Source organism: Aotus nancymaae, unplaced genomic scaffold, assembly GCF_030222135.1.
Source record: "Aotus nancymaae isolate 86718 unplaced genomic scaffold, 86718_ANA_hifiasm-v0.15.2.pri h1tg000131l, whole genome shotgun sequence".
Taxonomy (NCBI): Eukaryota; Metazoa; Chordata; class Mammalia; order Primates; family Aotidae; genus Aotus; species Aotus nancymaae.
The window spans coordinates 8,106,626-8,178,714 of NW_026988546.1; the positions used below are offsets into that span (position 1 = coordinate 8,106,626).

The window sequence follows — 72,089 nt, forward strand, 5'->3', positions numbered from 1 at the left end:
GGTGCATGCCACCATGCCCGGCTAATTTTTGTATTTTTTTAAAGTAGAGACAGGGTTTCACCATGTCAGTCAGGCTGGTCTCGAACCCCTGATCTCGTGATCCGCTGGCCTCAGCCTCCCAAAGTGTTGGGTTTACAGGTGTGAGCCACCGTGTCCAGCTCCCATTTTTCTTTTTATAAGGACACCAGTCATGTTAGATTAGGGCCTACACTAATAACTTTATTTTGACTTGATTATCCCCATAGAGACCCTATCTCCAACTAAGGTCACACTCTGAGATACTGGGGCTTAGAACTTCAACATATCTGTTTTGAAGGGACAAAATTCAACCCATCGTAACATGCTGTCACCTTTGAGAAGTTATTTAATGTCTGAAGATCTCAGTCTCTTTACCTGTAGTACCTGTATGCTACTACACCATAATACTTGCCTCTTTGGGTTGCTGGGATGATCCAATCAGCGATACGTGAGTGAAGTGTTTGGGACAGAGTCAGGCACTCCATCAATGCTGCGTGAATGGGCTCTGTTGCTACCACAGCCCTCTCATCACTGTAGCGGAAATGCAGGTTTGGGGAAGTTAAGGCACTTGCTAAAGGTTTCAAAGCTGAATTGAGAACCTAAGTCAACCTGGACCCAGACACAGCTCCAGGATAGGCCTCCCTGAGACCAGCATCGCACAGCACGGCCTGGCCCTGTGTAGCTGGAGGACGCCAAGTGCATCTAGAAGGGTGGGAGCCTGTTCCGAAAAACGATTTTTGCATCTGTTATTTCAAAGGTTTGTCATTAAAGCTCAATATTTAATATAGATGAAGCCCCATCACTGGCTTCTTCATCGACAAATGCAGAGGGTGCCCTGGAGTGGCCCGAGGCTCCTGCTACTTGGACGATCTGCGGGTCTGTGGATTTACAAGCACAAGAACAAAGCACGACCATCTGACTAGACACTCCCAAGCTCCAGCTGATATTCTGCTTAGTTCCAGCAGTATTTGGCCCAAGACAGCCAAAAAGCTTGGACAGCTCCTCTGGGCTGGCGAGGGTGGGCCTGGCTGGCTTCTTCTGCCTTAAGGGCCAGGGCAGCCAGGGCACTGGGCAGGGGAGCTCATGGGACACTAAGATTCCCCAGAGAGTTAACGGCTAGGCCCACAGAATCCTGGAGAGCTTGGTGGCTTCCTCCCCAACCCCAACCAGGACTGTAAGAAAGTCTGGGTGTGAAATTCTTCCCCACCCTTTCCTGGGGCTGACTTCTCTGAGACCAGGCCCAAGAGTGATCTGAACATTGTCTCCTTGGTGAGCATCGTGTTTGGGAGAGTGGTCAGGATGGTTGGCCATTCATTCCCCCTCCAGAGGGCTTTGATGGGGTGGAGGTGGGGCTGTTTTCTTGGAGCCTCAGGGGAGGGACTTTCTCTTTCTCATTCAGCAGCTGGAAGGCAAGGCATGAACCGGAGATTCAGGTAAGACACCATTTACTGCCTGCTGTGAACTGAATGTCGGTTTCCCCCAAGAGTCAACATTCTTTTTGTTGAAATCCTCACCTCCAAGGTTCTGCTAGGAGAAGGTGGGGTCTTTGGGAGGTAATTAGGTCACGAGGGTGAGGCCTTCATGAATGGGATTAGTGAACTTATAAAAGAGACCCCAGAGAGCTCCCTCATCTTCTTTTCATCCAGTGAGGACATAGGGAGAAGATGGTCATCTGCGACCAGGAAGAGGGTCCTCTGCAGAACCCCACACTGGCACCTGATCTTGACTTCCAGCCTCCAGAACTCTGAGAAATAAATTCCAGATTCCTGTTGTTTCTAAGCCATCCTGTCTAAGGTACTTTGTTAGACGCAGCCTGTACTGACTAACATGCTGCCTTATTTGATATTTTCATTCACTGCTTTGAGAAGCAGATCGACTTGAGTGAGCACGGAATGCATCTATTTAAAAAGCAGCTGGAAGTCTGTCAAGTGTATTCTGGAAATGGATTCAGGCTAACAGTGTTCTGAATAGAGACGCCTAAAACAAGTAAGTATGATGTGTTACCAGTGCATCATCACTCAACTGTACATGATTGATTTTCTTAAGTATGTGATGGTACTGTCTATAATTTTGTTTGTGTTTTTGTACTTAGCAACCCTTTTTCATATAGATGAAATCAGAATAAATTTCACCTTAGTTCTATTTCCAAAATATTATTGGAGCCCCTACTTTTACCACGAGTGTGGTCGGATCAAGGCTTAAAACCCAAGGGCGACGCACTGCAGACTCCATGAGTGACAACAGATAATGCCAATCACCCAGACTGAATCCAGCAAGAAACGACATTGGAATGGCTCTACCTTGTGGAGGGAAGTGTCCAGTGCAGAGGACCTGCCTGAGTATTGCTTACAATGCATCTCACTGGTTACAATGAAGCCATTTATTTGTTTACATCTTCATAATTGGCACTTTCCTCCAATGGCATGGAAATCCTTACAGCCTAGAACAATGCTTGAAGCAATGCTCGGAGCAGGTGCTTGAAAGTATATGAGCAAAATGAATGAATAAATGAATGAACGAAAGAATGGGCGAAGATGTTGGTGCAGAGCTTGGTCTTTTGTGAGCTTGGTGAGTGTGAACCGGAGTCTGAGACCCCTGGTTGCCCTGATAAGACAGGGAGGATCAGATGCTGGAAGCACCGCTATCCTGTAAGGTGCATTCTCACCTAGCTCGGCAGCCTTGGCTTCACCTCTGTCTTTATTAACTGTCCTCTGTGAGTCCACCTTGGAAGGTTCTCACTTACTTGCTTTTTCTCTCTGCAGAAGCTAAAGACATAAGCAATGGAGAACATGGGTGGACAGCCCTCCACCCTCCTGGAACCATGTAGGAGCTTAAAAAGTGCTGACCAGCCTGGCCCCACCATGGTCTTTTTGGTGTGAAGGTGAGATGCAGGCTTCCTGGGGTCATCCTTGTGGATAGCCAGAGATGAGAACCATCTGAGTAGCGCTTCTCACACTGCTGTGCACATCAGAATCATCTGGGGGGCTTGTTCACCGCGGGTCGCTGAGTCTCACCTCTGGTCTCTGGTTCAGTAGCCTGGGGAGGGGGCCAGGATGCGCTGCTGCTGGGGTCCAGGCAGTGCTGTGAGAAGCTGCCCCAGGAGCTCGATCAGGCGGCCCTGACTTCCTGACCCAGGGCATTTTCTGCTTCCTGCCTCTGCCATTCTTTTCTCATCCTGGGACATTCGCTTTTCTCCCTTTGCTGCCCTGCCCTTTGCTATCCCTGGCAGGGTGCAGAAAAACATTTTTTAAAAATTACTTTTCTCAGCCCAAGGGAGACTGGAATGCTTCACAAGGGGTTCTACCTGAGAGGCAAATGGACCACCCAAATGGCAAACTGAAAGCACCGAAGTGGACACCAGAGGCTTCTGGACCTGAGATGTGGCCCTGGAAGTGGCCAGATGTGGTCTCAAGAGATGGGGGCCCAGGGCCAGGAATGCTGCCATTCGGGGAGGCCTTGGGGCAGAGCAGAGGGGGTGTGGGCTGGCACCAACTCACTGCTGCTTCTTTCTGCATGTCTCCCTCATTCTTTTCCCTCTGAACTGCAACTTTTTGGCTCTTCTGGGTAGTGGGTGAGACAAGGTGATCCCCTCAGCACTTGAGTTTACACCTTAGATGTGTAGGTCCTTACAGAGGCTGACTTGTCTCCTTCTGGGACCAAATCGAAATTCCTAAAAAAAAAAAAAAAAAAAAGGAATATGATAGGCTATCTCAGGAGTCAGCCCCTGGGGCACAAACATTCCCCTGCATCAGGGAAGGGTGACTGTAACACAGGTATCATTATGATTTAGACGTAGCAAGACTAGCAGGTCAGGGGTGCCTGCCATTGAAAAGACTGTAATACCGTTTCCAGGCAGAAGGGGTGCACTAGGAGGGGCACGTGGGGAGGCTGCAGGGCTGGGCAGAAGGCAGATGGAGGGAAGCTGCCGCTACGGTGTTTCTGCGGGAAGGCACAGGTGCGGTGGAGGAAGCAGGCTTAGGATTGGTTCATGTGAATATCTTCAGTGGGCTCTGCTTGTCTGGTACCTGGCCTGGGGGTGATTAGGGTAGGTAGACAGAGGCCCAGAAGGCGAGGTCCTGATACTGGGAGTGGTCGCGGGGTGGGCTCAGGGCTGGTTGGTTTGGGAAGCATACTTGCGGACCAGTTCGTGGGAATGGGCTAGGCCTGGGTGTGGCAGTCCTTCTAGTATCAGCAAGGCACCAGATATCAAAGCATCAGAACACAAAGTAAAAGACTGAATTAATACAGGGTAGTTTACAAAGAAACGGGAAATTGTTGGCTCTGAGCTGGGTGGACATCGAAATGGTGTTCCCTGCAGATCCATTTAAAATCGCTCTGTAAATATGCATTGGTGTGTAACTGCTTCTTGTCTCTAAGCTCAGCCATGCCAGGTAAGGGGCCTCTCACCTTCCTTTTCCTCTCTGGGTGTCCCTCCATTATGGTTTGGGGACCAAGGCTGGCTGTAGCAGTGTGCCTTCAAGGCCTAGGGTGGTTGGCAAATGCAATTGCTTCAGCAGTGCTAGATGAAGTGGGATGACGTGGTGACCACACGGAATGTCATTTCCGATTAAAGCTGGCATGCCAGCTCGTGACAGGACACGGAGGAGCCTGGATTCCCCTTCATGGTTGACTTCAGCCAAGGCCATCATCCTGGCTGCCAAAGCCTGCCCTGATTGCCTGCCCTGGGGGAGAGGAGTGTTTTGAAGAAGACAAATCAAAGTCAGGTCCTGCATAAAGTTTGCGTGCCTGACAGCCCGGCTAGCACAGCAGGACTTGCAGGTGGGGTTTGCAAGGCTGTTATTTTCTATAACACAACACACACTGAGAAGGCAATGGGGACCCTCAGACCCTGCAGGCCAATTCAAGCACCATGACTGCTTTTCAGAAGCGTGAGACTCAGATGTCAGCTGAACCCAGCAAGATGTCCTATGTCACCAGAGCGGGTCTCAAGATTCAATGAAACAATTTCCTGGAAGTTGGAAGATAATATGGATGCTAGGGATATAATGGAGAGGGTTGCTGGAACGGTGGCTCATGCCTATAATCGCAGCACTTTGGGAGGCTGAGGAAGGGGGGATCGCTTGAACCCAGGAGTTGGAGACCAGCCTGGGCAACACAGCAAGACCCCATTTCTATAAATAATTTTTAAAAATTAGCTGGGTGTGGTGGGTGCATGCCTGTATTCTTAACTACTCCAGAGGCTGAGGTTGAAGGAAGGCTTAAGCCCAAAGCTTCAAGGTTACAGTGAACTATGTTGAGCGCATTCCAGCTGGGTGACAGATGAGGCCCTGTCTCTAAAAAACAAAAATTAAAAAAAATAGGGGGGGTGGTTAGGGGTTGTGCGGTGACCAGAAAGGCCATTTCTGTGACAGTTACAAAGGCTGTGTGTGTATGGTGATGCTGAGGTTTTATCTCCAAGTGAGTTGTGCATATGAGGTTTGTTTGATCCTAAAGCATTTATTTTCTAAATGTAAACTTTTAGAATAAAGCCTAGTACCTCTTGCTCTATTTTGGCAAAGGTTGTTCATGTTTAATATACTGAGAACTTCAAAATGACCGTGGCTGGGGTCTGTCTTCTTGCCTGTTGGAGGCCCTGCCAGGTGCTAGCCAGAAGCAGTCATTATTGCTTAGGCAGTGGTTGTAGGAAGTTGGGAGTGGCTCTCAGGGGAGCCAGAATGAAGGATAGCAACTCATGAACACACACACACCCCTAAACACATGCGTGCACTTACACACAGCTGGGAGTCCTAAGGAAGACAGCTCACCTTTTTTTATTTGTTTGTCTTTTACCACCTTCATTGTGAGTCTAACGTCAATTCAATTAACCAGCTATTTGAAATTTTTATGTCTATCGGGAGCTGAGAAGATCCAGTGGGTTATTGATTAGAATAGCTGGTGGGGTTGGCGGGTCGGGGTGGGTGAGATGAGGGGAGGGGGATGTGGAGGATGGCTGGGGTGGCTGCTGCAAGGTAGGGAGCTGAGGGTTGGCTCAGGCGTTACGTATTGGTTGGGATCCAATAGCTGCTGTCTGAGAGTCTGCTCACCATCTCTTCCTGCTGAGCCTGGTGGGGCTGAATCGATCTTCATATCTCAGTGATGAGCTCTGTAGACTGCAGGCTCCATGGCAGTTGCAGCTCCCAGGGCTTCAGATTGGAGCTGCCGTGATATGCAGAGGTATAAGCACAGTGTCAGGTGTGGTGGACGGTGGCCTCTTTCAGCCCCCAGGTGCGTAACAAAGGCTGACTTGATCGTGTCTGTGAGAGCACCATGATTTGGGGTCTTCTCTGTCAGTTTGGACCAGATTAGGAAACAGCTGGGACTGCTGGCAAGAAAAGCCAGTCTGCCTATTCTCAGTATGGGGACACTTGAGCTGGTTCTCAGCAGCGCAAATAATAGCAGGACGAATGAGCATTGCACTGCTCCCTGACGCAGAATGAAAATCAAATTTCCATCATGACGAACAGGAAGTTTTTCATTTTTCCCCCAGAGCAGGGAGTGTAGGTCCGCCTCAGTGAGTGGCTCATCTGTGCCCTGTGAAGTCAACTTCCAGGGTTTCTCTCTCAGACAGAGAGGGATAGTTTTTAGGTCTCCAGGGTCTAAAGAATGAAGAAACATTGCTTCAGTCCTTGCAATAGAATTCCTGGGTTCATGGGGAAGAAAGGCAAAGCCGAGGAGCAGGGCTTCCACCCTCTGCAAGGGGGACAGCGGGCCTCAGGTCAGAGCAGGAAGGGCCTGCCTGGAGCCTCCTGAGCCCACGGGCTGGGGGAAGGCTTGGTTGTGTGGATGGAAGAGCAGCAGGGTGGAGTGCTCGGGGCCAGGTACTACACGGGGTCTGGGTGCCCGTGGAGGGAGAGCAGGCTCTGGAGGGGGCCAGGTTCCAGCTGCCCTCTCATGCATGCTCTGGGTCTTGTGGAAGTGGGGTGGAGGGAAAGTGGGCAGGGGCTGTTCGTGTTATGGGTGGTGTCCTGGAATTCTCACCTTTCCCAGTGTCTCTCATGGAAACCCAAGGTGGGAAAAAGAAGCAGAAGAAAAGGCTGTAACAAAAAAGCACTTCTGCAGTGAAGATTGGATTTTCTCTGAAATGAACAGCAAAATAAAATCTCTCCTGTAGATCTCTAAAGCTCTGTGCATACTTTGTCTATGCTTTCAGACAATCTTAGCCGTAGGTATGAAGGGAATTGAGGTGTTCCAAATTATGCAGAGTCTCTCTCTCTCTCTCTTTTTTTTAATGCTTCTGTTTAGAATTGTGAAACACAGACTTCAAGGACCGAAAAGAATCTTTGAGCTTGTGGCGAGCTGAGGAGTGGAACCCAAAGATGTCCACCTCCTAATTCCTGGAAGCCGTGAACAAATGTTATGTTACATGGGAAAAGGGATTAAGACACAGAGTGTTTTTTTTTTCTTTTTTTTCTTTTTCTGTTATTGTCCAGTTGACCAGGACAGTCTTTAGAATTTTTTTTTTTTTTTTTTGAGCCAGGGTCTTGCTCTGTCATTCAGGTGGAAGTGCAGTGGTACAATCATGGCTCACTGCAGCCTCAAACTCCTGGGCTCAAGCCATTCTCCTGCCTCAGCCTTCCAAGTAGCTGGGACTACAGGCATGCCCCATGACACCTGGATAATTAAAATTATTATTATTATTCTTTTTGTAGAGACAGGGGATTTGGCTTTGTTGCCTAGGCTGGTCTCGAACTCATGGTCAATTTTCTTGTCTCATCCTCCCAAAGTGCTAGGACTGTGCTTGGCCAGAATTTTTAATTTTATAGATTCTGACTTCTAAATTTATCCTATGATTTTGATGACCATATTTTCTTGAATCAAAATTAAGAATCTCTGATCTGACAATGAGTGAGTTTATGGGGATAATATGACAGAGTATTTGGAATTGAGGCTGTCCCATAAAAGCTGGGGGACACATATTCCCTGTTGTAATGCATGACGTAGCCTCTCTCTCCCTTCTCACCTTCCCCACCCTGTGGCTTGTACATTACAAGGAAAGGAGTGGGGTCGGGAACCTTGTCACAAGGGTTTTCAGAGTATTCTGCTAATCTCTGAACCAAAGCAGACTTTGGAAAGGCCTCCTGGGTCTAAAAAATGAAGAATCATTGCTTCAATCTTTGCAATAAACATCCTGGGTGACTTTCACCTCAAACCTCAGAGGATTTCACGATTCTAGAGAACATTCTGTGCTTTGTGGGTTTCCCATCAGTTGGTGGAGAAATTGAGCCATTCAAACGTGCTGTTGGTGGTGGAGGCAGCACAGCGTAGGCCATGAAGCGGGGGCGGAGGGATAAAGTAGCCATTGCTACATGAGCCTCCAAGCAGGCCTGGGGGCTAACTCTTGCATGTCTGTTTTTGGGTCTGAGCATTAATTCTTGAAAAGACTGCTTAAGGAATTCTTGTGACTCTGTGATCAAGTTTTCCCATAGAAAGAAGTGAGGTTATGTAAATTTCTCCTTATAGATCACAAGATCAGCAGTTAACTCCAGCATGGCCAAGGGCAGCTTGCATGGTTTTGCTTCCTCTCTTTGGCTATATTAAGCTGTGGGCTTCCTGTGTTATTTGGTGAACCGGATCCTAACCGAGGCAGGTCAACCGGGAGAGATGTGTTTGGCTGACCACAGAGTGAGGGAGAAGAGAAGGGCTCAGTTATTGGCGTGTTCTTGATCCTGGGATGACGATGGTATTTGGTGAGATTTTCTTGTTGGGATGAATTCCCATCCTTGAAATGTACTAGGCTTGACTCAAAATTTATGTTTTATTCTTCAATCTTACCACGTCAAAATGATGGAAATAAAAACAAAAACAAAAACAAATATTTCACCCTCTAATGGTCCTTAAAAGAATAAACATGATATAATGTAACATCTACCCTCTGCTCAACAAACTCCATTTTGGGGTATTCATAGTTTCCATACAGTTTCCATAAGAATCCACCCATTGTGAAGTTATAAACACCATTAAATCGATACAGCTGACTCACCTCACTCCCCCTTCCCAAATGTCTGAACTTCAGTTTTCTCTTCTTTTTAAACTGGAGGACAGATTTGACCATCTCTAAGTTTCTACCTAGCTCTAATATTGTATTTTTCTAAGATTTTATTTAACCAGTTGGGATTTGACTGTGGAGAGTTACCTTCCTTTGTTAGCAAAAGGATAAAACTAGGGCCCATGGGCCCTTCTGACTGAGCCATTTGTTCTGGGTGTGAATTCCCTAAGATTTCTCTAAAGGAGTTTCTATACCTGCCTCTTTACCTGTAAGAAAATGCAGATCTGCATAAATCAGGCAGACAGTATTATGAAGGTGAATGCCATGGTTTTAAAGTACATTGTGAAAAACATTCTTCCTCTCCAACCACCAACAGGGGGATTCCAAATTACACCTCTTCCTAAATGGGGCGACACGAGTGAACACATAGGCAAGAGGACGCGGGGGACGATGGAAGATTCCAGCCCTGCAGCCTGGCTTTCCAAGGAGGCCGTGGCCAAGGTTTCACGCTCCCAGTTGGCCTCCTGTTGATATCAAGGGAGGCCCAGGACCCTGAGTTCTCCGAAGTTCCATCAGGGCAGCCATCGTGGATGGGAGTTTGTGGGTGGAGCACGTGCAAGTCAGGACCGAAGTTGGTCCTGTTACCCGTGAGGCTTGCAGGGAATCCACTGGCTCTGAGCAGCCAGGTGCACCCTGCCTCGATTTTGTCCCCTCTAACTCCACGGCGGCGACTTGTGTGGGAGAGAGAAGCAACCAACAGCACCTTCTGGCTGGTTAGGGGGTTTAGGAGACATTGGTTTTGTGCAGACATGACTTGGTGCTGGATTCCCACTTTCAGAAGACAAACTATTCAGTTCTGCAAACTCCACAATCTAGAATAAGGAATTAGAAAGCCAATCCCCTCCTTTACTTAACAGTTAAAAATCATACAGGACTCAGAAAACAAAATAAAACAAAAACTTAACCTTTCTTAGATCCTAAAAGTGTTCCTCGGATGGAAAACCAACTCTCCCACTGACTAAAGATCAAAGGCGTCTTTTTCTCTTTAATGGGGCTACAGTTGGGCAAAACGCCCATCACTTTAAAACCACCTCTCAGCTGGAAGTACGTAATTTTTAGCGAGTCACAGAAAAATAGGGAAACTTATGCGGAGTTTCCTTGGCCACTTCCCCATCTGGGTGATCATGTACTCAGCCCCAGCACTGCAGCCTGGGGGTGCTCCCCGTGAGGAGGAAAAGGTGTGTCCACTGCCACCCAGTGTGAGCGGGTGACACCGCCCGGTTAGGAAATCCCAGCTCCCAAGAGGGTATAAATCCCTGCTCGACTGCTGAGCTCCTGCTGGAGGTGAAAGTCTGGCCTGGCAGCCTTCACCAGGTGAGCAGCAACAAGGTGAGAGAATGCAGAGCTGCAGGTAAGAGCTTTTGAGACAGACAGAGAGAGAGAGAGGCAGAAAGAGAGAGAAAGGCAGAGAGAGGCAGAGAGGGAAAGGCAGAGAGGTAGAGACAGAGAGAGGCAGAGAGACAGAGACAGAAAGACAGAGAGGTGAAAAGACAGAGACAGAGACAGAGAGAGGTGGAAAGACAGAGACAGAGAGACAGAGAGAGGCAGAGAGACAGAGACAGAGAAAGAGACAGAGAGAGACAGAGACAAAGACAGAGAGACAGAGATGGAGGGAGATACATAGAGAGAGGCAGACAGAAACACAGAGACAAAGAGAGACAGGGACAGAGAAACAGGGATAGAGAGACAGAGAAACAGAGACAAAGAGATGGAAACAGAGGAAGAGAGAGACACACAGAGACAGACAGAGACAGAGAGAAATCTGGGAGTCTGTACACTGAGTCCATTTCTGGTGGAGCCTCAGGCAACCCTCCCAATTTCTCCAGAACTCAGGTACCTGATCCGGACAACCTTCCTTCCCCATGATCTTCTTCCCCTGTGTGAAGGTGACCTTAAGCATTCCTTGATCTTCCTGGGCCTCAGTTTTTCTATCTGTCAAAAAAGGGGCTGGATCAGAGGGTTCTAAGGACCTTCCATGATTCTAGGCCACAGGCAAAATCGCTGTGGAATCCAACACAAGACAGCAGACGACTGAGACCCGTTTCCACCACGAGAGGCTGGGCATGGGAAGTGTGCTGAATGGGGGGTGGGCATGGGAAGTATACTGAATGGGGGGGTGGGCATGGGAAGTGTGCTGAATGGGGGGTGTGCATGGGAAGTGTGCTGAATGGGGGGTGGGCATGGGAAGTGTGCTGAATGGGGGGTGTGCATGGGAAGTGTGCTGAATGGGGGGTGGGCATGGGAAGTATACTGAATGGGGGGGTGGGCATGGGAAGTGTGCTGAATGGGGGGTGTGCATGAGAAGTGTGCTGAATTGGGGGGTGGGCATGGGAAGTGTGCTGAATGGGGGGTGTGCATGGGAAGTGTGCTGAATTGGGGGGTGGGCATGGGAAGTGTGCTGAATGGGGGGTGGGCATGGGAAGTGTGCTGAATGGGGGGGTGGGCATGGGAAGTGTGCTGAATGGGGGGTGGGCATGGGAAGTGTGCTGAATGGGGGGTGGGCATGGGAAGTATACTGAATGGGGGGGTGGGCATGGGAAGTGTGCTGAATGGGGGGTATGCATGAGAAGTGTGCTGAATTGGGGGGTGGGCATGGGAAGTGTGCTGAATGGGGGGTGGGCATGGGAAGTGTACTGAATGGGGGGTGGGCATGGGAAGTGTACTGAATGGGGGGTGGGCATGGGAAGTGTACTGAATGGGGGGTGGGCATGGGAAGTGTACTGAATGGGGGGTGGGCATGGGAAGTGTGCTGAAATGGGGGGTGTGCATGGGAAGTGTGCTGAATGGGGGGTGCACATGGGAAGTGTGCTAAATGGGGGGTGCGCATGGGAAGTGTACTGAATGGGGGGTGGGCATGGGAAGTGTGCTGAATGGGGGGTGGGCATGAGAAGTGTACTGAATGGGGGGGTGGGCATGGGAAGTGTGCTGAATGGGGGGTGTGCATGGCAAGTGTACTGAATGGGGGGTGTACATGGGAAGTGTACTGAATGGGGGGCTTTCTTCCTTAGAAGCCTCATAAGATTTTCTGGTGTGAACAGTTTGATATTCTAAAGTCACTGTGGATTCTCTGGTGCCTGGCTCTGGGGTGGTTTTCTGGGAGAGGTGGCAGAGTGTGGTTAGGGCTGCGGTATGTTCCCAGAGGTAAACTGGCCTGGGTTCAGAGCCCAGATTGCCTGGGATGAGCTGCGTGACAGCTCACTGCTCAGGGCCTGTGTTTCCACCTGCAAATAGTAAGGTTGAGGGTGATGAGGAGTACGGCCAATGAATCGAGTAATATCAGACACGCAGGCCTTAAGGTCACCCTCACACGGGGAAGAAGGTCACGGGTAAGGAGGGGCACCCAGATCAGACACCTGAGTTCTTGAGAAATCAGAAAAGTTGCCTGAGGCTCCAACAGAAACAGACTCATGTGTCCTGACCCCCAGATCTCCTCTGTCTCTATCTCTGTTTCTCTCTGTCATCTCTGTCCCTCTCTCTGTCTGTTTCTCTGTCTCTCTTAAATCCTGGCACATAGTTTGCTCTTACTGTTTGAAGCTCCTTCTCTTTAATCCATTTCCTTTTGGGGTTTTTGCTCTTCTTAGAGCCCCTCAGGACCCCTCTGCCCCCACCTGCAACTCTGCTCTAAGATCTTGGTCAAGACTCTACACTGCCCTGAGTTCCCTCTTGGTGAGCAGAGGCAGCCAAGTGTCCAGACCTTCCCGGAGGCCCCCAGTGCTGCGTGGCTGCAGTGGGACCTGCCGGCCCCCTCTCTGTGCTCCATCCCACCTCCTGCACCCTCACCTTTTCCATGCCCATTTCTTCAGCTCTACCCTCCCGAGGCCAGCGAGCTTTCTTCCCACCTGCTCGTTACCACATGCGCAGACACAGGAGAGCGCCTTTCTTCTAACCTCATTTAGAACCTTGTACATTTGGATTGTACTTTTCATTTTCTCTCCCTTTGATTACCCTAAAAGGCAAGAAGGAAGCTCAGCTGAATGTCTCAGGGGAGCTGTCCTCTCTCCAGGGCTCTTCAGTTGGCCTGGGAGCCCCCTACCCGGCCCTGCTAGTAGGGCTTCCTTCCTACATCCCCATTCCCACCCCAACCTCCAAAGCCTGTTTGACGATTAGAGCTGAGGGGTCCAGAACATCCACGGACGCTGAGTCCTCTTCCCCTCCCCCAGGAGAGCAGAGTTGGCCTCTAGCAACCACACATTTGAGGCAGGGCAGACTCGGATTGCTTTTTCATGTTACCATCATGACTTTCCACAGGGGAGACACTTGATCATGACAGTGCCTTTGGCCAGTGCTTCTCAAATTTGAGCCTGCATCAGAATCACTGGTGGGCTTAAAAAAATGCAGAGGGCTGGGTGTCTGATTCAGTAAGTCCTGGTTGGCCACCTGAGAATCTGCATTTCTAATTCGTGCCCATGCGATGCTGCTGCTGACGTCAGGGGACCACACTTTGAGAACCCCTTCCTCAGGAGACGTGTCCAGGGCCAAGCCTGTCGGGGAGCTAGTTCAGGACAAGGGCCTTTTGAGATGGTGCTTTCACATCTCCCGAGAGTCTTGTGAATATGTGGCTGATTCTGATTCTCTAGGTCTGAATTTTTCACAAATGGTGTTCATGTTGCCGGTCCACGGACCACACTTTGAGTAGAAAGGATTTAGAAAGTCTAGCAAGAGGGCTTCTTATTTGGGAGCAAGGAAGAAGTTAGTGTAAAGTTTTGGGTGGATCCTAAATTTTCTAGAGCTAATATTCATCAGGGTGTTTTCTTAAATGTCTGTGGTAGGCAGAATTCTAAGATGACTCCCGCTGATCCGTGTTCTTGTATAATCCCCTCCTTGTGGGATATGTGAATAGATGGAAACTCACTCCCATGATTAGGTTACTTTATGCTGCAAGGGTGAAGGAATTCTGAGGAAGTACTTTAGGTTCTCAATCAGTTGACTTGAAGTTAATAAAAAAGATCACATGTGCTGGGTGGGCCTGACCTAAGCAGGTGAGTATTTAAAAGAGGATCTGGAGGTCAGAGTCAAGGGGTCAGAGGCTCGAAGCAGCAGCAGATGTCATTCTTTCTGTTGGCCTTGAAGAAACAAACTGTCTTGGTGTAGAGAGGGCCTCAGGGCAGGAAACATGGGTGGCATTTGGGAGTGGAGAGTGGCCTCATCCAGGGAGAAAGTGAGGGCCCAGTCCTGCAGTCACAACAGCCCTGTGAGCTCGGAACAGGAACCCGTGCTCCAGGAACGAACACAGCCCAAACGGTACCTTGATTTCATTCTTGTGGGATCCGGAGCAGAGATATCTGACCTACAGCAATGTGAGCTAACGAATGTGCTGTTTTAAGTGGCTGAGTCTGTGCTGGTGTGTTACACGGCAAGAGAAAATGAATATAAGGTCCTGATCCTTCTCTTTGATTGTGGTGCCTGCCCACCAAGGTGTACTGTGGCAATGACCTCAGCAGCTTCATACAACACGGGCTGATTTCTTGCTCATGCTATGGCATTGCCATGGGTTAAAGTGTTGGACTATGACAACTCATCAGAACCACTTGGGGACCTGGGTCATTTCCAAAACAGAATTTATGGAGACCAACATTGGCACTCCCATTGTTTTGACACAAGTGCTAGGGGTGGGAGTGGAGATTATTCCTATTTATCAGAAGCAGAAGCAGGCATAGTAGGAGTAAGTGAGTGGGTCGATGGATGCAGGTGGACCTCAGCCTGCTGCCCAGATGGCTTGACTGTGCCGTGCTGGCAACATTGATAAACAAGGGCTCAGTGTGCACCGCACAGGACAGAGGCTAGCAGCAGAGCACCAGCTGTGAAACCCACAGGCCTGGAAATGGCACTTGTTCTTCCCAGTCACGTGCCCCACCCGACTTCAAGGGTGCAGAGAAGTGAATATTGGTGAATATGGGTGTACCCACCACATAGGGTTACCCAGTTAGCTCAGCTGGGGTGGGAGGGAGGGATGCAGGATTTCGGCTCTCCAAGCTTTGCGGAGTTGCTCTCACCAGCAGGGAGCGAGCTGGCTGGGCATCTGACGGCTGAGAGGAGCTGGAGGTGCTGAGAGTGAGAATGGGACACTTGCCCACAGCCCCATGGTGAGCCAAAGGTTTCCTGAGGGACTTTTTGGATCTGGTCTGTAGAAACCCAGCAAGTCTGGGCTATCTTCAAGCTGAAGACCAGATTTTCTTGTGGTGAGGGTGAGCGATTTTCCCATACAGTATAGATAAAAATCCCTTGGGAGTTTCAGTCTTTTTGTGGGGAGGGTGGCTGACTTCTTGTCATTTGGACACCCTGAACACAGGGCTTGGGATGGTTGCCACCCTTGGTGTCCCTCAGAGGACAAGATGGGCACATTTTCCAGAGAGTAGAAGATGATGTTTCAAGGCATACAAAGAAAATCCCATCTGTTTCTACATCTTAACAATTTTGGAAGAAAATATTTCATATATATACAGCATGTTGAAAATGGATACTCACTGCAAATTGATGCCAAACAAAGCACCTTTAAAGCTTTGCCAGTAGGAATCTCATTTGGAGCTAAAGGCCCCTTTCAACTAGGGCAAGGGAATTAAGCCTGCCACTGCATGTATTGCTCTCTGAGTTGGCTCAGATCTACCTCTCTTGTATTCATTTCGTTTCTTTTGGGTAGATGTTTACTCTTCCAGTTTCTCACCAGCACCTTTTTCTAGCCAGGAAGAAGCCTGAGAAGAAGGGGAAGTTGTGTCCCCAGGGAGTGGTGGGCAGCTGATCCACACGTGCTGACTTGGGGTCTGCACTGGCTTCCATGGAGATGTCCCTGGACCTTCCCAGTCATGGGGTGTCCTGTTGAGTCTACTGCTGGGGTCTGTGACTGGGAAAACCTGAGGTCTGGTGCCTCAGTTGAGTCAGAGCCAATGCTCTGTCCAAGGTGGCCCCGCTGTGCCTCTTGCTGGCTCCACAGGTTCTCTGCATCTTGGCCATGATCTTGTTTCTTCTGTGGCTTAGACTGTCCAGGTGATACTTAAAATGTTTAGCAACCAGCAGGGCGTGAGTACCAGCCCGTCAGAAAAGATGCTATGGCACCTGTTGCGGCACCTGAATTGCTCAGAGGAGCAGCAGGAAAGCCAAGGTGGAAGAGGGTGGAGAGCCCAGGGCCTTGGCAAAGTGGTTATCTACCAACAGGTAGGGCAGTCTTCCCTGACTTGGGCTCACTGCTCCTTGCTGACTAAATACCCTGCAGCCGTGGCTATAGGGCATCTTGTCTTTCATCATGGCAGCCCCATCTCAGCCGAGATCTCAGTTCACCTCCCATTCTCTCCTGAAAGAGCAGGGGCAGGTCTCAATCTCCCCCATGAGGGAAGCATCTCTTTACCTAACAGCCACACCATTATTTCCACTCTTCTTTAGCGCCCATTATATTCACAAAGTGGAATTCCTCTAGAGACGCAACTCGGAAGCAGAGCAAAAATTCCTCTGCATCCGACCTCCCTTTCTCTTTTGCCTCTTGTCTCTTTGATCCCAGGTTTCAAACCCAGAATAAGAAGCAGGACTGCCTGCCTGATTCCTCTTGTACCTTCCCTCTTTTCACCCTGGAGCCCAAAGGGTCTTTTTCTTCTACTGACACTTCCTACCTGGAAGGAACTTCCCCTGTGTCATGTCCACTTCCTTCCCTCCTTCTGAGGAGGCCTTTGCTCTTCCCCTTTCCTGGGGCCATAGTGGCGGAAGAATACAGGATAGCAAGGAGGAAAACACATTGGGAGTTAACGGCAATATTATCTTCATTGTGTCTGTGTTACGTGTACTGTCTCATCCCAGAGAAAGAGGGGTTTGAACAAAATTTACACTGTTCTTTGTGATTCAAGGCAATCATTAGGAGCATCAGTTATTTTGTGCTTTAACGTCCTGATAGTCTCAGTAGGGCACAGTAACATGGAAGGGACTGTTGGTGTCTGTGCTTCAAGTCCCCACATGGCTGTGTGCTTCGGTTCTTGTATCTGCCGTAATGGTTTTCCTGTCTCCTCTGTTACTGGGCAATCAGCTTCCACTTTTTCCAGTGTGCATTTTCTTCTCTCAGCCTCTCCATCTTTCCAATTTGCCACCTGGAATCCGCTTTTGATAGAGCATTCTGTTCACCTGTTGCCGCATGAAAAACTACCCCAAAACTTAGTGGCTTAAAAATGACAACGATTTTATGGCAACTCCTAGTTTCCGTATGTCACTAATTTGAGGGCTTCTAGGTGATTCTTCTGCTCCATGTGCCTGATTGAGTTAAACAGTGATACTCAGCTGGTGAACAGACTCATCTAGAGGGTCCACGATGGCTTCACTCACATGGCTGGTGCCTTTGCAGGGTTCCCAGGAGGCTGGGCATAGCTGGGACTGCCAACCAATGCCCTACATATAGCCTTCCTAGTGAGGTGGTCTCAGGGCAGTTGGACCATTTTCATGGGACTGGTTTTCCACGGAAGCCAGGCAGAAGCGAGCACCCCATGGAAACCAGGTGGAGGCTGCGTGGACTTTTCTGATCTAGCTCCAGAGTTCACACAACACCACTTCTGCTGCATTGTATTGGTTACACCAAGTTACAGGCCAGCCCACATTCAAGGGAGGTGAGTTAGACTCCACCTCTTGGTGGCGGAGTGACACGGTCACATTCTAGAAGACCATGTGGGATGGGAGATACTGTTGTGGTCACCTCTGGAAAATACAATCTGCTACTCTGAGAAACTAGCCACGCTCATATAAGTAAACAGAAAGAGCTTCTGAAGGAAGACTTCAAACCTGCTCCTGTGAGTGAAATATGCTACATGCCTTTGTGCCAGGATCTGATTGGCTGTCTTTCACCTACTCAGGTCTTCCTGTCCTTGCTTCTTCTGTCTTTGTCATATTTTAGACGGGCAGGTTTTCTGGATGACTGATTACTCAAATATTTCAGGTGTTTTCCACACTCAGAGTATAAGGTTGAAAGCAAAATTTGTTTTAAGGGTGTATGTCTGTTACCAACCAACCCCTGCTCCAATGCCAGTAGAGCGTTCAGTTACTAATTAACTTCATCCAGCAGGTAGCCCAAGATAGCTAGAAGTCCAGTGCCCAGGAGACCTCAGAAGCCCCGAGTGGCAGCTCTGCCATTGCTGGCCATGGGGCCTTCCCCAAGAGAGTTGACTGGGCTCAGTGGTTGTCTTCTATGACTCGATGCTTTAGAAATTGAAGCTGTTTCTAGGACTGAGGAGGCCTAAGCTCAAATCCAGATTGACTTAGAGTCCCAGGGTTTTACACCTGCAAGCTACCTGGGAGGTCTCACCAGCCCAACCTTTGTATTTTAGAGGTGAAGAAACTGTGACTCAGAGATTGAGCAAATGACTCTGTGGTTGCCTAAGATTACATAGTTAGTTAATGGTACAGTGAAGACAGAAGCCCAATTCCAACCTTCAGTTCCATATGCTTGAAGACTGTGTCACCAAGAAAAAAACCTTAGAATTCCTGGCAGCCTTGGATATGTATGTGTGTGTATGCATGTGTATGTATGTACTTAGAATTGCATGTTTATATGCTAAACATGCAACATTTCTATTGTGTATTTTATAGAACACTTATATGTTCTATAATATGGATCTGTGCATTTGGGCTTATGGATCTATTAGGTAAAATTGCACACATTTCTAGTATAGTAACTGTTGTTAGCTAAGTTACCAGCTACACTACCGGTGAGTTCTCAGGCTGGGCTGTGGAAGGGTCCCTTAGCAGGAATTCGGCAGAATGCAGATGGCAGAAGTGCTGATTTCTCATCGCGTCTGCCAGCTGTGTCCTTGAGTGAGCTCTTTACCTCCCTGAATACCTGGCTCTGCTTCTGTAAAACACCGATAAGAGCTACTGCTGGTTGAGCACTTTCTTTTTGCAGCACTGCTGAGCTCGTTACATATGATGTGACATCCAGTCCTCCTGTAGTGCACACCAGGGTATGCCCATTTCACAGATGAGGAGTCTGAGCCTCACACAGGTAATGTAACCTGCCCACCACCCTGCTGCTGGCAAGAAGGAAGGCAGGATTCCCATTTCTCTGTCCAGATACACTATGCTCTTCTGTATAAACCTCCTAACTCCCAAGGTTATCGGAAGGTGTTGACAGACTTCTTTGAAGCTGTCCCAGAGGGTAGAATATGACTAATAAATGAAGTTTAGAGGGAGGCAAATTTGGGATTCAAAATGACAGACATTTCTAATTGTGGATACTTCCCAAGACAGGCAGTGAGTATCTTGTGACAGGGTAAGCTTGGCCTTCTATAGAGGATGCTGGGTTTTGGAAGACCGTTTGGCTGGGCAGATGGACCTAATGGCTTCTGGAGCCCCCTGTAGCTCCACGTGTTGATGCTTCTACAGAGCAGAGAATGAGTGGCAAAACCAAGCATTGTGTAGACTCAGGTTTACATCCTACTTTGTCATTCCTTAGTTCTGTGGCCTTGGGCAAGTGACTTAATGTACCTGAGTCTATTTCCATTGCTCCAGATTTATAATGGGGATGCTGGGCTCTACCAGACTCTGAGTTTTGTCCTCTGGAGTCACACAGAGCAGCGCATTCCTCTTACCCAAATACCAGGCTGAGAGAATTTGAAGCCTGTGGGTTTTCCCTGCAGATGCCCAGGGCCTCATGGGTAGAGCTTCCTCATCAGTCATTTTGGAGTAGGATGGTGATTGTTACAGGTTAGAGGAGTGGTCTTGCTGGGTGTCAGCCTGGGCAGGGTCTAATGCAGGAGGCAGGTGAAGCAAATGTTGGTTGATGGTCCAGGCTGCTGGGGGCTTGGAACGACCTAGGCTCATGGGGAATGGAATGTTGACACAGTATTTGAATGAATGAATCATGAGTTGGATTGGTTGACTGAACTTGACCAACTTCTGTCCCAAGAACCACTGACTAAGAGACATTTCAGTGGTGGTTTTAGCGAGAAGCAATGTTTGCTGGCAGACAGTATAAAGAGAGTGCTTATGCCTTGGTGAAACTGGCTGTATCAGCTTCTGCAGATTTGCTCCTCTGAGATTCAGCCCAACGTGGCCCAATGCCCTATCATGCCAAAGATGGGTCTCCCTGCAGCATGGCCTCCAGAGAGCAATCTGTCTCACGAGGTCCCACCAGGGAAGGAGACTAGTGTCCAGGACATCACCAGCTGTCATTCTGACACAGCTATGCAAACCAGGAACAGTCTCAGCCTGCTGCTCTGAGGCTGATTCCTTCTCTAGCTTTTTTCTTTCCTATAGAACAAAAATAGTTTCTAGACAACTCATCTAGGTTTTTTTTCTGAGCCAGTACATTTTTCAATAAAAGCTGCCTGAAACCTGGTCATGTATATCTCTACCTTTGAGTCCAGAAATTCCACCCTGTCTCCAAACTCTTAAAATTCTGTGATATCCTAGGACTTAGTTAAAAAATACATCTTATATTGTTTTACCTTTGAATTTATAAAAATTTTCCAGACTTAGTTTTGATGTAAATATTTATTTCCTCACGGGTTTCGAAGGATTTATATACGACATGCATAAAACATGTTTGGGCTCTTAGGAATTCATTTTACACACTAGAGGTGACTCAGTGGTATGTGTAAGGCCTGATAGTTATGTGATTTCATTAACATTCAGCACCTGACACCTTGTTTTTGTTCTTTGAATGACTGTGCCACCTGACTCAGAGATGAGACAGTTGCCTAAAAAATTCTGGGAACAAGGTAAAGGTAGGCATAAAAAAGAGTTTAATCTTCTGGGTGAATTCAGTCCAGATGTATTCCAATATATTATCAAATAAAATTGTTACTCCTTCTACATGCTTGAAAATTCCTTTCTGGAGCCATCGTTTACTTACTAGCTTCTCAATTTGTTAAAAAAAAATGTATTCTGAAGTATTTAGAGGTGAAGTTTAATGACGTCTGAAACTTTCAGGTGTTCAGGAGAAAATAAATCTGTGTCTGTCTGTGATGTCTTTGTCAATGTGTACATGCCTGTGTGTATATAGAGAGAGAAAAAGAGGGAGAGAGATTGAGAATAAGGCGAATGCAGCAACGTATTAACAATTGGAGAATGTAGTGAAATATATACTTGCATTTGCCATAGTATGTTTTCAACTTTTCAGTCTTTTTATAATTTGTAAAAATTAAATGGAAAGGTGGAGTAAACACTTACATCCCTTTAGGCTATATGTACTGTCTGTGACCAGAAGCTGCAGACACCTGGGAATCAAAGGCAGGTAATGGTTACCTGGGCCTCAGTGTGTGCTCTCCACCTGTCCAGCTTAGGGCTGTGTCATCAGCTCTTTCGACCTTCCAGAATTCTTTTTCCTTCCTCTCACACTTCACACATTTTTGTCTTTTTCTTATGCCTGGTCCTGCTTTTCCTCATATGCCTCTGTTTTCTTATGCTGAATGTGGTGGAAAAAAAAGGATAGAATTCTAACTCAAATACTCGGAATGAGCTGCCCTTGAAATTTCTTTCTTCCAGTAAGGTCAACTCAGATTTCAGCAGAAATGTCAAGCTGTCTGTGATTTAAAAACTCATTTAAAGAAAGTAGGGCAGGAGAATAGTGCTTTGCTGTACAACTAATTTTTTTTTCCCCTCTGGGCCTGCCAAAAATTTACTGTTTCCCACACTACAGCAATTTTGGTTCCAATCTTTTTTTGAGGTTTTGATTATTGAAAACTGTCACTACTATATGCTTGTGGTTTACTTGTCTGCAGCCACTTCCTGGAGAAGTCACAGTAAAGCAGCTCTTTTGCCCAAGTCCAGGGAGAGAACCCAAGACAATTCCCTTGGCTGGAGATGGGGGTGGGGGTGGATGGGGGTGGCAGACTGGAGGAGGACAGCATTTTGGGATTCGTTCCACTGGAACAGGGTCCTCGTTGAAACACTTCTTCTCACCCAACCAGCCATGTGATTTGGAGAAGGGAATTTAACTTGAAACTCACTCTACCTGTAGAAAGAAGAGACTTGATTAGATTTCTCAAAGAGTCTTCAGCTCCATAGCTCTGTGAATCGTTACATACTGACTGTTCCTGAATGGCACAGCCTGACTTTCTGGTGTCAAAGTAATTTTAAACATGGTTACAAACCTTCCCATAATTCGAGGCTAAGCCCGAACCTGAGAGAACGTAAGCATGGCGGGGCACTTTCATTTGAGGGGAGGCTGCACATCAACTCCTGATTTTGAGTTAAAGTGACTTTTAGAGTTAACCAGCAGAAACTGTTTACTTGAAATAGTTGAATATCTATCAGAAAAAAGACTGTGAGAACACAGCACCTGACAGTACCTGACAGGGCTCCTTCCCCTGGGATCTTTTTATAAATTCTGGAAAAACAATATATTGGGAATAGGCTTGGCTGTGCGTGACAGAAAGTCTGGACACATATAAAAGGTAGTCCAGGATGGTGGGTGGCTTCACAAAGCCACCAAAAACTCAGGTTCCCCTCTTACTGCCCTACTGCATTCAATGAATTGTTTGTACCTTACAGTTCTAGATGGTGGCCACAATCCAGCCACCACATCCACACTGAGCAACAGGAAGGAAGGTTAGTGGAGACCTCCCAGGGGGATCACATGACACTTCCACTCACATCTCATTGACCCACATTGTGTCATATGGCCACTCCTTGTTGCAAGGGATGACGGGAAATGTCTATGGATAGAGGGCCATGTGCCCAGGTAAGATTCAGGGGTTCTATTATTGGGGAAGAAGTGGGGACAGATATTGGGAGAAGAAACTAGCAGCATCTGTCATAGAAAGTGTATTTTCAAAGAACAAGGGCTTTGGAATCACAGTGCTGGGTTTAAATTTCAATGTCTGCTTACCAACTGTAAGAGCTTGGCCAGGCCTCTTAACCTCTTTGAACTTTTCTAATACATCCTCTGTAGAATCAGCATGGTACTCACTTCATGGGGATAAAACGCAGGAACGAATGTTCAACATTTGGCACAACAGCTATGGCTATTACACTAGTTCCTACAACAGCAGCTTTGAATTCATTTACTTATCCTGATATGTGGTATTGGTTAGCCATGGTGTATTTAATTCCCACTTCTTTCATGTCTTTACTGGAGAACTAGTGGGTCTGGCTTGGTCCAGTATAGGTGGGGATTCGATAAGCTAATGCGTGTCCAAGGAGGACACAGCAACTTGGTGGATGTTTATGTCACCTTCATGCTGGCAAACCTGAGAGTGTGGTTAGAGGTAAAGTCACAGGAACTATTCGTGCTTCAGAAAGCCCTGAAAAATAGTATTGTGTAGAAACAGAATTTAAGGGAGAAAGCTCCAGGGATACACAGTTAAGGGGACGATCTCAGGTCACCAGAAGGGGGAGCTCAGACTGTCACTCTGAGTCCTTGGACTCTGAGGGTTCCTGACTCAAGAGGGAACGGGGGAGGGTTTCTGGAGTGCGAGGGTCGCGTCCTCAGTGCCACCCTGGGTTTACTGCAAGTCATTCCCAGAGATATCTGTGCCGGGAGCAGGGAACAATTCAAGGAAAATGTGGCTGAAAATTTTTCTCCTGGATTCATTCACAACTCCTGCCGTGGTAGACTTTCAGTCACAAATATTCCCTGGTATGTTCTGGTGTGTAAGCCATGAGGGCTGTGAGCAAGACCAGGAATTGTCACCATCCTTGCGGAGCCAGAAGACTCAGGCGTAGCAGCCAGCATGACTGCTCCCACTTCCCGCCCCGCCGATGGCCAGCTGGGGCATTGACTTGCTATGGCCGATGGAATGTGGGCAGACAGGAGGGAGCTGGTTCCCAGCGTGGCCTGGTGTGCGCTTTTGCCTGCATTGTTTCCATTTTCGCCATCCCCAAAGAGGATCATCTCCCAGGAAGCTTACTGGTCCAAGGAGGATGAGACGCCCGTGGAACAGACTTGGATCTCATCTGCACCTCAGAGCCAGGTCTAACCCAGCCTAGTTTGTGTTAACCAAATTCCATCTCGCCCACAGACTTCTGAGCAAGAGTGAATGACTGTTGTTTCACACCATTCCGTTCTGGGGTCGTTGGTTTGTTAAGCATCGTTGTGGCCGTGGTTAGCAGACACAGGGGACACTTGTGATAGAGTGTGAGATGGTCATCAGAAAGACAAAGAGGGCATCTGACACTCCAGTCTCTGGGGGTGCCGGGGGAAGAGTGCTTCATTAACTTGTATAAACTATTTCTGTTTTGGGTGTCATGTTGCATTTTTCCCTGGGAGGCTGTAGGCCAGAGTGTCAGCAGGACACACACAATCCCTCAGCGCATCAGAATTGAATGCAAAATAGGAGTTATCCATATAGGACATAGGAAAAGTTCTCTGCCAAGTGTAAATATGAGGATCCTTGGGCTTTGATCCATTTGCTCATTCATTCATAAAATAGGAGTTAGGGCTAGAACTGTGAATAAAATAAAGCAGGGTTCCATCAACCAAAATGTGTCTGACAGTCTCAACAATTTAGCTTATTTTGCCAAGGTTAAGGACAATGCCCAGGAGAAAAAACACAGAGGCGCAGAAAAGACAGTCTGTGGGCCGTGCCTTTCTCCAAAGATGATTTTGAAGCCTTCAATATGTAAAGGTTTTCCCCTATTGAAAAGCAGGCTGGAGGGGAGACAGGGAGGGTGTGGTCATTACTGAATCCACATGTTGCAAGGGAAAAGGAACGGGTAGGGGAATAGTCAATTATATTCCTCTTGTGCTGAGTAAATCTACTCTTTACATTAGATAGGGTGAACATAGAGTAGCTACCTGTGGAGAATTTTAAAATCTTTTATCAGGAGCTCTCTGCTTCGGAGGAAGAGGAAAGGCAGCTTCTTGCAGGACTCTGAAAACTAAGAGTTTTCAGCTTAATTTTCCTTTTGGCAGAGTGAATTGGGGGTCCCAAGTTTTTGTTTTCCTTTCACAGCCCTTCCATCGATGGAGCCTGAGTTCTGGAGAGGGGAGACAGGGCTGATGATGAATGGCACCGAGAATGACAGGGAAGGGGAGGAAAACACGGAGTGCTGGGATTAAACGTGGTACAATTTTAGACAGGGAGGTGAGGGAGACCTCACCAGGAAAGTGAAGTCTGAGCAGAGAGGGCACTCACAGTGGCCTTAGCTGAGGAGACAGCATCGCTGGCCAAGGGGCAGGAATGGTGAAGGCAGTCCTCTGCAGAGATGGCAGTTTAGGGGATGGAGCCTTTCTGCCAAGTATGCCTGTAGGTGCTACAGGAATTCAACTTTAGGTGTGTTCAGTGAATGTAGCTGCAGAGAAGCAAATCCAAAAATTCTGAGTTTTCTTCTTAAACAGAGCAGGCAAAAAGGTTCCCATCATCCAGTGAAGCCTGCAGACCCTGCTCCTGCCCCATCTTCAAGGGATTCTCGGTTCCTGGTGACACTTTTGTCTCCTCCCCTAGACCACGTGGTGCCGTACTTCATCCTCCTCTTCCTGTGTCCTCTGGAAGTTGTCAGGAGCAATGTTCCGCTTGTACGTGTTGGTAATGGGAGTTTCTGCCTTCACCCTTCAGCCTGCGGTGCACACAGGTAAGAAGCAAACCCATCAGATGCAAAAGGACTCGCCTGCAGCTTTGCTGGGGAAAGCTGTTATCTAGTGAGGTTTTGTTGTCAGAAAGCAAACTGCCAGTTGAGCTCGGTGGCTCCTGTCCTGTAATCTTAGCACTTGAGAGCCCTAGGCGGGTGGATCCCTTGAGCCTGGGAGTTTGAGACCAGCCTGGGCAACATAGCAAGACTCATGTCTCAAAAAAAAAAAAAAAAAAAAAAATTAGTTGGGCTTGTTGGTGCATGCCTGTAGTCCCGGCTACTTGGGAGACTGAGGTGAGAGGAGTGCCCGAGGCCAGAAAGTTGAGGCTGCAGTGAGTGGAGATTGCATCACTTTACTCCAGCAGGGCAACAGAGTGAGGCCCTATCTCAAAAAAATAAAAAAGGAAAAGAAAAGAAAAAAAGCACGGTGCAAATGTGCTTGTCAAGACTGAAGAAGGGATGTGTTTGCCCTTAACAAAGTTGCCTTTGGAGTTTAACCACACAACACGCCAGAACTAAGCTTTTACTGTATGAACTCAGCCCAGATCTACTTTTAATAATGAGAGGTCAACAAACGAAAAATATGGCCATAGTTTTTCATCTTTAATTTTTTTGTCACCATAGAAACCTGATTTAGCTTTCTTCCCAAAACGGAAGTTGGAATGGATAGTAGCACTGAACTTGTTACTTGGAAATTTTGAAAGTATAATAATGGGGTAGAGGAGTTTAGTAGTACCCCAGGGTGTAGGTCATTTTGCAAGGGACAAATGACATCTTCCTTGCATGTGCTCCCTGCCACAATCAGGATCGGTCCCAGGTTCAGGGAGGTTTTATGATCTGCGCAGGTTTTGGACCCGAAGCCTGACCGTGTGCTCTCTGTCTTCAGGGGCTGCCAGAAGCTGCCGGTTTCGCGGGAGACATTACAAGCGGGAGTTCAGGCTGGAAGGGGAGCCTGTGGCTCTGAGGTGCCCCCAGGTGCCCTACTGGCTGTGGGCCTCTGTCAGCCCCCACGTCAACCTGACATGGCATAAAAATGACTCTGCTAGGACGGTCCCAGGAGAAGAAGAGACACGGATGTGGGCCCAGGATGGTGCTCTGTGGGTTCTGCCTGCCTTGCAGAGGGACTCTGGCACCTACATCTGCACTACTAGGTAAGCCCCTCGGCGCAGGGCTGGGGAGGTGATCCCAGCAGAATGGAGCTTTTGAGGTTCTTCAGTCATGATCTGGGTCTCAGAATCCAGTGTACAAAATACAAATCCAGTGAATCCACATTGTGTCCCCCTTGCCGTTTCTGACTTGGCCCCCATCCTACAGCCTCATTCTCTCTCCATTTAGTCTTTGCTCAAATGCCACCTCTTTTGAGATAACATCCCTAGCCATTTTAGCTGACACAGCCCTCTGTCACTCTCCTTACCCTGCCGTAGTTTCCTTGATAGCATTTTCCCATCGGACACAACTGTGTGTGTTACCGGATTTAATGTTTGTCTACCCCTTTAGAATGTAAACTCTGCGAGGGCAGGAACTTGGTCTATGCCGTTCACTGCTGACGCCACATGGTATGGAACTGAGAAACAGACAGAATAAGATTTTACTCTGAATAGGATTTTAGAGCTGGGTGAGACCTTACGATTAAATTAGTCCAAGTGCTCATTGTAAGGATGAGAGAACCACGCTGGCTTAGAAAGTTTCCCAGGTGCTGGGTGGTAGAGCCGACACAGGAACCCGAGTCTCTTGGCCCTGGGTCCAGTCCTCCTCCCTCTTTGACCTGTTGCTTTGTTCCCCTTTAACTGTAGAAAAATACACGTGACACAAAATTTATCATCTTAAACATTTTTTAGTGTACAGATCAGTGGAACCATCACCACTATCCATCTTGAGGACTTTTTCATCCTGCCAAACTGAAACTCTGAACCCAATAACTCCCTGCTTCCCGTCCCTCCAGCCTCTGGCAACCACCATTCTACTTTCTGACTCTACGATTTTGACCACTCTACGTACCTCATTTAAGTGCAACCAGTCTCTGTGACTGAATTATTTCACTAGCATGATGTTTTCAAGGTTCGTTCATGTTGTAGCACGTGGCAGAGTTTCCTTCCTTTTTGAGGGGAAATAGTATTACTCTGTTCTATGGATGTACCACATTTTGTTTGTCCATTTATCCCTCCAGGGACACTTGAGTGGCTTCCTCTTTTCAGCTATTGTGAATCCAATATGAACATGGAAATGCAGGTATCTGTTCGAGTCTCTGCTTTCAGTGCTTCTGGGTATAGACCCCAAAGAGGAACTACTGGACCATCTATTAAGTTTTTATTTCGTTTTGAGGAACTACCACACTGTTTTCCATAGTGGCTGTGCCATTTTACATTCCCCACCAATAGTGCCCAAATTCAATTTCTTTGCGTCCTCACCAACACATGTTATTTTCTAGCATTTTTGATAATAGCTCTTCTAATGAGTGTGAAGGGGTGTCTCGTGGCTTTGATTTCCATCTTCCTAATGATTAGTGATGCTGAGCATCTTTTTATGTGCTTATTAACCATCTGTGCATCTTCTCTGGAGAAATGTCTACTCAAGTCCTTTGCCCACTTTAAAAACTGGATTTTGCTGCTTATTGTTGAGATGTAGGAGTTCTTTACATTCCCTGGTTATTAACCTCTTGCCTTATCAGACCTATGATTTAGAAATATTTTCTCCCATTCTCTAGGTTACATATTCAATCTTTTCGTAGTGTAATTTGTTACACGAAAGGTTTTAATTTTGATCAAATCCAGTTTATTTTTTTCTTTTATTCCCTGTGCTTTTGGTGTGAAGAAACCATTGCCCAATCCAATGTCATGAAGATTTTCCCCTTTGTTTTCTTCTAAAAATTTTATAGTTTTAGCTCTTATGTTTTGTTTTTTGATCCATTTTGAGTTAACTTTTGTATACAGTATTAGATAAGGGTCCAGATTCATTCTTTTGCCCAGGGATATCCAGTCTCTCCAATAGTATTTGCTGAAATGACCGTCCTTTACCCATTGGATGGTCTTGACATGTCCTACTGCTTCTTGATGGATGACGTTTTAGGCCTAGTGTTGGTGATCTTAAAAAGTTTCTTGGCTTAGTTCTTCTGAAAGGCTTAGGGACAACCCTTGGCTTGATAAGGAACTAGTGTTTTTGGCCTCACTCTTCAGCTGCTGCTTCTGTTCCTCCAAAGGGTCTGCTTACTCCTTCTACCAGCTGGCTTCAGAGTCTCCAGATTTCATAAAATCATTTGATTTAAGAAGAATTGTACCTAGGAATATGTACATTTAGAAAAAGAACTAGATAAATTATGTTCTTAGCACAAAGGAATTACTGGTGAATGGAAAAATTTCAGACCACATCAGCCCCAGTCCTAAGCTGGGTGTATGTATGTCAGGGGGTGTAGGGGGTGGGAGGAGATGTGAGGTGGAGGGTGCCCTCTGTGTGTGTGTGTGCGTGTGCATGTGTGCATGTGTGAAATTGAGAATCTTTTCAAATCAAACCCAGCTTGACACTACCATCCGTATGCCTAGCCCCAACTACAAGCAATTCAGGGACAGTTTCAATCCTGTCAAGGAAACTTGCCTAAGAAGCAGGCAAACTATCTCCCATTCTTATGCCAGGAAAGTGTGGATGTCTGATTTTACAATAGCTATAAATGCACGTTTCTTCTTTCTTTTTCATGGTAAAAGTTCTCATTTTCTCTAAGGAGCCCTACTAGGAAAACTTCACAGTGTAGTAAGAAAAAATGGAACCCAGAGTCGAAAAGACGGATGGGAATTTAGCTCTCTCACTTCCTATCTGTTGAGACCTTGGGTTTATCACTTGACTTTTATGGGTGTTAGTTTTCTCCCCTGTAACGAAGTTTGTTGAGAGGGTTATGTGAGATCGCAGCATGTGAAGGAGCTAGCGTGGGGTGTGCTATGGTAGGTGATCAACACATACATAAAAATTTCCTCTCCTTCCCAAAAAGCAGTCTACATGACTACTGAAGTGAGACTGTGCAAAAATCAGGGAGATGTGAGCTGAGTCCTGTTTGTCTTAAAGTTTGTTTTTATGCTCAATTTTTGTAGGGAAAAAAAGAGCTGAGATATAGGGGCAGTGGAAATCCCAGTGTGTGTCAAACTTTCTTTTCATGATGGGATGGTTTACCTGGCTGACCTCTAATACTCTGTCAACTGTAAGACTGGGGTTCTAAGAGAGTAAGAATCACCAGCATTTGCCATAATATTCTTTAGCATTGATGGTCATGAGGCAGGAGGCTGCCCTGTTCCTGTGACTGTTTAAAATCTTGTGACCTAGAACCCACATGGTGAGTCAGAGTAGGCAAGGATGCAAGCCATCAGAGAGGTCAGGATTTGAGCAGTAGCTGCCTGGGTCTCCTTGCTTGGCACCCTGCAAATAAACGCCTTACTTTCTACCACTGAAAAAAGAAAGAAAGAGAAAGAAAGAACAAAAGAACAAAAAGAAGGAAAGAAGGAAGGAAAGAAGAAAGAAAAAGAAAGGAAGAAAGAGGAAAAAAGAAAGAAAGAAAGAAAGGAAGAAAGAAGAAAGAAAGAAAGAAAGAAAAAAGAAAAAGAAAAAGAGTAGGCAGGCAAGGTTATGCTGCTGTAACAAACAGCTCCCAAATCTGTGGCTTAAAATAACAAATACCTCTTTCTTACACATGCAACAGGTCCATTGTGGGTTTGCAGACTCTCAGGGACTCAGGCTGAAGAAGCAGTCATTGTCACTAAAAATGTTATTGATTGGTTGCTAGAGCAGAAGAAAGCATACTTTGGAGGGTCTCTCATGGCTGTTACAGCTTTCATGTAGAAGGGTCACACATACAACTCATGAGCTAGGAAGAGTCATATAACTACACCCACCCACAGTGGGGATGAGCACATGTGATACACCATGTGCTCAGAATGGGAAGAACTGGGCCTATTTGGTGAGCAGCACTACTGACGACTATCATGCGTTTGCCATGGGTGTGTCACACTACATGGGGAATGCAAGTGGTGATCAAATTACCCCTCACCACTCTTCTCTTCCTTTGAGTTATTTTCATGAGGTTTCTTGCTCAAGGGGAATTACAAGATCAATAATGTGAACAGCCTTGTAACTTTCAATATGTCTACTAAGTTTGGTTTCTAAAGATAGTGTCCTGATTTATGGGTTTTCCCAGAGCCTCGTTGGGCTTCTCATTTTGGTTTGACCTCTTTGTAGTTGCACAGCCCACTGAATTTCTGCACACCTTTTTTCATATAAAAATGATATAATAGTAATTCCTACTTCATGGGGTTGGACTATAAGTGAAATAATGTGTGCAAAGTACACAGCACAGGGCCTGGCCTGCATCTGCTCCCTGCTGGCTACCTGCTCTGTGACTGTTACTCAAGTAGTCCCTGGTCTTTAGATTTGTCCGTATTTGCCTTTATTCAACTCAGTGAGATTATGCATTTTTCAAGGTGAGAGTTAACATCTTGCATTTCTTTATGCATAAAATATAATATTTGTTTATCTATTTTCATTTTTTAAGCTAAACATAATATAGATATTGGCCTCATATATTTAAATTAATTCTTTTTACTTTGGGGTGATAAACTTTTATTACTTTTCTTTCACTTTTTTAAAAAACATTTTGTTACTGTTTTGGATATGGATGGTTTAGATTTTGCTGTGAAAGTAATTTTTATTCCTATATGTAAAACCCATCCTCATTGTCTCTGTCAAAGTCTCAGATGTCTTAGGTGGCCAGAAATTTAGCTGAGATAATTAAATTTTTATATTTTTCTTCTTAAAAAAGTAGTTTTAATTACTGTCTTCTCTCCTCCACCCATTTCCCCCAAATTTTCAGCAAGGTTTTGCCTCTCCCCTTTTTCCAGCTCTAAGGTCTTATAGAATTATGGCATTGAAATAATGGTTAAACTAGTAAAATAATAATAATAATAATAATCAAGCAAACTTACCAAGTTAATTTCCCATGCAGTATTGCAAAAATCTTTTATGGGTCTTACACTAAGTTTCCAGCAGTTTTCTAAAATTAGACTTCAGTTGATAATTCCCCAAAAGAGCAAAGGGAATACTCCTTTTCACGGAAACAGTGGCTCTTGGGAAGCAATCTCTCCATGTGGATGTGGTTTCCTGGATCATGAAGTTGGAGTATGTGGGAGCTGGGCTCAAGGAGCTCCAGAACCTGGAAGCCTTAAACCCTTTTGAAGAGGACTTGGGGATTTCTTAATGAACTTGGTGGCATTAGAAATGAGCTTGTAGACAGTCCTTCATGAAAAACACGGAACATGCCTTTTCTGTATAATTGTGTTATGACACTTTTCGTCTCACAAGGGTTCAAAAAGATCAGGGACAGAAGTATTGCAATATAGATGCTCCCTGACTCACAATGGGGTAAATACCAATAAATCCGTTGTAAGTTGGAAATACTGTTGTGAGAAATGTACTTGATACACTTACCTTACCAAACATCATCGCTTAGCCTAGCCTTCCTTAAATGGGCTGAGAATGCTTACATTAGCCTATAGCTGGGCAAAGTCATCTAACACAAAGCCTATTTTGTAATAAAGCGTTGAGTATCTCATGTAATTTATTGAATACTTCACTGAAGTAGGGTTTCTACTGAATGCTTATTGTATTTGCAGCATTGTAAAGTCAAAAAATCCTAAGTTGAACCTTCTTATGTTGGGAAACCATCTGTACTAATCCAGAAAATGCAGATGCAGATTTTAGTAGAGTTGGAGAAATGATTCTTAATTTCATTTAGCTTTACTTTTATTTTGGCTTGCCATTCATCTTTTTTTTTTTTTTTTTTTTTTTTCCTTTTAAATCAGAAATGCCTCTTACTGTGATGAAATGTCGATTGAGCTCAGGGTTTTTGAGAATACAGATGCTTCCCTGCCGTTCATCTCATACCCGCAAATTTTAACCTTGTCAACCTCTGGGGTATTAGTGTGCCCTGACCTGAGTGAATTCATCCGTAACAAAACTGACGTGAAGATTCAATGGTACAAGGTATGGCTTTTAAAATTGCCATTTTATTAAAATGTGTTTTCTTTTTTTTACTAGCCATAAGAAAAGACGTAAAATATTGATTTTCTGAAGACAGTGTGCACGTGCGTGCACGCACGCGCACACACACACACACGTTTGCTGTTCGTATCCGTGAGTTCCACATCTCAGGATTCGACCAACCTCGGATTGAAAATATAAAAAAAAACAAGCAAAATAACAATACAATAAAAATAATACAAATAAAAAACCCAATACGGTGTAACAACTACAGTCGCCTGCTGCATAACAATGTTTCCATCAACAATGGGCTGCATGTACAATGGTGGTCCCTTAAGACTGTAACGGAGCTGAAAAATTCCTATCGCCTAGCTGTCTTCACATCGTAGTGCAAAACATTACCTTTTCTATGTTTAGGTATGTTCATATATACAAAAACTGACCACTGTGATCCAATTGCCTGCAGTGTTCAGGACAGTAACATGCTGTACAGTTGTCGCCTAGGAGCAACAGGCTGTACCATGTCATCTAGGTGTGTAGTAGGTTCTACCATCTCTAGGTCTGTGCAAGTACACTCCAGGACGTTCACAAAATGAAGAAATCACTTAACCCGCTTCTCAGAATTAGCCCCATTGTTAAGTGACACAGGACTGTATTTATATATGCCATTTACATTGTATTAGTAATCCACAAATAATCTAGGGATGATTTAAAGTATATGAGAGGATGTCCGTAGGTTATATGCAAAGACAACACCATTTTATATAAACACCTTAAGCATCTGTATTTTGGTACCTGTGGGGGATGTTTCCTGAAGCCAATCTGCCAGATACTGAGGGATGACTCTTTTTTAAAGAATTTTAAAGAGCCATAATTAATATGTTCTATTAGTCCTTATGTGGCTTGGGTAAAAGTGCTTGAAATAGTGATTTGTGAAGACAGAGTACATAAGAGCTGAAGGAAAAAATTTTTTATTCTATTTGTCTATATGAATGTAGAAAAGTTTATATAACACTTTTATAGACATATTAAAGGAGTTTTTTAAAAAAGCACATGATGGCCAGGCTCAGTGGCTCACACCTGTAATCCCAGCAATGTGGGAGGCTGAGGCAGGTGGAACACCTGAGGTCGGGAGTTTGAGACCACCTTGGCCAACATGTCAAAACCCCGTCTCTACTGAAAATACAAACATTAGCCGGGCGTGGTGGTGGGCACCAGTAATCCCAGTGACTCCGGAGGCTGAGGCAGGAGAATTACTTGAGCCCAGGAGGCGGAGGTTGCAGTGAGCCAAGATCGCGCCATTACACTTAGCCTTGGCGACAGAGCGAGACTCCATCTCAACAACAACAACAAAAAGCACATGACAACAAACCTTTGGGTTAAGGGAGTAAATATGAACACAGTTTGTTCCCTTTTCTGGTTGAATAGTTGTTATTTGATGTGTTCGTTTCTCCTAGTGAGAACATCAGATATTGCTTAGGTAGACCAGGGGCTGGAAAACTATGGCTGGTCCCTGGAATCAAGTCGTCTCATGGATTTGAATGGCTCACAAGCCAAGGATAGTTGTCACTTTTTTAAATGTTTGAAAAAAGTAAAAGAAGAATATTTTATGATGTGAAAATCACATAAAATTAAAATTTCAGGGCCTGTAAATTAAGTTTCCCTGGACATGGCCACGTCTTCTGTCTAGACACTGTCTGTAGCTGCTTTTGCACTGCTTAGCTGTGACGGAGACCCTGGAGACTCTAGGGCTCAAAATACTTCCTTTCTGGCCCTTTCCTGAAAACACTGGTCAACTTCTGATAGAGACCCTAGACGATACTGAAAAGTACAGTTAATGGCTTAATCATTGATGGGAATTAACCCTTTAATCAACAATAGGTTAACAGGTTAAGTAGTTGGCTGGTATTGTAACTATGGGATCTCTATATAGGATATCGATTTAATATTGGCAACTTTGAAATCATTTCCTGAAAGCAGAGGAAAGTAGCTCCTATAAATAAGCTGGCTGAACTCTAGAATGCTCTCTCTCTCTCTCTCTCTCTCTCTCTCTCTCTCTCTCTCTCTCTTTCTTTTTAAATAGAGGTGGGGTCTTATCATGTTGGCCAGGCTGGTCTTGAACTCCTGGGTTCAAGTGATCCTCCCACCTCAGCTTGCCAAAGTGCTAGGATTACAGGCGCGAGCCACCAAGCCCAGCCTAGAATACATTCTCTTTTGGTTTGGAAAAAGCATAAAGAGGACAAATCAAAGGTTTTACCTGGAGAGGAAAGAGCACAGGCTCTGGCATCAATGGGTCCAGGTTTGAAACTCTGTTCCTTTTCTGACCTGTTGTGTAGCCTTTGCCTAGTGACTCTACCTCTCTAACCTGTTTCCTCTGTAAAGTGGCAATTAGTAACTCCCCCGACGTGGGATTGTTTCAAAGACTAAATGGAATGATGTGTAGGAAGCACCTGGTGCAGTGACATATAAATGGTGCGCAATAAATGTGCAAGGACAAAGATGTCATGGTGGTGCTTAGTAATATTTATTCCTTTCATAATAATGCTACATATTACTGAGCATGTACTATATCCAAGACTTTTCTGAACTCCCTTACGTGCAATCCAATGAAGCAGGAACTGTAAATATCTCACCCTCGCCTTTTTTTTTTTTTTTTTTTTAACACATAAGGACTCATAAGGAATGTTCCCAAGGTCGCACAGCCAGTAGATGGTGAAGTAAAAACTAACCCAGGAAGCCAATTCCCATATACTACTGGAATGACTGTGTGCTGGGCCCTATTTGGCATTTTTCATATTTGACTACTCATGCTTAGAACGATGAAATCTCTCCTTTTAATTAAATATGTTCTAAAGTGGTATTGTGAGCCATGTGGCAATTCCAATTTTATTTGTGTTCTCATTCAGAGTAAGTCTCTGAAGTGACTCAAGGTTACATTTGACTACTGCAAACTTTGAATAATCACGATTTTGAAAGCGATGTCTCTGAGGACATTGTGTGCTCATCAGGGTGTTTTTAGACATCCCATTCAGCTCTTTCTATTTCCTGGAGGCCTTATTCTTGAGGATTGTATTCTGCGGAGACCCCAGAGAACCTTCTGTCCATATAAAAAGTATGGCCTCATTTCCCCTATTTAGTTTTTCTTAGAAATTTTTCTCTTACTGACTCACAAAATCAAAATGCTTTTTAATTACTGCAACGTCATCTCTTCTGAGCATTGTTGTCCAACTCATGATGACTATTTAATAGTGCTCTTCCCAGATACTTCCTGAGGCCTGAAGGTAGCAGTTAGGACATAAATATATTCGTATTTTAGATGGCTTACTTTGTCAAAGAAGAGTTAGTCTCTTTTATTTCCCATAGGGCCTAGACAAATATGCTCTAACTATTGTAGTTAAGCAAATCTAGCACTTTTATTGGTTTTATATGTTAACAAATTCCCTCCCCAAATGTACAGTTAAAAGTACGCCTAAAGTACAAAACTGGCAAAGTAAACACCAGGGCAATCTTGGATTGCAAATCCATCACTGGTTGATAATGATGATGCAGTTCATAGCCGCTGAGATGTATATTGGTATAATGTAAACTTAAAAAAACGTTTTCCCTTAAGGATTCTCTTCTTTTGGATGAAGACAATGAGAAATTTCTAAGTGTGAGGGGGACCACTCACTTACTCGTGCACGATGTGGCCCTGGAAGATGCGGGCTATTACCACTGTGTCCTGACATTTGCCCACGAAGGCCAGCAATACAACATCACTAGGAGTATCGAGCTACGCATCAAGAGTGAGTACTTGCCATTGAGGCACCAATCTATCCCAGTTCAGTAACAAGCATGCGGAGAATAAATGAGGGTGCATGTAGAATTCCTTGCAGGTCTTTGGAATAAAGGATAAGGGAAAACAGATCCGTCAACTCTCCTGAAGCATCAGGTTAATAAGACATGTGATACTTTGAAAGGTATCAATCAGGGTGTTATTTGGAGGAAAGGTGGATGAATTGGGCAGGTTATAGGGGCAAGATGAAGGCTAAAACACACCACGCAAGAGGGCCAAATGGTGGCTTCCTTGGAAGGTTCCCTTGGAAAGTCTCCTGTGGAAGCTTTGTACCTACAGGGCTAGAGGTCCCCATATGCCGTAACTTTATGTATAGTTCTAGGATACTAAGATTTTTACTGGGTATTCTAACCAGAAGTCTATGCCTTGCATGTCCAGTGGAAATCACTTTTTATTTGTTTTCCCTAAGGTGGATCTAGCTGCCCTTAATAGCAATATTTCAAATAGAGCTGCCATTGATTAAAATGAATTATGTTTGAAATGGTGTTGTGAACAGTATTGGCTAGTGGTTCACATTTGTTCAACATTTACTCCATCCTCACTGTGTGCCAGACATGGAGCCAGGTGTAACCACGTGTAAATCCTGGACTTTGCCTCGGAGAGCGGGCCACTTTGTTTTTTATAGTGAATAACGAACACAACTAGGATCTTTTAAGAGGGTTTCAGAGAGCTTTGGAGACGCACTAAGTTTAAAAATCAGTCTATGAGGGCAAAAGAAATATTTTTCTCACAGAGAATGCAGAGATTCAGTTTCACCGCGTTCTTTCATGGACTGAAGTGTCCTGATTGTGTCTGTTGTACAGTCCTGTGAGGATTCGTTCATAACAGCTCCTTGTTCCCGGACAGGCCAGTGCCTGAGCCGTGCTGAGCCTTTCAGTGGACCGGCACGGTCCTGTCCCTGCGATACTGCGCAGGAACACTAGGGGGCAGCCGCCCTACATGCCTGCCTGTGTCGTGATCCTCCCGGGATCTCAGTGGCTCTCAAGGGATGGCCCTGGGCCAGCCGCGCTGCATCACCTGGGTACTCAACAGACGTATAAATCTCAGGTCCCGTGCAGACCTACTGATTGAAACTGGGGCTGGGGGCTGCCATTTTTGTCTCACAAGCCCCCAGGTGGTGCTGGGGACCCTTAAGTCTAAAAAGCACTGAGGTCCTGGGGGCTTCTTTCTATCCCTGGATGCCCCAGCTCCATAGGGCCGCACGTGACTTGGAGGGGAGGAAAAGGCGTCTGGCTTTGGTGGAGAAGCTGTTTGCCCCTCGGGCTGTCCTGCGATACTGTTTAATGTGTACTCATGTCAGGATTTCAAAATGCTGTTTAGTGGAAATGAGGATGATGAGGCCGGTCGTGGAGACAACTCACAGCCCTCACCCCCCAGGTGTCCTTTTTGCTCATTTCAGGTGCCTCGTTTCTTTATGTTGGCTCTAATCCTTTGGAGATCCACTTCTGTCTCTCCAAAGAGTTTCTCTCTTCAATTAACAAGACCTCTGTGGCCGAGGCTAGGTTACACACTACCCTTCCAAACAGGCTGTTCTCGAGCCCTGTGCCTTTTCTAGAAGTGAATCTTCAGTATTTTGTGGCAGGCACTTTGGAGAGGTGGAGAAGATATTTTAGGATAGATTGAGTTTCGGGGAAAATCTATCTCGTGGACCTCATAAATATGACTCTTAAGATTGTGTTCAGGAAGTCTGGGAGGGGAATGGTTAATTGTTTATCACAGAGCAAGGAGCAAAGACCTTCTGTCAGCGGAATGTGTGTTTAGCTGTGGCCTCTTCCAGTAATCTCTCTGCTGGGAAAGGCATTGGCTGAGGATGCTCGATTTTGTAGAGAGCCTGTTTCCTTTGCCAGACCAAGGCTGACTCTCATAATGACTGGCCATACTGGAAAGGATAAGACAGTTAATTAGCCAAACAATGGGGCTTAACTACAGCTTCAAATGAAGGCTTTCCTAATGGAATCTCTTTTCCTTACATCTTTCTCAGAAAAACAAGAGGAGACCATTCCTGTGATCATTTCCCCCCTCAGGACCATATCGGCTTCTCTGGGTAAGGCCGGCAAGGACCATGCAATCCACGCACTTGTGGCGGTGCCTGGTATCCCAGTGCAGGGGGTTTGGGACCCTCGTGTCTGCTGACTGTACCTGCCCCTTGGTGCAGTGCTTGGGTGGAGACCTTAGCACTCCAGTGTGTGAGGCTGGAATAACAAATGTGAGGGAGTATTTCCCTTTGGCCAGTTTGATTAGAAATGGCATAATCTGAAAACAGGTATAGTTCGCTTCATGCAGAACTTACCTGCAAAAATCTGAATGTGAAATTCTGAACGTTCTGGCAGCAGTTATTAACTGCATGAGAAGATAAACAGCATGAACCCCAGGCATAGCCAGCACCCTTGGTGCATTTAAAATAATTCATATTACCAAAACCTGGCTGGCTCTCTGCATCTCTCTGAGACTCCATTTGTAAAGTGGGCTCAGCAGTGATCAGTTTCTTGTTGCCAGAAGAGCTGGTAAGCTGGTTGAATGGTGCTATGAAAATGACCAGCGGGGCTTTCTGCTTTTCACGCCATGTGGTGCAGTGCATCCTGGCCAACACAGGTCCACACTGGTGGCCAATGAGGGTATGTAAGTGTGCTGTACTAACAGCCTTCTGATGCTAGCGGTGGGAAGGAATTGATGTTTATTGAGCATCTACTGTGTCCAATGGGATCTCATTCAATCTTAATGTAGACCCTGTAGGAAGTTTTAGTTCTTACATTTTTCACAGGGAAAAAGCCACCCAGGGCATCATGGTGGCTCAGTGGAGGCCAGAAGGCCACCCTCCGAGTCAGGCTGGAGTTCAGATTCAGGTCTGTGTGCCTATAAAGCCTGCACCCTTTTATGTGTTTGCTTCTGGGTAATGTTTTTGTAGGTCTGATACTCATTTATGAAACCCTGGCTTTTTCCTTTTGTTTAGTGGTGGTTTAAATTTTAAATTTGAATTGGAGGCCATAGAGGAGGAGGGCGTTAGTGCAGTTGCTGGGACTGCTGGCTGGCACTTGGGTTGCCACTGCTACAGTGCAGTCCCCATAGCTGCAGCTCTGGGAACAACCACCTGGAAATCTGGGGCAGTGGGCACACTGGGCGATGCCTACTGGAGCCCCCATGTTCTGGATCCCTAGGGCTTTTCATCCAAGTTCCCTTGCCCAGTTCCCAATCAGTTGCTTTGAATGCACTGGAGTGGGTGATGGGCCCACATGACACCGATTAATAGGTTGTTATGGCTGAGGAAGATCTTTAAGGTCATGGGAGTGGCACAGGATGGAGGAGGGATGGCATTCTGAACCCATGGTGGAGCCAGGTGCTTTAAAAGACATACCACAGGGAGGCATATCATCCACGAGGAAAAAATGAGTGAGAAGGATTTCTTCTTTTCCTTCTACTCTTCTTGGTGAATGAAAAAGAAAAATAATTTCCTATCATTGAGGCAGGGGGACCCAGTACATCACATTGCACAAATGCAGAGCATACTGTCTACAGAAAATACAGAGTTTTTATGAATGGTTGATCCTCACTCAGAGCCATCTGGGAATGGACAGTTTCCAGGAGAATCATTAGAGCCAAGACCAGCCTCAGGGAAAGAGACAGAATCCACACATGATCTGGATTTTCTGAGGTAATTGAAGTGAGTGGCCGAGACTTGAATTCAGAATGTCCCCTGGGAGCTCAGGGGCCTTGGTGAAGCCATTGAACTTCAGGTGCCTCTTGGTTTTCGCCTGCCGTGAAGACCAGTTGTAGGAACCGGAGGCACTTCATAAATAGTAAAGGTCTATGTGAACAGAATCATTTGAGAAAACTAAATTTTCTCCTAAGGAAAGAATTGGCTGGTGAGGGGTGTTTGAGAAGCCGAGGAGGGACTCAGGGCTCAGGTTTGCTGATGGGTGGGAGGGGCTGGTTCTGTGGTTGATGTGCTGTGCCTTGCTGTCCACAGGGTCAAGACTGACAATCCCATGTAAGGTGTTTCTGGGAACCGGCACGCCCTCAACCACCATGCTGTGGTGGACGGCCAATGACACCCACATAGAGAGTGCCTACCAGGGAGGCCGCGTGACTGTGGGGCCGCGCCAGTAAGTGGGCCAGGGTCTTCTGTTGTGAGACCTCTGTGGGTTTTGCACTTCCTTTCGGAGACAGTTATCACTATGACCCACATACCACATTAAAAGTCACTTTTTTTTTATTCCAAACTGTTGAATGTTTAGGATTTAAAAAATGGAGTTTTGCTAAAAATTATCTTGAGAACCAAACTTTCTCTGTAAGTACTTAAAAGTTGAGTTGCAGTTGACATGTTGGTATTGATATCGCATTTTGTAGCTGTTTAATTAAACATTGACCCTTTGATTTTTGTAAGTTAAAACTATTTTGGGTTAATACCTTTCCATTTTCCACTCTGCGACCTGACTGTCAAACATTTTCATAAACCCTTAAAAGGACCCTGAGACCTAGCCACAGTATCTATAGTGCTTCTTTTATTTCTCAGGGAACTGTGGGCTGCCACACTCTCTAAGCAAGGCTAATAATAAAAGAAAGAAAGAATTCAGTTCTCATAAGCAGTGATATCTAGAAAATCTTTTCTCACTTGAGACTAGAACAATCAGACTTTGTAAATGGGAACTCTTTGCCTGTGAGGGAGACCATTCAACATCCCAAATTGTAAAGTATTTTAAAAATTACAGTTTTGATACTTTGAATTAGCCTGAGCTTTTGCTTGCCAAATGGTTGTGTTTTTTTGAAAGACTTATCACAAAAGATGTTTCTGGATGTAATTTAGTGGATAAAAGCTATGTGTGGTTAGCACAATCATGTGCTTGCAAGTTCTCGTTGTGAAAGACTTGGCCACAACTAAATGCCCATCTCAGCTTACTCATACGATCCATTTACTTAAAGGAACCTATGTTCTCCCTACAAATAAAACAAAAATATTCCTAGTGGATCCACTCATCCATGCTTTTATTCATACTAATAGATAGTAGTGAGGTGTCTACAAATTCCTCTAACACTATGAATGCAGCCATCCTGGCCAGAGCCATTCCCCTGGGCTGTCTGCAGGTTTCCAGAGTGAGAGTCAGCAGTAGAGATGACAAGAGGAGGCACCACTGAGGGCTGGAGTCCTGGAAACTCCCTGCCCTTCAATATGCAAGTGATTTAATGGTGAGAGAGTCAAGTTTCCTCAAAGTAGACGTTTCTGTTCCCACGACTGGTTTTCTTTGTTCATTAAGGGACTTAAAGATGAACTTCCCCGTCATCTAACCCTGTAGTGTAACAAGTATTTAATTCCAGTGACCACCATCTTCAATGACATTCAGGCCTTCAGGAACAGGCTTAGAAACTGTCCCAAATGAATAATAAGTGTGGTGGCAAGTGCTCCTAACTTTATGAAACTTTAAAACAATAAAAGCACAATGGGTACTTCTAATGGAGAGTGTTTGGATGTCTATGTTGTAAAAGAGAAGCTTGCGTTTGATACATCATATTTAAGTGAATGTTTTGTAACTCAGGGAATATTCAGAAAATAATGAGAACTACATTGAAGTGCCATTGATTTTTGATCCTGTTAAAAGAGAGGATTTGAACATGGATTTTAAATGTGTTGTCCGTAATACCCTGGGTTTTCAGACGCTACGCACCACAGTCAAAGAAGGTATGTATGTATTCTGGGGAGCACTAAAGGAGAATATAACATGTTGAATGTTCCATGGATACTAGACAAAGCTACTCATTCTCTGCGTGATTCCACAGAAATTCCCTTGCATTGCCTGCTAGTGGAGAGCTGAAAAGAAATTTCCCATTTTTAAAAGATTTTTGATAGGGTGGAGGCTGGACTTTGGGACATTATGCTCAAATGAAAAATTTAAATAGCAAGATGACTTTTGGAAAACATGAAATGGTTCTACAGTAAACTTCGAAATACTCTGTCTGCATGTGGCTCACTGATCACCTGTCTTCGCATGACCTTTAGGGGTGGGTGGATTGTTCTTTATCTTGAAGATGAGAAACTTCACCTCTAAGAGCTGGGGATTGGGAGCTACCCAGGGTTCAGGGCAGCTCTACAGTCAAAGTCATTGTATGATAGGAAATAGGTACAAGGCCACAGTCTAATCAATCCAGTGTTCATTTAAGGACATTTAAAAAGAAGAGGAGAACCCACATGATCACTTTTGATTAACTTGATTTCATGCCAATGTTTAATTGTTGAGCGGGAGGAAGAGGCGCCTTGAATGTAGTCTCTGTTGACAGCCCGAAGCTAATGGCAGGCAAGCCAAAGTGATTCCCAACTGAAATCTCAGTGATGCCTTCTTGGGCAATCTTACAGCAATAACACAAATACAAACTGCTCCATGTTTCCATGTTTTGCTGGGGAGGCAGCCACAGACACAGTGTAAACTGGAAAGCCAATGATGTGTTGTAGCCTCAGGGCAGGGAATGGCACTAGCGCATTTCCTCCGACTGTGCCCTGTGCAGCAGCAGCCTCACACTCAGCTGAGCCACTGGTTACAAACACGGATCTCCACCCTGTCAGATTCTCCTAGGGAAAGGCTGAAGCCTGCGGACTCAACAAACTCCCTTTACAGTGAAGTTTGAGAACTAGGGCACACATGAGAAGGGTGGTGTTTCAGATAATTTCCAGACAAGCAGGCTGGGAGAGAGATGGTGGTTGTATGCATTTAGAAATGAAGGATCCCACAAAAATCAGAATGTACCCTCTAGGGGTTAGATTAGTGAGCCCAAGGCACCTGTGGTTTGTCTGGCCCTCATTTTAAAGGCTGGGAACCTTTAAAATTTTCCATAACATGAGCACCCTGCATGTGGCTGGCCACGACTCATCTAGGGAGCAGAGGCTGAAAGCCTTTCAACAAGATTCAGAGGTAGATTCTCTTGCCCAGAAAATTACAGCTGAACTTACTTCTAATCTTTGTGGGATTTTAAGATGTGAGAATCCTCTGGAGCAACAGGCTGAGGTTGTGTTGATTCCTGGATGACTAAACAGACTGTGGTGAATAAGAGCTTTAAAATGCAGATTTCCGGTCTCATCAACAATGTGTCTGATAGCATTCTGTTCTCACATTTGCTTTTTAACTTCTTATTCAGCATCTCTTCCTGTATTTCCATAACATAGAGATGCGAAGGAGCAGAACATAAAATAGCTGGACCCAAGCAATTATGTTGGCCCCTACAGCTCCATTATTCAAAATTTATTTTTCTTTGCTACTTTCTTTGATCCTCCTGACACCCATGCTCATTGGAAAAGGGCAGATTGTTCCTGGCTCCGTAACAGTTGGCAACTGAGACATAAACAGACAGCATCTTAAACACACAGTGTCCCACTGTTGGAACAAAGTTAAACCCTCAGCACTTGGCCACTTACCCTGTGAGGTTTCTAACAGATGCCCTATCTTGCTTGTTTCTCTAATGCCACAGACATCATTCTCAAATATCCTCCATCTTGGTGTGAGGGATGTGTTTACTGGAAATCAATGCACGTTTATCAAGAAAAGCAAACTCCAGTTTCTTTCTTGTCTGTACACCTGCATTGCCCTGTCCTCTTGTGCAGTGAGAGACTGTTCAGCCCCTGACGTGACTCTGTTCTTCCCACAGCCTCCTCCACATTCTCCTGGGGCATTGTGCTGGCCCCACTTTCGCTGGCCTTCTTGGTTTTGGGGGGATTATGGATGCACAGACGGTGCAAACACAGAACTGGAAAAGCAGATGGTCTGACTGCGCTACGGCCTCGCATCATGACTTTCAATCCTATCCCAAGTAAAATAAATGGAATGAAATAATTCAAACACAAACTCCATATGTCCTCTCTTATGGAAGTGGCTGTGTCTTTTTGAGGGACTCTGTTCTTTGCCTCAGTTGGCTACCAAAGTTGCTGCATTTATAGTGGGTTTGTAGTAAAGGAATAAAATCTTACATTGTTTGTTTTTTTCTAAAAATGAATGACAAGAGTAACTGTGCCTGTGAGTGGGTGTGACTCTGCTACCTGTGACCTATTTAACAGAATGAGGTCCCCTTAGGCCTGCATGAGAGTGGAAAACATCTACATGAGTTTGACATTCATTCAACATAAACATATTATGAGTCTATTTTGACTAGACTCTATGGGAGGTGTTGTAGATACAGTGATGGTTAAGACCTAGTTTGCCTTTCAGGAAGCTGGATGTTCATTTTGAGAGTGAAAGGGCTTTCCAAAAAATAGCAACTAAAATCTCGTGAATTCTTAGAAGAAGACACACATTAGAGTGTATTAGTGAACTGAGAATTAGACCCAACTTTATAACAAGTTTGAAAATAGAAGGAAGGGCATTGAGATAATTGTAGACAAATTGAAAAAAATGTAACAGAGCCTCTTTCATATCACTTACCAAAAATAAAATCCAGAGAGATAAATGAGTTCAATTAAAAAAAAAAAACAAAAACCTGCAATGGCAGGAAAATCAGCACGGCTGGCGACTCTGCCTTTCAGGTCTCTGTTCAAATGTGACCTTCCCAGAGGCCTTTCTAAAGTGGCGCCTCCTTCCTTCCTCTCTGTCCCCTCACCCTGCTTTGTATCATTGTAGCTTTTGTCACCACCAGACCTTCCAGTATAGATTTGCTTATTTTCAATTTGTGTTTCCCACCCAAATGGAAGATCCGTGAGGGCAAGAGATTATTTTGGTCCCAGTTGTATTCCCAGTACCTCAAAGCAGGCATTTAATAAATATTTGTAGAAGAAATGAAGATGGGATGAACTCTCTCGTTCATTACCAATAGACTTGCAAGAGTAAAAGTGAGTAGGCTTAATTACATTATAATTTCTACACAATAAAATAACAAAAGCCAGGTTTAGAAGAAATTGTGTCAGACAAGTTCAAGGAATGAATAACTATCACATAAAGTTGCAGAGAAGGCATGTGTCTTAGCCTGTCTGGGCTGCTACAACCAAATACCATAACTTGGATGGCTTGTAAACAACAGAAATGTGTTTCTCACAGTTTTGGAGGTTGAGAAGTCCCACATCAAGGTGCCAACAGATTCGGTGACTAGTGAGGGACCACTTTCTGGCTGAGAGATGGCTGCCCTCATGACTTACTCACCTCCCAAGTGCCACAACTCCTAATACCATTCACTATAGTGGGGGTTAGGGTTTCAACATAGGAATTTTGGGAGGACAGAAACATTCAATCTATAGTAGCGTCATCACCCTAACAGATGAAAAAATGTGATTAAGGGATTGCAGAAGAGACACACTTAGAGGAACTCATGAAAAATGACACTTTCAGTAAGAACCAGGGAAGGTAAATTAGAGCAAATTTGAGATACCAGTGCACTCACACACGATCAAGTGTTTTAACAGTTTTTATGAAACACTTCTCACACCTGTAATTCCATTTATAATTTGGTGCCAGGAAGAAGAAAGGCAACATGAACCAAGTCAGTTGGGTGCTGGGACCAACTTGCATCTTCTTGCAAGAGCCCAGGATGTGCATCCCTTCTTGACTCTGTTCAGTGATGTCATGTTGGTAGCTTGTAATCGGTGGCCGTTGTGGAGTATTTACACCACAGAAATTGGCAGTTGCCACAAATCAGCACTCTCCTCTGCAGCATGTCACAGTGAGGTTTGAGAGATGCTCAATGATGCTATTCCTGGGAATTTAGCTTAGAAAATAATTTAATAAAAGAAAATCGTTAGATATATAAAATAATTTAATAAAACTTTTTACTAAAAGTAAAAATGATGAAAAATTATATAGCAATTATCAATTATAATGATAAATATTTTAACAATCAAGTTATCAAGATTGTGAGACTTAAATATTTACAATATTAAGGAAATTTTTTTTTTTTGAGACAGTCTCACTCTGTCACCAGGCACCAGGCTGGAGTGCAGTGGCACGACCTCGGCTCACTGCAACCTCCACCTCCTGGGTTCAAGCAATTCTGCCTCAGCCTCCCAAGTAGCTGGGACTACAGGCGAGTGCCACCACACCCAGCTAATTTATAAATTATTTTGTACAATTTTTATGGTTACAATATTGACATTTGTTTGCATCTAAACAAGGAGAAAACTTAAAAACATGGACTTTGAAGACAGACTTCGTAAGTTCAAGTTCAAGCACTGCCACAGAGTGCCTCTGTGGTCTTGGGCAAATCCTTTAATCTCACAGTACATCAATTTTCTCATCTGAAAAATAGAAATAATCACAATTAACTTAGCTATTTAGCTATATTTTATATTTCCATTTTTTCTATTTTTCTTCTTCAACTAAAGTAACTGTTTAATAAGCAAAACATAGGAGGGATAGACAGAAATACAAATGGTTCTACTTAAGACTATGTGCTGACAAACTACAGCCTGTGGGCCAAATGCAGCCTGCCCTCTGTTTCTGTGAATTAAGAGTATTAGGAAACAGCCTTCCCTGTTTGTTTGCAGATTGTCTTTGGCTGCTTTTGCTCTTTGAAGATAGAGTTGAATAGTTGAGACAGCAAAACCTAGAATATTTACTTTCTGGTCAATTACAGGAAACGTTTGCCAACCCCTGGTTTAGGTGAAGGAGGTTTTGGGCAGTTTTTGACCTTCGCTTTTCGATTTTCCTATTGTCATCTCCTCTTCCCTTCTTCTCCTGTTTTCTAAGCATTCAGGGAGGGAGAAGTATGGAGGGGCTGGGAGAGGCCTTTGAACACCTTGTTAGATTTTAACGATGAAAGGAGAGGAGAGCGAGGTTTGAGAAGGAGGATTTGGTGAGGACGTTGCACAGGGAGCTTTGGGTGCTTCTGACTTTTCTTTATCTTCAGGCTTGGGGTCACACGGCTTGCACCTCTCTTCCTCCCTTGGACTTTTTCAGTGCTCTTTGGAGTCACTCACTTTAGAGTCTGGCAGCTTCAACAATGACCCAGAAAATGAGCTGACTGCAGCCAGAGGAGAACCACCACCCGCTTTCAGACTCTGCCGTGACCTCACGGGTCTCCCCTCCGCGATTTCAGAAGCGTAGGGTCACGCTGGCTGAAAAGATGTGAGATGATCGGGGAGTTTGGAGGGCTGGGTTTACACTAATATTAAGGAATAAGCATGATATTTGCATTGCTACATTTAAAAAAGGTTATTATCTAAGTGGCAAACTAAATTTTTAATGGGTTATGTCTGAGATTTGCTTCAAAATTATCCAGTGGTGTGTGGCAGAATAGATGAGATAAGATTGGCCAAATGTTAGTAATTGTTGACCCTGGTGACGGCTGCACCCTGCTGCCTTATATCATTCTCTCTACTTCTGTATATGTTTGAAAACGTCCATAATAAAGAGTAAAATTCAGCGCAGAAACAACTCAATACCTGCTAGACAAGAGAATGAGCGGCTTTTATGAGTGGTAAAATGAACTGCAATGAAAAACAACATGAAACGATATGGATAAATCTTGGATATATATTACTGAATAAATTTCAGAAACATTTTTTAGAATGACGTCCTTTTATATAAAGTGAAAAACAACTAAAATTAACATGCTGTCTCTAGTATATGTGAAAGCATATATACTCACACAAGTGTTTAAAATGTAGTTTTTGTTATATATATGCTCTTAAATATAAAAATATGTGTGTGTGTGTGTGTGTGTGTGTGTGTGTGTTTGGATACTGATCACATCAGCATTGGGATGGGCTAGGAAAACATAAGCTTCATTAAGTTCTGGATCTCATGTTGGATAGCAGATTATTATTGTTTGATTTATTATTAAACAAACAGATAAAAAAAAACCAACCTATTCAGGGACCGGTGAAGAATCTGTGTCTTGAACTGAGGATTACGACTAATCTAATTCTGTGTCCCTGAATTCAAACTGAACACACAAACAGATGGCCAAATGAAGCAAAGTGGTTTCTTTTCTTAAAGTGGCCAATCTCCTCTATCTTATGTTGATTCTATTGTTTTAACTTTCTGTAGGTGATTTTTTTTCATCCCCTACCCTACAAAAGCTGAGGAAGGGGGTAGTAAATAGTGTTTGGAAACCTCACACTTCCATGCACTGCCCACAGGGAAAACACACGTCTTATGTAATAAGTGCCACTTCCTCAAGAACTAAGGAGATGAGCAGACATCAACAACAGAAGCCAAGAATAATGTATGCACTAAAAAATAAATGTGATCTGTCAAGTATTTCGAATGCTATGAGAATATATAGGGACTCTTCTACAGAAAGGGCAGGATGTGTGTTTCTTGTAAGTTTCTCAAGGCAGGAGCCTTCTTGCTCCTTGATGCAGCCCAGCACCGGGCACTATGTCTTGCTGTGGCTTAGGTGTTTAAGTGTCTGCAGAATGGATGCAGCGTGTGTTACTTGGATTTTCCCAGCCTGTGTTAGCAAGTGGGTCCCATCAGTGTAACTCAGCTAAGTTTCTCTGCTTCTGTCTCTACACTCAGTCCTCATTGTTTTTTTCCATGACGTCCTGCCAGTAGTTCACTTGGACAAAGGTCCCTCGTGTTTTGTGGTTGTTTTCCTGTTCTTGTGGTCCTCACCCATTGGCATCTTTGCCTATGCCACCCTTCAGGGCTACTCATTACTGCTACTGGGCTCCAGGAAGGCACTGCCACTCCACAGATGGCACTGCTTGGGGGTGCCAGTGGATAAACCATCCAGATGCCCCCTGGGCTGTAGCCTCTGCCAGCTTCGGTGCCTGGAGCCAGCCTGTGTACTCCTGGAATCTCCTCCTTCCTTGGCTCATGGGGTCAGCCAGACCCCGAAGCAGGGATGGTAGGCTAGAAGCCCCCTCCCACAGGGCTCAAGCACCAGCATGTTCTCCTCCACCTGGCATGCCTGCAAAACCCACTTCCTCATTCTTCTTCAGACAAGCAAAGCAAAACAAAGGCTCCTACAAAGAAACCCCAGAACCCACTGGCCAGTGGTTTTTCAGAAATTGCCCAGACTACAGTTACCAGATCCTTGGTGGAGGCCGAGCTACTGGATCCAGGAGCTACTACTCAGCCACCTGCCAGGATAAGGGGACAGAAAGCTTTAGATAAAAAAGAGTGGGAGAGAGAAAGCAAGAATGAAGGAGGGGAACCCAACATTTAAATGTCTACAATGTGCAAGGTTTTACATGTTTTGCTCAATTGAATCCTCAAAAAAATAAAACAAATCCACCAGGGAAAGCTTATAATTCACATTTTAGAGGTAAAGAAACTGAAGCTCACCTGATTTAAAAATTACCTCCTAGAGTGTGCGGTTTAGATGTGCAGCAGCAATGGGCTTCTTAATACTGAATCCCCCCCGGATTTGACAGCTGAAAAACAGCTGGCCCAAGCAGTGGCTGGTCTGAGTCAAGGTTACAGCCAGGAGCAGAGCAAATATTTGCTTTCCTGGGGGCAGACTAGTTACCACGAAGAGAGGAGAAGAGCTGAGCCACACACATGCAGTTTCTCTCCCCAAACCTGCAGAAGGCACATCTGGAATCTAGGGGACCCAAGGGACTGTAATAAGGATTCTTTCACAGGGAAGAAGCATCAAAAGTGGAAACCCAGTGTCCCTGTCTCCTACAGTATTTCTCAGTTTTTTGCTCTCTTAGCCTGTGGACTCCCCAGCCAGCCTGTGACCAATCAAGGCGTCACTGTCCCACTGGATGGAGGTGAGGCATATGGCATGCGGTCCTGCCACCTGGTCTGAGGCTGCTCTTCCAGGAACAAAGAGTGCGTGTCCCTGGATCCTTCTGAGCCCACTGCAGGGGCAATGTGAATTTAGTGCACAGAAAGCACAGAAACAGCTAAGAACAGTCTGTGAATTAAATTAGTCTCAAATCCATGCTATACCTCAGGTCAACTCTTCACCTTGTTATATTTCCCACCCCAAATTGATGTTTTGACATACAGGCTTTGTCATTCAGGTTTGGTGAGGCCAACAGATCAGGAGACAATAGTGGAATGTATCATAAAATGATAAAAGCTATATATGACAAACCTACAGCCAATATCATACTGAATGGGCAAAAACTGGAAGCATTCCCTTTGAAATCAGGCACTAAACAAGGATGCCCTCTCTCACCACTCCTATTCAACATAGTATTGGAAGTTCTAGCCAGAGCAATCAGGCAAGAAAAAGAAATAAAAGGTATTCAATTAGGAAAGGAGGAAGTCAAACTGTCTCTGTTTTCAGATGACATGATTGTATATCTAGAAGACCCCATCGTCTCAGCCCAAAATCTTCTCAAACTGATAAGCAACTTCAGCAAAGTCTCAGAGTACAAAATCAATGTGCAAAAATCACAAGCATTCCTATACACCAATAACAGACAAACAGAGAGCCAAATCAACAGTGAACTCCCATTCACAATTGCTACAAAGAGAATAAAATACCTAGGAATACAACTAACAAAGGATGTAAAGAACCTCTTCAAGGAGAACTACAAAGCACTGCTCAATGAAATAAGAGAGGACACAAACAGGTGGAGAAACATCCCATGCTCATGGTTAGGAAGAATCAATATCGTGAAAATGGCCATACTGCCCAAAGTAATTTACAGATTCAACGCTATCCCCATCAAGCTACCAATGACCTTCTTCACAGAACTGAAAACAACCACTTTAAACTTCATATGGAATCACAAAAGATCCCACATAGCCAAGACAATCCTAAGTACAAAGAACAAAGCCAGAGGCATCACACTGCTGGACTTCAAACTATACTACAAGGCTACAGTAATTAAAACAGCATGGTACTGGTACCAAAACAGAGACATAGACCAATGGAACAGAACAGAGACCCCAGAAGAAGCACCACACATCTACAACCATCTGATCTTTGACAAACCTGGCAAAAACAAGCAGTGGGGAAAGGACTCCATGTTTAATAAATGGTGTTGGGAAAACTGGCTAGCAATGTGCAGAAAGCAGAAACTGGACCCCTACCTGTAACCTTACACTAAAATTAACTACAGATGGATCAAAGATTTAAACATAAAACCTAATACCATAAAAACACTAGAAGAAAATGTAGGCAAAACCATCTAGGACATAGGCATAGGCAAGGACTTCATGACTAAAACACCAAAAGCAATGGTAATAAAAGCCAGGATAGACAAATGGGATCTAATTAAACTCCAGAGCTCTGTACAGCAAAAGAAACCATCATTAGAGTGACTCGGCAACCAACAGAATGGGAAAAAATTTTTTGCAATCTACCCATCTGACAAAGGGCTAATATCCAGAATCTACAAAGAACTAAAACAGATATACAAGAAAAAAACAAACAACCCCATTCAAAAGTGGGCAAAGGATACGAACAGACACTTTTCAAAATAGAACATATATGAGGCCAACAAACATATGAAAAAATGCTCATCATCACTGGTCATTAGAGAAATGCACATCAAAACCACACTGAGATACCATCTCATGCCAGTTAGAATGGTGATCATTAAAAAATCTGGAGACAACAGATGCTGGAGAGGATGTGGAGAAATAGGAACACTCTTACACAGTTGGTGGGGGTGTAAATTAGTTCAACCAGTGTGGAAGGCAGTGTGGTGATTTCTCAAGGATCTAGAAATAGAAATTCCATTTGACCCAGCAATCCCACTACTGGGTATATACCCAAAGAACTGTAAATCATTCTACTATAAAGACACATGCACACATATATTCATTGCAGCCCTCTGTACAATAGTAAAGACCTGGAAGCAACCTAAATGCCCATCAATGATAGACTGGACATAGAAAATGTGGTACATATACACCATGAAATACTACCTAGCCATAAAAAAAGATGAGTTCGTGTCCTTTGTAGGGACTTGGATGAATCTGGAAACCATCATTCTCAGCAAACTGACACAAGAACAGAAAGCCAAACACTATATGTTTTCACTCATAGGTGGGTGTTGAACAACGAGAACACGTGGATTCAGGGAGGGGAGCATCACACACTGGGGACAGTTGGGGGGTAGAGGAGAGACAGTGGGGGCTGGGGAGGGAGGGGAGGGTGGAGAGGGATAACATGGGGAGAAATGCCAGATATAGTATGCACCTAAAGTAAAATAAATAAATTAAAAAAAAAAGAGCAGGGCGCGGTGGCTCATGCCTGTAATCCCAGCACTTTGGGAGGCTGAGGTGGGTGGATCATGAGGTCAAGAGATCGAGACCATCCTGGTCAACATGGTGAAACCCCGTCTCTACTAAAAATACAAAAAATTAGCTGGGCATGGTGGCGCGTGCCTGTCATCCCAGCTACTCAGGAGGCTGAGGCAGGAGAATTGCCTGAACCCAGGAGGCGGAGGTTGCAGTGAGCCGAGATCGCGCCATTGCACTCCAGCCTGGGTAACAAGAGTGAAACTCCATCTCAAAAAAAAAAAAAAAAAAGAAAAAGAAAAAAAAGAAAAGGCAGTGTTATACTCCAGATCCCAAGAGGAGAGGTACACCACATCATGGTGGTTGGGAGAGTGCCCAGGGAAGCACTGGGGGTGGTCAGGAGGCTGAGGGAGTGAGGAGAAGGTGTGGGCAAGAGCCTTTCTGGTGGTTTCTGTGGGAAGGAATGGGTGAGGCAGGGTAGGAAGGCTTAGGATTGGCTGGTTTGAATGGCTTCCTTGGGCTCTGGGGTGCATGGGCTCATGGGCTATGGATGGTGATCCTGAGTGTGAGAGCCCCGTAAAGGAAGTAGTTGGGTTTTGGCTCTGGATTGGTCAATTTGCATTTGAAAAGCATGCTGCAGAAGCAGGCAAGTTGTTTAGGATCTCTAGGAATTGGCTAAACCCGGGAAGGGCAGTATCTCTAGGGTCAACAAAGTCCCAGTTATCAAAGCATCAGAAACACATGGTTAATACAATTGAGACAGCTGAGTGCAAAGGGGTTCCCAGAAAAACTCCAACCGGCCTGCACACTGGGGTGGAATCTTGGGAATTTCAAGCCATTTGCAGTGGGGAGGAGACTGGTCCCTCCTCTTCCTGGGTGGAACCTGGGATTGATTCAGCTTGTGAGGCAGGAAGCACACTAGCGGCACTCTGGCTTTGCAGAGGGTCCCTGTTTCTCTTTTCCCTGCCTTTTTGCCCAGTAAATTCCATTTTTTCTCACCCTTCAAAGTGTCTGCAACCGTAATCTCTCATGGCCACGTGACAAGAAGCCGGCTGTTAGCTGAACTAAGGAAAAAGTTCTACAGCACAGTTACATCCTGCCTGGTCTGCTGCAGCTCATCAGAAGTTCTGCACGGAAATTAAATGGCCAAAAGTAAACAACCAACAAATTAAATGTACTCCCAATTTTATTTTATTTTACTTTGTCAAGCGTACCAAATACCCTTTATGAAGCACAGTAAAACAACTGCCATAAAGCTTTAGCGGCAAAAGCTTAGTGCTGCATAGAAACGTAGTCTTGTGATTATAGCCTTGGCAATATCTAAAAAGGATGTATACTAAGCCTCAAAAATTTTAAAATTAAAGCCTGAGTTTCTCCACAATTCCCTCTTATTCCATCCCAGCAAAGAGGCTGCTGCATCCAGGAGAGGGAACTGTAGTCAAGGCTGTCTTCCTGCTTCTGCAGGGAAGGTTGTGGCTCCTTGGGACATTGCATTGGCCTCATATGTCGCTTTTAATGTGTCCCAGGTGTTTATGCAAGGTTGACTCAGCCCTGACCCCATCTACAATGAATTTTAAGACAAGCCATTCCCTGGTCCCTGGAGCAGGTTTTGTGGACAAATGTTGCTCCCAGGAGTTCATACCGAGTGCTAACAGTGACCACAGCAGCAGCTCGGAGATATCGGAGGGAAGAATGGGAGATGCAGGTGGACCTCAGTCCAGTATCATCAGCATCCCTCTGCTGATTAGAGCCACAGGGTGGCCCAGTATCCTAGTTCAGCAAGCCCGCCAGGACAGTCTCACTCCTGCTGTCAGTGGGAGCACCTCAATTTCTATGGTTAAGTCTAGAACCCGTGACTTGGGAATGTAAGCTCTTTTTGGTCAATTATTCCAGCAGGAGTTAGTGATGGTACCAACGCAAGCTCTCAATGAAGAGACCTCTCCCAGCGGGCTTTGTGTGAGCAACATAGCTGTTTATTCACCTGGATGTGGAGGGGCTGCATCTGAAAAGAGAGTCAGCAGAGAGCAGTGGGATAGGAGTTGGTTGCATAGGTTTGGGGAAAGTGGAAAGTTAACAGAACCTACAGTGTAGGGTGGTTTTTGCAAGCTGGGAGGGGGTCATAGGGACTGGAGTCACGAGGTTGCCCAAGGTTGGTTACAAAGTCCAATTGCTTTATCAATTGGGGCAGGAATAAGGAACAATAGAGAATGTCTGAGTTAATTAGGCGCCGCAGGGCTTGATCATTTCTTCCCCTTTTCATGGTCTTCTAGTTACTTCAGATTTTCCAGGAACTCATCTCGAGCGTCCATGATGTCAGAGCTCAGAGGTTACCATGGTGTCCTTGGCGCCGTCAGTCAGCCTAAAAGACCTTACACCTTTATCACATCTGGGGGAAATTTCACCATGGATCTTAACTCAGTATTTGGGACCCTGGGCTTTCTTGAATAATCTTCAGGGGTAGCTCCCCAGTCTCCCAGGCTCCAGGCCTTTTCTGGAGCCTTTCTTACCCATCTAGCATATTCGGAGCTTCTCACTGTGCTTTTCTCATGAGCCCATGAAGATCTGGCTTCTGTCTTAGTGACCAAGCTTCCCCACTCTGTTGTCCTTAGGCAGACTTGTCCTTCCTGCTATGGAAGTTTCTAGGCCTCTGCACCTTTTCTGAGAAGGCTCTTCTTCAGCCCCACTCCAGGTGCAAAATCACCCTCAGCAGATCACCCACAGTGCTTCCATCCCTGGGTGAGGATGACCTTCTTGCCATGTACTCCTCAGTATGCAATTCTTTTCCTCAGCTTTTGAATGTTCAAGATGCAATACAGGGTTTCTGTTGCATAGATATTTTTTGGAAGTGGAGAGATATGCCTTGAGTGAATGTGTACCAGTTAAGCATGGATCTTCAGTTGCAGACTGGGATCCTCTAGAGAGGTGAAACAACACCACTGATATCTGGACCCATGCCCAGGAGCTCTGCTGCAAGTGATTGGGGTCCTGGGTGATTCTAATGAGTGGCATGGGCTGGAATCCCCGGTTTGACTTCGTTTCTAACACCTGTGGTCGGTACTCTGGGCCCTTTGCTTTCTGTACTAGAACTTAGTTAATTCACTTATTGCTTTATCCTAGCATACTCCTCTAGATTTTTGTCTCATGTGGGTTTTCCTTTTGGGAGCTTTAAAATCAGTTAATTTAGACTTGCCAAAACACTGTATTTCTGATTTTAAAGACACAAGTAAGGCAAGGCCCTGTCCCGCACCTGCAGTCCATCTAGGAACGTCAGTACTTATTCCTGGAGTGTCCATGTCCCAGTGTTTTCCCCCAGGGGTCTGTTTAACTATCCATGTGTGCCCCTGGATCCCTCAGGGGAATCCAGCCTGATCGATGCTGTTTGGAAAGCTGAGGTCTACAGGTTTCCCAATGTCAAAGATGTATCGACTAAATGAATGGATGAAATATGGTGGTTCTTGGTACCCATCGGGCATGGGATGTTCTCACGGCTAACAAGGAATTTCCTCCCTATAATCCAAGGAGAAGATTTGAATAGTAGCCCAGGATTCATTCACTCCTGCTCAGACGTCAGTCTTCTTTCTCTTTAAGATTGCCTGCTGCCAGGCTTTCAGTAGCACTCCAGCCTTGAGCTCCTTTATCTCATTGGGAAAAGAACCCTCACATTCTCCCCTTTAGTTTCAGCCTTAACATATTCCCAGTGAAGTAGGGGACACCTGAGAGTTTGGTGTGAGCAGAGGGTAACTTTTCCAAGTCATCATGGGCATGATTCTGTGTTTTCTGTTCTCTGGATTCAGAGTTTCCTGTTTAAAAGCCTGAAAGACTATCACTGTTGGGCACAGAGTACTTGCTGAGCTCTGACTAATTACAAGCCTGTGATTAAATTATTTCAGACTATAATAAAAATATTTTTAGAAAAAAATCCTTTGGGAATTACGTAGAGTGCAGAGTGTATTTTTCTTGGCAAACACTTGGACCTGTCATGTCTTTCTGAGTCAGCTTTTCCTAAGCAATGCTCATCCTGGGGAAACTCAGGAGACATATCTTCAAAGTCAAAAGGCTGGGTTGATTTCAGATACCTCCTGGAGACAAAGGATCCCGATAAGACTTCTCATGGTCTGGCCAGTGCATTTGTACACATATTTCTCCTCTGTCTTCTTCGTTTAACCCTTTGTAACACACTTGAAATGACAATCTTTCAAGGGAGAAAATGTATGAAGGGGTTACCTTCAGATTCCCTTTTCTCTGCCCTCCTATCCGCTAAATACAAATTATCTAGTGGTAGAGTGGGGTGGCTTAGGGGGAGCATGAGTTTCTTGACTTTCTCATGCCAACTGAGAACACCTACACCAAAATTTTTAATTAAATCACAAATTTTCTTCAATAGCCCAGCATTTTCTCAATTTCTTCCTGCTTAAAAGCAGATTTTTTAAACTTTTATTTTAAATTCAGGGGTACATGTGCAGATTTGTTACAAAGGTAAACTTGCGTCATGGGGGTTTGTTGTACAGATCATTTCTTCACCCAGGTATTAAGCCTAGTACCCATTAGTTATTTTTCTGATCCTCTCCCTCCTCCCACCCTCCACCTTCCGATAGGCCCTATTGTGTGTTGTTCTCCTTTATGTGTTCATGTGTTCTCATCATTGAGCTCTCACTTATAAGTGAGAATGTGCAATATTTGGTTTTCCATTCCTGTGCTAGTTTGCAAAGAATAATGGCTTCCAGCTCTGTCCATGTTCCTGCAAAGAACATGGTCTTGTTCTTTTTTATGGCTACATTGTTCTCCATGGTGTAAATATAACACATTTTCTTCATTCAGTCTATTGTTGATGAGCATTTAGGTTGATTCCATGTCTTTGCTGTTGTGAATAGTGTTGCAATGAACATAATGGGTGCATATGTCTTTGTAACAGAATCATTTATATTCCTCTGTGTATGTACCCAGTAATGGGATTGCTGAGTTGAATGATACTTCTGTCTTCTGGTCTTTGAGGAATTGCCACACTGTCTTCCACAATGATTGAACTTATTTACACTCCTACTGTGTATAGGAGTGTAAGTAATCCTTTTTCTCCACAACCTTGCCAGCATCTGTTATTTTTTTGGACTTTTTAATAATAGCCATTCTGATTGGTGTGAGATGGTATCTCACTGTGGTTTTGATTTGCATATCTCTAATAATCAATAATGTTGAGCTTTTTTAATATGATTGTTGGCTACATGTATATTGTCTTTTGAAGAGTCTGTTCATGTCATTTGCTCACATTTTTAGGGGGTCGTTTTTTTCTTGTAAATTTGTTTAAGTTCCTTATAGATGTTGAATATTAGACCTCTGTCAGATGCATAGTTTTCAAAAATTTTCGCCCATTCTGTAGGTTGTGTATTTAGTCTGTTGATAGTTTTTTGTAATTTGTTTTTGTTTTTTGCTGTGCAGAAGCTCTTTAGTTTAATTAGATTTGATTTGTCAATTTTTGCTTTTTTATTTTTTTATTTTATTTTTTATTTATTTATTTTTTATCATCTCTTTTTTTTAAATTGCATTTTAGGTTTTGGGGTACATGTGAAGAACATGCAAGATTGTTGTATAGGTTCACAAATTTTTGCTTTTGTTGCAATTGCTTTTGGCATCTTTGTCATAAAGTATTTCCCTGTGCCTATATCCTGAATGGTATTGCGTAGGTTGTCTTCCAGGGTTTTTATAGTTTTGGGTTTTACATTTAAGTCTTTAAACCATTTTGAGTTAATTTTTGTATATGTTCTAAGGAAGGGGTCCAGTTTTAATCTTCTGCGTATGGCTAGCCAGTTATTTCATCACCATTTATTGAGTAGGGAGTCCATTGCTTGTTTTTGTCAGGTTTGTCGAAGATCAAACAGTTGTAGGTATATGGTCTTGTTTCTGGGTTTTCTATTCTATTCAATTGGTCCTGGTGTCTGTTTTTGTACCAGTACCATGCTGCTTTGGTTGCTGTAACCCTGTAGTATAGTTTGAAGTTGGGAAGTGTGATGCCTCCAGCTTTGTTCTTTTTGCTTGGGATTGCTTGACTATTCAGGTTCTTTTCTGGGTTCTATATGAATTTTAAAATAGTTTCTTTTAGTTCTGCGAAGAATGTCAATGGCAGTTTAATAGGCATAGCATTGAATCTATAAATTGCATTGGACGGTTTGGTCATTTTAACAATATTGATTCTTCCTATCAATGAGCATAGAATGTTTTTCCATTTGCTTGTGTCATCTCTTTTTTTCTGTCACCCAGGCTCGAGTGCAGTGGCACAATCTCTGCTCACTGCAACCTCTTCCTCCCAGGTTCAAGCAATTCATCTGCCTCAACCTTCTGAATAGCTGGGATTACAAGTGCATACTACTACACCCAGATAATTTTTATATTTTTGGTAGAGACAGGATTTTGCCATGTTGGCCAGGCTGGTCTCGAACTCCTGACCTCAAATGATTTGCCTCAGCCTTCCAAAGTGCTGGATTTAGAGGCATAAGCCACTGCACCTGGCATCTCTGATTTCTTTGACCAGTGGTTTGTAGTTCTCCTTGTAGAGTTCTTTAACTTCCCTGGTTAGCTGTATTCCTAGGCATTTTAATCTTTTTGTGGCAATTGTGAATGGGAGTTCATTGCTGATTTGACTTTCAGCTTGAATGTTGTTGGTGTTTGGGGATGCTGGTGATTTTTGCACATTGATTTTTGTGTTCTGAGACTTTGCTGAAGTTGTTTATCAGCTTAAGAAGCTTTTGGGCTGAGGCTATTGGGTTTTCTAGATATAGGATCATGTTGTCTACAAGTGGATAGTTTGACTTCCTCTCTTCCCACTTAGATGCCCTTTATTTCTTTCTCTTGCCTGATTGCTCTGGCCAGAACTTCCAATGCTATGTTGAATAGGAGTGGTGAGAGAGGGCATCCTTGTCTGGTACTGGTTTTCAAGGGAAATGCTTCCAGCTTTTGCCCATTCAGTATGATGTTGGCTGTGGGTTTGTCATATATGGCTCTTATTATTCTGAGGTATGTTCTTTCAATACCTAGTTTACTGAAAGTTTTTAACATGAATGGATGTCAAATTTTATCAAAAGCCTTTTCTGTTTCTATTAAGATAATCGTGTGGTTTTTATCTTTAGTTCCGTTTATGTGATGAATTGCATTTATTGATTTGCATGTTGAACCAACCTTGCATCCCGGGGATAAAGCCTACTCAGTCATGAGGATAAGCTTTTGGATGTGCTGCTGGATTTGGTTTGCCAGTGTTTTGTTGCGGACTTTTGCACTGACGGTCATCAATGCAAAATTTTTCTAATTTTTTCCCTTGCCTAAAGTTTTCTTTTTTGTTGTAATACAAAAGCAGGTTTCTTTAAAAAATCTATTAAACAGCTATTATGAGATGCTGCACTTGGTGAGGGTTGGGAGAGACACACCAGTGGGTAGCACAGCACTTCCTTCCTCTCCAAGAGCTTGTGGAATGAGTGGGCATGATATCGCCACAGGACTACATGCTTTCCTCAGCTGTGCCAGCTTGCAGTGCCATGACACACAGGGCCACACAAGTGGCAACTATAAGTCTTCTTTAGTTCTAGGTCTGTATCAGTTAGGGCTTCATTTGGCTGCAAGTAAAACCAAGAGTAATTTAAACAAAAATTGGTGTTTGTTTCTCTCACATTACCAGAAGTATGGAGGGTCTGCAGCTCAGCGATGTCAGGGTCAGTGCCTCTTTTATTTGGCCTTTTCCTCATAGTCACAAGATGACTGTTGGAGTGTCAGACATAGTGTCTATATTCCTGGCAGGCAGAAGGGAAAGCAAACATCAGCCACGTTTTTACCTGTATCCGAGAGCCCTTTCCTGGGCTCCCTGCAGGGTTGTGCTTATGTCTCATCAACTGGAATTGCCATATGGGTTTCTCTGTCCCCAAGGGAGTCATCCCAGTCTTAAGTACTCAATTTTCTACTATATATTAGTGCAGACTTTTAAAAAGCGTTTCTATTTTCATCGGTGACAGCCCCAGTTTCCTAGGAACCTAGCAAAATGCTTAAGTGGGCTGGTTTGGAAGACAGCAGGGTGGCCGTGCCGCATGAGCCTTCAGATGTGTCCGTCTGCTCTGCAACAAGGATCTGTGATCTGGATCCCAGGCCTGCCTTTCCTTATCTTGGGGCAACTTCTTCCCCAAGTGGGGATATTGTTTTAAAGGTGAAGGGGGGCCAGGCATGGTGGTTCATGCCTGTAATCCCAGCACTTTGGGAGGCCGAGGTGGGCAGATCACAAGGTCACAAGTTTGAGACCAGCCTGGCCATTATGGTGAAACCCATCTCTACTAAAAATGCAAAAGTTAGCTGGGCATGGTGGTGGGTGCCTGTAGTCCCAGCTACTTGGAAGGCTGAGTTGAATCTGAAAGGCAGATGTTGCAGTGAGCTGAGATTGCACCATTGCACTCCAGCCTGGGCAACAGAGTGAGACTTCGTCTTAAAATAAAATAAAATAAAATAAAATAATAAAATAAAATAAAGGTTAAGGGGCAACCAGTGCTCCCTGATTCTGGAAAGGAGGTGAATCTGGGGTAAGGCAAAATATCAGCTCTACATGCAGCACAACAGTCCCAGGATGTTCAGTCAGACAAGACCCAGGGTGGATTGACACATACCTGTTTCTGCTGAGCACATGGCCTATGCTTTTATGCTGAGACTCTCAGAAAGACAGAAAGACAGAGAGAAGGAAGGAAGGGAAGAAAGAAAGAAAGAAAAAATGAAAGAAAGAAAGGAAGGAAGGGAGGAAGAAAGAAAGAGATGAGAGGAGAGGAGAGGGAGAGGAAAAAAGAGAGGGAAAAAAGAAAGAAAGAAAAAGACAGATGAGAGCAGAGAGGGAGGGAGGATGGAAAAAAGAAGGAAAAAGGGAGCAAGAAAGAGAAGAGAGGAAGGAGGGGAGGGAGGAAGGAAGGGAAGAAGGAAGGAAAGAAGGAAGGAAGGAAAAAAAAACCAAAAACCAAAAACCAAATAAGTAAAAATATCTAAACTGCACTGCAGAGGAGAATGTGGTCAATGCAAGTTACCACAGTATGCTGTGGGAACACAGGAGGGAGAAGTGATGTCCAGGGTGGCCATATGTGTCCGTGGTGGAGGGCAAGTAGGAAGGAGACAAGGTCAGTGCATATGTCACAGAAGAAAGAATATCTTGTTTATTTATTCATTCATTAAGCAAATAGTAATTTTTCCTTTCTTGGCGAGGAAAAACAGACATGGCCCCTGCTCTTGTGGGAACTTAAGTGTCATGAAGAAGACAGACAAAGATAATATAATGGCCCAGATAAAATGTAAACTTGTGGAAAGTATAGGGAAGGAGAGAGCTGTGTTTGCTGTGAGTGGATATGACCAGGGGATTTCACCCACCCAGGGAGGTCAGAGAAGGATGTTTAAGGGTGAGTGAAACGTCAAAGGAGGGCAAGAGATTCTATTAGGAGAAACAGACTGGGCAGTGTGCAGGGCTGGAGAGGGCTGGCCAGGTGTGGGGAAAGGTGAGTGGTCTGGACCCATGGAAATGGCAGAGAATGAATGAGAGACAATGAGGTACCAGGCTCTGTGCCTCGCATTTTCTATGTTTGGAATTTATGTTACACTTTGAACAATCCTGTAAGGTAAGAATTCCCTTAGTTTTGGTTTTCCTGGAGGTAGATCCTGAGATAAGACTTGGATGCAGGCAGTTTATCGGGGAAGTGATTCCAGGAAGCAAGGATGAGGGGGCAGGGAGGTTGGGTCAGGAATTAGGGAAACTCCATGCTAAGGGTGACTTATGGAGGTCACCTGATTTGGCCAATGGACTCTCTCAAAAGTATATACAAGTTCTCCCACAATTTTTTCCTTGAAGGAATGGACATAGCTCGAGAGCGAGGGGTCCCTGAGACACCTGCTACAGGCATTGTATTCATTTTAAAGCCAAGGATCAGAAAATTTCAGTCCCTTGCCTAGATTTACAAGACTGGTAAATGACAGAACAGACACTTGAACTGAGGTAGATTGTGATGGCAAAGTTCAAAGTCTTACCATCATAATTTGCTGTCTTCTTCCCTATATATCGAAACATAATTATCAAGAATATAATGATTCTAATGGATATTAATATCAATGTTGCTGTGATATTTTTTCTAACATTCAATAATTATTTCAGCCCTAAAGATGATGTTGAACCTCTGATTCTGTGACAATGCTAAATAAGACTTATGGTGTCACTGGGGGACAGTGAAGAGATGACATGAAGTAATCTACAGAGCAAACCAACTGACCCTGAGAGTACTTAATCCAAGCATCACATTGTGAAAGGGATACAAATAGGCTGTGGTAGACTGAAGATGCCCATGAATTCTTTGCTATTTCTTCCGTTGATAAACGGAGTTAAAATCCTCTTTATCTAAATGTGGGGTGGTCTTAGTGACTTGACCAATAGAATGAGAAAGAAGTGACTTTCTGGGACTTGCAAGGCTTGCTCATGGGAATCCCTGCAGCTTGAAACTGGAACTCTTGAATGGAACACTTGCTCTTGGAGTCCTGAGGGGCCATTGAAAGAATCCAACTACTCTGAGACTGCCAAGCTGGAGAGGTCCCATGTAAGTGCTCCAGTTGAGGGTCTCAGCTGAACCCAGCCTTCCAGCTGGCCAAGGTTCCAAATGTATGAAAGCCCCTCCAGATCAGACCATCTTTTAGCCCAGTGCCACCAAGTCACCTCTGTTGATGCCACATGGAATAGATGAACCACTCAGATGAGGCCTGTCCAAATTCCTCACCTACAAAATTGTGAGGTAAAATAACATACTTTTTATGTTAAACCTCTAAGTTCTGGGCTAGTTACTCAGGAATGGAGGACTGGAACCTGCCCACCACTTTCTATTTCCTCTAGTCACTGCGGTATTACTCTTCTTAGCAGGCTATGTGGTATCTTTAATGTAGGCCAAAATGTTAGGTTGCAGTTCTGCTGTGTGGACTAAGTTCTGTTATAGACGCATTTAGCAATCATTGCAAGTTTGGGAAGCTCTTTCTTTTTCTCTGTTTGTTAGCCATGCCTGGAATTTAGAATCACGCATCTGAAGAATCTGCCTTCGTAGGTAAAAACATGCTCTCTTCTTGTCACTGAATTTTAAGCTATGGACACAAGTCTTACGAGTCCATCTATAAACATAAGCATACAAAGCAGCAGAAGCCACACCTATGGTGAGGAGCTCTCCATGTGGGGTTGGTAAGTAAAGCAATAATCATGGGCATGCTTTCTGAGAGAAAGTATAGCAGAAAGTGGAACAAAATCTTGGGGGAATGCCCACAGTGAAAGAGGCAGACTTGAAAGGCATAAGAATGATCTAATAGACTTTGGGGACTCAGGGGGAAGAGTGGGATGCAGGTGAGGGTAAAAGACTACACATTGGGTACAGTGTACACTGCTTGGGTGACGGGTGCACCAAAATCTCAGAAATCACCACTAAAAGAACTTATCCCTGTAACCAAAACCCACTTGTTTCCCCAAAACTATTGAAATAAAAAAGTAACAGAGAGGCAGACTTGGAATGCAAGGGGATGGTTTGCAGAGCTCACGTCAAGGATGGAGGAGGGGTTCAGGCATTGGTGTCCACGTCACAAAGATGTCCAGGATAAGGTCACAGCTAACCTGCCTTGCAGGTGCCCTCATGATAATTGGACATCTTGTGACATCCTCCTACCTCACCCACGGGATAAGGGGCACATCTGGAGATGTCTGGCTATGATTATTTAAAAAGCAAAATCATGGCAAAACTTTGCTTCCAAAGATGCCTCACTAAATTAGTGATACAATTAGTGACAAAAAAATGTTTGCCCAACAATACTTACGTGACTACACAAACTTACAGCTGAGGTCACAGGGAATTATCATGAGGGCGCCTGCAAGGCAAGTAAGCTGGGTCCTTATCCTGGATATCTTTGTGACATCCCCTGAGTCACAAAAGACTACCGAGTCTTTGGTCTATTCTTACAACTTTTCAATAAGGTTGGGTTATTAGAGCAGTCTAGTTCTGATTTTCTGTTTTTTATTTTACTTTAAGTTCTGGGATACATGTGCAGAACGTGAAGGTTTTTTACATAGGTATACATGACCATGGTGGTTTGCTGCACCTATCAACCCATCATCTAGGTTTTAAGCCCCGAATGCATTAGGTATTTGTCCTAATGCTCTCCCTCCCTTGCCCCCCTCACCACGAAAGGCCCCAGTGTGCCCCTGTGTCCATGTGTTCTCATAAGACTTGCTCTTGTTAACTTAAAAGTTTTAATCTCATGAGCTAGTTCTTTCTTTTGATTCGCTGTTGTGTGCTTGTGGATGTGGGGGTTGACCACTTCACATCCCTTTTGTCTCCCGAGGCTCACACCTCTGCTCTGGTTGGTGCTGCGGGAGGGACAGAGAAAGCCCTCAAAGACCCTGTGGCGGCTGCCTCTGGCCAGGCTCCTGTCCCTTCCCTCCTGGCAGCACAGACGGTCTGCCTTGCCCTGAATAGCCGCAAGGTCTGCTTGGTGCTTCAAGCCAGGGCTGCTGTCTGGAGGTGGGGTAAGGAGGGCATGGGCTGGTTTCTGAAGGATGCTGGGGAGGGTAGGCTCATTCTTCATAGTTCCCTGGGGTTTTTGACAATGGTAATATCCCCAGCACCTTGATCTCTTCTGACTGAGGAATCCTCAACATTTTAGACCACTTTCCAATAGCATTAAGAAGAAAAGGAGGCAGCCGGGTGCTCCCAGCAATTTGGGAGGCTGAAGCAGGTGAATCACTTGAGGTCAGGAGTTTGAGACCAGCCTGACCAACATGGTGAAACCCCATCTCTACTAAAAATACAAAATTAGTCAGGCTTGCTGGTGCCTGCCTGTAATCTCAGCTACTCAGGAGGCTGAGTCAGGAGAATCGCTTGAACCTGGGAGGCAGAGGTTGCGGTGAGCTGAGATCACGCCACTGCACTCCAGTTTGAGTGACAGAGCGAGATTCTGTCTCAAAAAAGAAAAAGAAGAAGAAAAGGAGGCTTCTCTGAGTTCTCATAACATCCCAGACATCATGAAAAGTCCTTTCACCAGGGTCACCCAGTCAAGCCCTCTTGACCCTGGAGAAAACAGAGGTCGAGAAGGCAAAGGGCTGCCCGTGGCCACAGTGTGGCGCGTGGTCAGCGGCCTCACCAGGCTTCTTGAGCTCTTCCAGTCTGGTGTTTATCCACACCATAAACACATCTCCCAATCCATCACTGGGCTTTTGAGAACTTCCCTTAGCTGAATGGTGTGTTGTTTTTAGATGTGGTAACCCAAAGTTCATGCAATTTTCCAAATGTGGCTGAAGCTGGGTTTTGTGTAAACACAGGATGTGGGCTTGTTTCTCACAGCAGCCGACTTCGCTGCCCTCTCACTAGGGTGGGACAATGCGGGAGGGATGCTGCCAGGAAATGGTCACAGTGACCCCTGGGGTTCTTTTCAGGGCTGTCACGGATGGATTGCAGATCTTTATCTTGCAAAAATAGGAAAGGTGACTTTCTGGAAGTCATTTTAAAGGAAAACTGTAACCATGAAATACTTCCAGAGAAGTACAGCTATCATTCCTGTCTACTCTCCACTACCGTGCCAGACCTTTTGAACATTTTACAAGCTTGCCATTTTCCTGCGTGGAAGACTTGCGAGTCATCTGCAAGGGCGAGGTTTCCCTGTGTGCTGCCTCACTGTAGGCCACGGACAAGTATTCATTGATCCTGATGGTTGGTTTTGGTCTCTGGGTTTCCTGTCTAGACCCGCTAAATGCCTGCCTATCTCATGCTGCATTTTGAAGTCATCAGGTTAGACTTGGGGCATCTTTGAAGTAGGACCTGAACCTGGAGGCGACGGCTTCCTGACAATGGTAGTTTCTCAAAACCTGGGTTTGTCACTTTAGCAAGTCAGGAGTGGGCATGATAAGAATATAAAATCACGAGGCAACTCACATCAGACTTACTTAGCATACTAGAACAAGGAGGGTATCCCTTGATGTTTGACAGGGACAAAGAAAATGAAAAGGCTGTCTAAAGATCATTAAGGAAGTGAGTGGAAGTCAGTCACGAAGGGGTGGTGCAGACTAAAACACCAAAATGTTCAAGTGCGCTTGAGTCAATCAATGCGTGATTAATAAATAAGGAATCACTTCAGGGAATTAGGGATGTTTCTTTTATTAAAAAAATTAAAAATTGGGCCAGGAACAGTGGTCACGCCTATAATCCCAGCACTTTGGTGGGATTATAGCCGAGGTGGGTGGATCATGAGGTCAAGAGATGGAGACCATCCTGGTCAACAAGGTGAAACCCTGTCTCTACTAAAAATACAAAAATTAGCTGGGCATGGTGGCGTGCGCCTATAGTCCCGGCTACTCGGGAGGCTGAGGTAGAAGGATTGCTTGAACTCAGGAGGCAGAGGTTGCGGTGAGCCGAGATCGCGCCATTGCACTCCAGCCTGGGTAACGAGTGAAACTGTCTCAAAAAAAAAAAAAAATTAAAAATAGAACTATTATACAACCCAGCAATCCTACTACTGGGTATATATCCAAAGGAAATAAAATCAGTGTGTGGAAGAGATATCTGCACTCCTCCTGTTTATTGCCATACTATTCATAATAGCCAAGATATAGAACCAACCTCAGTGTCCAACAGTGAATAAATGAGTGAAGAAGATGTGTGCATGGGCACAATGGAATTCAGCTATCAAAAAGAAGGAAATTTCGTTCTTTGTGACAGCATGAAGGAATCTGGAGGACACTAAGCTAAATGAAATAGACCAGGTACACAAGGACAAATACTGATGATCTCACTTGTATGTGGAATCTAACCAAGTTGAATTCATAGCAGCAGAGGGTAGAATGGTGGTTACCAGAGGTTGGGGAGGGTTGGAAGACTTGTCCAAAGATACACATTTTCAGTTAGACAGGAGGATTAAGCTCTGGAGATCTATTGTATAGCATGGCAACTGTAGTTAATAATAATGCATTGAGTACTTGAAAATTTGGCAAACGTGGAGAAATAGAAATGCTTTTATACTGTTGGTGGGAGTGTAAATTAGTTCAATCAGAAATACCATTTGACCCAGCAATCCCACTACTGGGTATATACCAAAAGGAATATAAATCATTCTGCTATAAAGACACATGCACATGTATGTTTATTGCAGACTATTTACAATAGCAAAGACTTGGAACAATCCAAATACCCATCAATGATAGACTGGATAAAGAAAATGTGGCATATATACACCATAGAATACTATGCAGCCATAAAAAAGAATGAGTTCATGTCCTTTGCAGGGACATGGATGAAGCTGAAAACCATCACTCTCATCAAACTAACACAGGAACAGAAAACCAAACTGCATTTCCCACTCATAAGTGGGAGTTGAACAATGAGAACACATGGACACAGAGAGGGAAACATCACACACTGGGGTCTGTCGGGGGTGGGGGGCAAGGGGAGGGAGAGCATTAGGACAAATCCCTGATGCATGTGGGGCTTGAAACCTAGATGAGGGTTGATAGGTGCAGCAAACCAGCATGGAGCATGTATTGTGCCCCAGAAGTTTCTGGAGCAGGAAAATCAGGGCACATGCCATGATGGGTGGAAGATCTGACAGGGATGCTTGACCAGAACAGGGAGTGACGTTATGGACCATGCTGTCCTCAGAGGTGGCACAAACGGAAGAACCGGGCTTGCCAGAGATCTAGGAGAAGCCAGAGAGAAAGCGTCACAGCAGCCTGTGCTCCGAAGTCCCTGGGAACGTCCTGAACCTTCAGAGGGGAAGAAAACACTCACCACTGAGTGTCTCACAGCCTCCTCTCAGAGCCACTGAAGTCAAAACAGGGATCCAAAGCTCGATCCCAGCCACTTCATCTTGTCATTGAGCATCTTCTTCTTCTGGAAACACTGGCCTCCTGGTTCTTTGTTGTTTCTTCTCTTCTTTCTTATAGAGTCTGGAAAAAAAAGATGAACTCACACTTTCACGTAGTTAATACTAAACTCAATTAATTCTGGCAACAGCCTATGGGAAGCACGTGGCAGTGCTTACTGCACCCATTTAATTGAGATCTGAATAGTTCTGGGGATTAAGATTTCATTACCAGGGGCTCTGACTCTTGCCTAGTTTTTTCATTTTATTGGCGGATCAAGTTCATGGATTGCCATTCGTAGAGAGCATTTACATTAAAGCAGGTGCCTTCAAAGGAGAAACTCCATGCTGCTAGAGTTTTAGACAGCATGGCAGAATCATGAAGTAGATTTGGGGGAATTTCCCTGGGACCCTCAGGTCACATGACCATTTATTCTCTGTAGGGCACCTTAAGTGATGAATTCCAAGGGCAGGTCAAGGGATGGGTCAAGGGAAAGTGGATGTTGCCATGAAAATGGCCCTGCCCGCCCCCTATTCATTATTAAAAGTTGTTGTTGTTGTTGTTGTTTGGTAGCATCAAATAGCAGTGAATTTTTTTTTTTTTTTTTGAGATGGAGTCTTGCTCTGTCACAGGCTGGAGTGCAGTGGCGCAATCTCGGCTCGCTGCAACCTCTGCCTCCTGGGTTCAAGAGATTCTTCCACCTCAGCCTCCCAAGTAGCTGGGACCACAGGAGTGTGCCACCACCCCCGGCTAATTTTTTTGTAATTTTAGTAGAGACAGGGTTTCGCTGTGTTGGCCAGGATGGTCTCAATCTCTTGACCTCGTGATCCGCCCGCCTCGGCCTCTCAAAGTGCTGGGATTACAGGTGTGAACCACTGCGCCCAGCCAGCAGTGAAAATTTTTGAGGCAGCTGACCTAAATTTTGAATGTGACCTCAAAGTCAAGATTCTTAAATTAATGAAACAAATATGCTTCCTACAGGAAAATATTTAAAAAGGTGAAGCATGTGACTTTAGTCTAGAAGTCACTGGATTTAAAAGAAACCTCAGTATGTCCAACCTGGGCAGAAAAGTACTGCCAAAGAAACATTTACTAGGTTGCTTTTAAATTGGATTTAATAAAATAAAAGTTACAATAAAAAAATAAGCTGGGTTTGAGTTAAATAGTAGTAAAGGCATGGAGGTATGTTGTTATTTATTTTAGTTATCAGTGTTGGCTTTTTTTTTTTTAATTGCATGAAGTGGGTTTCCAAGAGCAGAACTCCCACCTACATTGGACCATGGAAAGGCAAGATTAACTTAAGACAGCTCAGTTTGCGTTCATTCATCATCCGGGAGCCAGTTGAATGGTGAGGTGGCAGTTGCTAGTGCAGCGTTTGTCAGTGGGTGGCTGAGGACGGTGTCTGGTCCAGCTCTGGGAAATCTGGCTGCTGCTCTGTTAACCCAGCAAGGTCTTCCGGTGGTGGCTGCAGGCTCTGCACTCTCCCTTGTGCCGGAACTCTGGGTCTTGCTTCTGTGGGCTTCCTGCGGTCAAGGGAGAGATGTTTTCAATGCCTCTTGACAGCGGAAATTATTTTCTGAATTGTGTCCAAGCAAAAAAGGATATTCTCTAATTTGGTGAAATATCGAGGGCAAGGACACACCCTGACTGGGCAACATCACTAAATGACCTTCGTGACTGCTGAGGCTCAGGGTTTTATTGTGTAAGCCCATTTAGGCAATTTTACGTGGGCAGCACATGTGCTGCCAGCTGGAACCCTTGTTCTGCAGACAGGCATGACTGTGGAGAGTGCTCAGCACCCATGAAAGACCTGGTAGATGAATAAATGTACAAAAAGGGTGTGGGCCCCAGCAGTGTCTGACCAATATAAACAGGGCTGCTTGTGTTTGGGTCAACTTTTATAAGTGGAGATGATCTGGGGCTAGAACCACAGTGATCATGTGTACTGAGTGGTTTGTGGAAGAGAAGTTTATACTCTATATACAGACACTACATCAGTCTTGAATATTTCTGAGAGGACATGTAAAAGAATGTCAAGTGTGCCTGACTCTGGGGAGGAGAACAAGTGTTCTGGGATGGGCATGGTACTACTTTTCATTGAATTTGCTTTACCAAATGGACATACTCATTTTCTGTTTAGATACCTAGACTAAGTTCCTTTAGCTATATTAAAGATCACCATGTGATCTTAGATGTACATCACTTAACATTGCTGAATTTCCTGTTTCTTGTTTGCAAAACAAACGATTTGAATTAGAGACTTTTAAATGTCTTTTCTAGCTCTTCATAAGGATTCATTTTAAGACTAAAATACTCCAGGAAGTTTTTGTACTTAAAAACCAGTTTCCAACTAAGATATTTAAATTGGTCACGACGCCTAGAGAGGGTTTTTCAGCCCCTAATGCCTGTGCCACTGAGAGCTAAGACGATGGTCTGTCTTGACAGCAGGAAGCCGACAGATGCCAAAGGTCAGTCATACATCCCTCCTTGACACTTGATATGGGGGAAAGGGAGAGAGTGTATCACTTCCAGTAGATCCAATAGCTGCAACAGATCTTCCTCTCTGTGTGTGGATGAGTGGGACTGTTTAAATCCTTTTAAGTCAAGCCCAAAGCTGGGACTCGGGCCAACAGCTGAAGGAAGGCAGCAGCCTGTTGGATCAGGATGTACAAACGCTTCCTGAGTTTCTCATCAAATGGCCTTGTTTTTAGAAGCTGGCCTCTTGTTAGACATTGACACCAGACGATGCTTTGAAAGCCACTGTTGATGTCTGGTTGGCTGGTATCCTTCAGGAAACACATCCAGGATGGAAATATCCATGTTTTACCAAAGCCAAGGAGCTTAAATAGTCATTTTTTCTCTCAGTGGAGAAATTTAATGTGCTAGAGGTTATTGTTGGCCAGGCACAGTGGCTCACGCCTATAATCCCAAGACTTTGGGAGGCTGAGGCAGGTGGATTACCTGAGGTCAGAAGTCCGAGACCAGCCTGGCTAACATGGTGAAAACCCATCTCTACCAAAAATACGAAAATTAGCCGGGTGTGGTGGCAGGCGCCTGTAATCCCAGCTACTTGGGAGGCTGAGGCAGGAGAATTGCTTGAACCCAGGAGGAGAAGGTTGCAGTGGGCCAAGATCATGCCATTGTACTCCAACCTAGGTCACAAGAGCGAGACCCTGTCTCAAAAAGAAAAAAAAATAGAGGTTACTGTTAACATCCGTTGAGGCCAACAGATAAGACGAGGCTAGTTCTGGAAGGACTTTGCCTTACCGTGACTGCAAAGGCTCACTAAGTCAAAACTTAATGGAAGTCCTGGGAATTGAGGTCATCCCAGGATTGTGGTTTGAAGAGCCCCAGGAAGAGGGAGGCAGCACATGCTGGAAGGTATCTCAGGAAAGACCACACTTAGGGCAAGTGCCATTGTGCGAGTGAAACCACTGGGGTCTTCTTGAACGGAGGCCAGAAACACAATTTTGTTGGTGCTCAAAGACGTTCAGACTCCCAAGGGTCGGATCATTCAAACCATTCTCATTTCAGAGTGCCAATTTGTTAATTATGTCCCTTCCTAGTTATTTATGGCAGTATCTGGGGACTGAATTAGGTGTCTGAAGGCAGCTTGGGGAGTGAAATGAATGACAATGGAATCATTGCCTGGGGAGTATGAAATCAATTCCTGACGGAACTTTCAAACAGTGTAGCGCAACCATTAAGAGCATGGTTCCTGGCCCCAAACTGCCCTGGTCTGAGTCCCAGCATCCATTAAACTGGTAACATTGGAGAAGTTTCCTG

At 44.8% G+C, this 72,089-nt stretch overlaps 1 protein-coding gene across 1 annotated transcript; it reads left to right on the top strand.

Moving 5' to 3' along the window:
• Window positions 1-10,324: 10,324 nt before the first annotated feature.
• IL1R2 (interleukin 1 receptor type 2) lies at window positions 10,325-44,338 on the top strand. Its single transcript, XM_021677403.2, is given in 10 exon segments — window positions 10,325-10,393; window positions 25,414-25,540; window positions 26,424-26,688; window positions 32,371-32,551; window positions 36,159-36,333; window positions 38,365-38,427; window positions 40,348-40,483; window positions 41,912-42,054; window positions 44,010-44,141; window positions 44,144-44,338. Coding segments are annotated over 9 exon segments (1,194 nt in total). The 5' UTR covers window positions 10,325-10,393; window positions 25,414-25,473; the 3' UTR covers window positions 44,176-44,338.
• The last annotated feature ends 27,751 nt before the right edge of the window (window positions 44,339-72,089 follow it).